The sequence below is a fragment of the Hyla sarda genome, chromosome 2 (genome assembly GCF_029499605.1).
Source record: "Hyla sarda isolate aHylSar1 chromosome 2, aHylSar1.hap1, whole genome shotgun sequence".
Lineage (NCBI taxonomy): Eukaryota > Metazoa > Chordata > Amphibia > Anura > Hylidae > Hyla > Hyla sarda.
Window position 1 is genome coordinate 25,031,549 of NC_079190.1, and position 72,089 is coordinate 25,103,637.

At 45.2% G+C, this 72,089-nt stretch overlaps 2 protein-coding genes across 2 annotated transcripts; both read left to right on the top strand.

The window, feature by feature from the left end:
- Window positions 1-20,780: 20,780 nt before the first annotated feature.
- On the top strand, window positions 20,781-21,515 carry LOC130357352 (DNA damage-regulated autophagy modulator protein 1-like). The gene has a single exon (XM_056560039.1). The coding sequence runs from the start codon at window positions 20,781-20,783 to the stop codon at window positions 21,513-21,515; it is 735 nt and encodes a 244-aa protein (XP_056416014.1).
- A 23,990-nt stretch (window positions 21,516-45,505) lies between these two features.
- On the top strand, window positions 45,506-46,240 carry LOC130357353 (DNA damage-regulated autophagy modulator protein 1-like). Its single transcript, XM_056560040.1, has one exon. The coding sequence runs from the start codon at window positions 45,506-45,508 to the stop codon at window positions 46,238-46,240; it is 735 nt and encodes a 244-aa protein (XP_056416015.1).
- Window positions 46,241-72,089: the final 25,849 nt, after the last annotated feature.

Below are 72,089 nucleotides of genomic sequence, written 5' to 3' on the forward strand. Positions count from 1 at the left end.
TGGCCTTTGATACCACATGCGTATGTGCATTGAAATCTACATAGTTTGTACTTTTTCATTTCATTGTAATTTATTATTCATTTATTATTATTTATAATTTTTTATTTATGTTTTTTTTTGTAAAAAAAAAAATTTTTATTATTTTTTTTTTGTTAATTCATTTATTTATTTATGAATTTTTATTAATTATTAATTTTTTTTTTGGCGCGTACGCCATTGAAGGAGTACTGCCATCGAAGATATATTTAGATAGTACGGACATGTACGCAAGCAGCGATACCGTATAGGTGTATATGCTTGATGTAATACAGATTTTTATATTTTATTTAATTATTGTATTTTATTTATTTTTTTATGTATGGGGGGAAAAAAAAGGGGGGGGGAATAGTAATACAACGTTTTATGGCAAGGGTTAAATTGATCTTCATGAACATTTTTTTTTTTTTTTTGTGCAATGCTATAGCTCCCATAGGTAGCCACAACACTGCACACACAGTACCTAACACAGATCACTTGCCATGTGTTAACATGGCAATGATCTGGGTCATCAGTGAATGATTGCTCAAGCCTGAATTTCAGGCTTGGAGCAATCAATCCATGAGCGGACGCGCAGGAGGCAGGTAAGTGACCCTCCTGCTGCGTTCCAGCTGATCGGGACATCGCGATTTAATCGCGATGGTCCCGATCAGCCCGACTGAGCAGTCGGGACGCCCGTACATACATTCAGATGCGGTGATCAACTTTGATCGCCGCATCCAGAAAGGTAATGCCGGACATCTGCCCGATCGGCGATATCCGGCATTAGCATGGGTCCTGGTTGCTAATAGCAACCGAGACCCAGCGGCTATGATGCGCGCTCAACTTGTGAGCGCGCATCATAGCTAGGGACACACAAATGGACGTTAATAAACGTCCATTTGCGCAAGCCTGCAAAAAACAGCAGCAGCCACCCAGGGGGCCACCACCGCAGCGGAGGGGACAGTAACGGGGGAAGGAGGCAAAGCGTGCTGAAAAGGAGCACGCATGAGAAGGGGGCTCGGGCCAGGGAAGAGGATTGAAGGAACGGGCAGAGAAAAGGATGAAAGGAAGGGGCATGAGATTAAAGGAACGGGCAGGAGATGAAAGGAACGGGACAGGGAAGGGGATTAAACGAACGGGCAGGGAGGAGGATTAAAGGAACGGGCAGTACAGGGGGAAGGAGAGCGGGACTGTGAGAGGGTGAGAGGTCCGCCAGCCTCCCGAACCCAACGCCAGGGTGCAACAGGAGGGGAGGCCAGCTCACCCTCCTGCTCCATCCGGGCCATAATATAAGGGGCAGATACATACCAACCGGCAAACAAAACTCCGGGTCCTGGGCAGATTGAGGGGGGAAGGGAGGCACCACAGCTATAAATACCCAGGGGAGGGCCCCTGAAAGCCCGGGAAACTATTAAACCCCTGATTGGTGCACTCCTTCCCCCCTACCCATGGGACATACCACTGTAGCCACTGGTAAGTTTTACAGGCGGAAGAGGGGGCTAAAAAACCTTGCCTGTACATTTCTTCACCCCTTAACTGCTCACCAGTCAGGGGGCAAGCTAGTTATGCACAGCTTGCCCCTCCAATACGCATCCCTCCATACACACACATACGCAGCCCTCCATACACACATACGCAGCCCTCCATACACCCACATACGCAGCCCTCCATACACACACATACGTAGCCCTCCCTACACACATACACAGCCCTCCATACACACACATACGCAGCCCTCCATACCCACACACATACACAGTCCTCCATACAAACACATACACAGCCCTCCATACACACGCATACGCAGCCCTCCATACACACACATACGTAGCCCTCCCTACACACATACACAGCCCTCCATACACACACATACGCAGCCCTCCATACACACACATACACAGTCCTCCATACAAACACATACACAGCCCTCCATACACACACATACGCAGCCCCATATACACAAATACACAGGTTCCATGTACATTTATGCCCATATGCAGGAAGGGGTTTAAGAGGGATAGTTTTTCCTTTTTGCAAGTCAGTTTTTTCTTCCTGGCCTGCTAATACTCATAATAATGCTTTCAATTTCCCATCTACCCATATGGGGCTTGTTTTCCGCACTACCAATTGTACTTTGTAATGACTTTACTCGTTTTAGCACAAACTGTAAACCAAAAAACGATTTTGTGCGCCAAATTGATATATTTTTTTTAAAATGTCATTTTGAAACTTTTTTGGGGCTAATGGGGGAGATTTATCAAAACCTGTCCAGAGGAAAAGTTACCCAGTTGCCCAAAGCAACCAATCAGATCGCTTCTTTTATTTTTAACAAGGCCTCTGAAAAATGAAAGAAGCGATCTGATTGGTTGCTATGGGCAACTGGGCAACTTTTCCTCTGGACAGGTTTTGATAAATCTTCCCCAATGTTTCACCACAAGATCACCGCAGTGATCCACTAATTCCCTATTTTCCCATATATTAAAAACATATAACTTTATTAATTTATAATAATCCACACCAAATGAAAGATTAAAAATTCAGAGTGTCTCTCTTCCCATGTGTATCAATATTCAATGAGTACCGCTGTACCGCAATCAATTATAATTCTCTATGCACCTGCAGTGTGACATACAGATGGGGAAGGACACCACAAGAATTAAAATCAGTTTACAGCCCCCCTCGACAGGTTTCGCCGTTGAACACGGCTTTGTCAAGAGGTTGTAGGGCTATGAACAAAAAACGCCACTACAGGGGTTTTTATAACCTCCTATCATGACCTCATCATAGAGGAAGTGCCTAATACTGATTGGTGGAAAGTCCGTTCCACCAATCATCTGAAGTTCCCATTGATTGATGGCTGTGCCGTCCTATTCTAGTATCAATATTTCCACCAATTACCTTTATTGTGTACCTATCGTCATGACAACCAAGTCACCTGATATGTGACGTACCTGCGCCGTCATGACATCCAAATCACATGATATAATGACGTGTCTGCGGAAGATAAGGGATTAATTACAGAAGATGAACTTAAATTCATGCTTAACCCAAAACCTACTATTGCAACAGTGTACGCGCTGCCCAAAATTCACAAAAAGAAAACACAGATTTCAGGACGCCCTATCATTTCGGGAAATGAGAATCTTACGGAGGGAATAAGCCTCTATGTTAATCAAATGTTGGCCCCCTTTGTTCAAACATTGCCGTCTTATATTAGGGACACTGGTGACGCTGTATCCAGACTACAAGAAATCTCTTTTCAGCCCAATACATACATTGCAAGCCTTGATGTTGAGGCTTTGTATACTAATATCCAACATGATTTGGGGTTGAAGGCGGTAGATCACTTTCTGTGCACTAGGGGGACACAGTTCACAGAGCACAATACATTTATTTTGTCACTACTTCATTTTTTACTCACTCATAATTATTTTACTTTTGATGGTCACTTCTATTTACAGCACAAAGGCACGGCAATGGGCACAGCGTGTGCGCCTAATTTTGCTAATTTATTTTTAGGGTGGTGGGAAAACACGATGGTATTCACTGACACTCATCACGACTACACTTCACATATATTATTTTGGGCACGTTATATTGATGATGTTTTATTATTTTGGGATGGCACTGAGGCACTTTTTGAACAATTTGTTAATACCTTAAACAACAACAATATAGGGATGTTTTTCACCTCTGAAATTCACAGTACCACGATTAATTTTCTAGATCTAGAAATCACCTTGGAGTCTGGAGGCAGTGTCCAGACATGTATATACAGGAAACCTACATCTACAAATAGCTTTCTTGAGTGGGGCAGCTTTCATCCCAGCCCCTTAAAGAGGGGGATCCCTGTAGGCCAATATTTACGTGCCAAAAGAAATAGTTCGACCAATGAGACATTCCTACGGGAATGCAGGACATTATATGGGAAATTCATTAAGAGGGGATACCCCAAAAAAGTGCTCCATAGAGCATTTGCTAGGGCACGTGATACCCCCAGACAAGAATTACTGAGTAGCAAATTGACCATTAATCCCACTGGTAGGACTGTACGGTGTATAGGGACGTATGATGAGAACAATCATCAAGTTATACAAATATTACATCAGTTTTGGCCCATTTTGGAAGCAGATGAGGACCTTTAAGAGGTCATTACACCTTTCCCTTCAGTTACATACAGAAGGGGGAAGAATATCCGTGAACACTTGGTTCACAGTTTATTCTATGAAAAACCTGAAAAGACCTGGCTCCAGTCCACTATAAAAGGATCCCACTCATGTGGGAATTGTTCATTTTGTGGTTTTATGCCGAGAATGAAGGAGTTTGTGAACCCAGTGGACAACAGGAAATATGTAATTAGAGACTTCATCAATTGCCGGACTACAGGAGTGGTGTATATCGCCCAGTGTGGATGTACTAAATTATATGTGGGTAAAACCACACAGGAACTTAGGAGACGCATCTCACAGCATTTGAGTACTATCCGCACTGGAGTGGATACACCATTGGCAAGACATGTTAGGGAAGTCTATGGAGGAGACATGCGAACCCTCAAATTTTGGGGATTAATCAAGATGACTTTGGGCCCGAGGAGAGGGAATCTGGATAGAAAACTGCTTCGTGAGGAGGCAAGATGGATACAAAGATTAAAAACATTAAGTCCTAGAGGCTTGAATGAAGGTTTCACCTTCTCAGCCTTTATTTCATAATTAGACCTGCCGTTATTAATTATGATTACAACCATTATTATTACAACTTTGAACCACACAAGTCCATAGACCACAGTTTAGGAAGTGCCTGTTAGATGTCCTTTTCTAGATTTCCTATACAAGGGATGAGGTGACAATATACTAATCCAACCACCATTAAGGCGTTGGTGATGCGAGATACAATTATAATATATCAAGTGGCTATGATTGATCATCTATAATAATCATGTGATTGGAACAATCATATATATTACCACCCGAGTAATCTAAATGATGGTGATGAAAAAACAAATCCCCCTTTTTGAAGTCATTAATTACCCTAAATTCTTGTGAGAATTGGTCCAGGATTGCGTCACTTATGATACTGTGGAAGAAGTACTTACCGGATGGATGGAACTGGATCCATGTCAATAGGGTGATGTCCTAAAAGATTAAAAGGCAAGACAAGAGATCAATAAGAAATATGACCAATAATATATATGAGTTTAATGACATATCCTTAACAAGGGGGTTTGTCCTTAAAAGATGAAAAGGTAAGACAAGAGACCAATGATTAATATGACCAATAATACATATGAATATAATGACATATCCGTAATAAGGGGGCTTCTTGAGACCAAATACTGATTCTTAACAGTCTCAACGCCATAAGACAGTATGATTAGGACCCAAGTTATATAGGAATGCATAGAATGACCAGAGACTATCAATCTATCCAATTACATAGCTTATAATTGTGATTTCAAATTCACACTGGCGTAGAATAACTCAGGATATGTTATCCTGTTATAATAGACATTCCACCTCTGCTAATATAACTATATAATAATATAGCCTCCATCTACATATAGTAAGAATGCTGTTTATGGACAATATTGGGAGAATGGAAATAAAACTAAGTGTTCGCGCAGGTTACACTGCGCAACCGTCCATGAGATACTTACAGCGGCGCGACAGAAGCATCTACGCATGCGCCGTACCATGAATGAAGACAGCATCTTGGTCTAAGTAACAGCGCAGGGGTCACCGCGCAGACAGTGGATGTGAGCAGCTAAGTGCCGTCGCAGAGGTTATGGCGCAGGCACGTCATTATATCATGTGATTTGGATGTCATGGCGGCGCAGGTACGTCACATATCAGGTGACTTGGTTGTCATGACGATAGGTACACAATAAAGGTAATTGGTGGAAATATTGATACTAGAATAGGACGGCACAGCCATCAATCAATGGGAACTTCAGATTATTGGTGGAACGGACTTTCCACCAATCAGTATTAGGCACTTCCTCTATGATGAGGTCATGATAGGAGGTTATAAAAACCCCTGTAGTGGCGTTTTTTGTTCATAGCCCTACAACCTCTTGACAAAGCCGTGTTCAACGGCGAAACATGTCGAGGGGGGCTGTAAACTGATTTTAATTCTTGTGGTGTCCTTCCCCATCTGTATGTCACACTGCAGGTGCATAGAGAATTATAATTGATTGCGGTACAGCGGTACTCATTGAATATTGATACACATGGGAAGAGAGACACTGAATTTTTAATCTTTCATTTGGTGTGGATTATTATAAATCAATAAAGTTATATGTTTTTAATATATGGGAAAATAGGGAATTAGTGGATCACTGCGGTGATCTTGTGGTGAATTATCTGGATTAACCCTCCATATATTGGTGTTATAAGAATCATTCCCCAATGTTTCTACACAGTGCACTTTTCAGTAAAAATTGCTTTTTGCCGCAGCCGATTTGCAAGAAGTCACAGAACACAGTCAAATTGGTTTATGCGTAGCAGTGGTCAGGAATTTATCGCTGCTACTTTTTTGTGAAAAAGTCGGCCCCCACCCCCCTCCTTTTGCCATAAGTCACCGCCAGATAGGGACCATATTATAGAGACTGTATTCAGAAAAATGACTAGGCTTTGGCAGGGCCAGGCTGACCTACCGGGATACCAGGAAATTTCCCGGTGGGCTGCCGGCCCTGGGGCCGCTTTGAGATGTGTCTGCATTTTTTTCCCCTCCAGCGGCTGCCAGGGCTGGATCATCATTGGCGCTCATGGAGCGCCTGCTCCGGGCCCCTTACCCGCAGGGGGCCCCCTGTCACATTAGGGACATCCCTGTGTCCTGAAAAATCTTTTCGGGACACAAGGATGCCCCGGTTACCTCTCTTTGGCCTCGCCTCAACTTTAAAAATGAAGGGGCCATCGGGAGGTAGCGCATGCAAGGACGTCACTGACGTCCCGTGCATGCGCCCATAGTAACAAAGCAGAGCGGAGCAGTGAGGAGGACCCACGCGCATGGTAAGTGACCAGCGGCATGTCATCTTCAGTGTTCCGACCACCCCGCCTCCGTCCTGGGACCTACTGCTATGGCCCATAGGCCATAGCAGTAGATCGTGACCCCGGAGCGGTGGTCGTAATACTGAAGTGGGGCAGTTAACAAGAATACAGCCTCCAGCCATTCAATGTATATGGCTGAAAGCTGTATGTCTGTGGGGGAAATGTACTGCACCTAATGTGGGGGAACTATACTTCACCTAATGTGGGGTAACTGTACTGCACCTAATGTGGGGACTATACTGCACCTAAAATGGGGGACTATACTGCACTTAAAATGGGGGACTATACTGCACCTAATGTGGGGGGACTATACTGCACCTAATGTGGGAGAACTATACAGCACCTAATGTGGGGGAACTATACTGCACCTAATGTGGGGGAACTATACTGCACCTAATGTGGGGGACTATACTGCACCTAATGTGGGGGACTATACTGCACCTAATGTGGGGAACTACACTGCACCTAATTTTGGGGACTATACTTCCAACCTATTGTGGGTAACTATTCTGCACCTAATGTTGGGGAACTATGATGCACCAAATGTGGGGGAACTATACTGCACCTAATGTGGGGGACTATACTGCCAACTTAATGTGGGTAACTATACTGCACTTAATGTGGGGGAACCATACTGCACCAAACGTGGGGGGACTATACTGCACCTAATGTGAGGGAACTATACTGCACCTAATGTGGGGAACTATCCTGCACCTAATGTGGGGGAGCTATACTGCACCTAATGTGAGGAACTATACTGCACCTAATGTGGGGGAGCTATCCTGCACCTAATGTGGGGGAACTATACTGCACCTAATGTGGGGGACTATACTGCACCTAATGGGGGGAACTATACTGTACGTAATGTGGGGGACTATACTGCCAACCTAATGTGGGGGACTATACTGCCAACCTTATGTGGGGGACTTTACTGCCAACCTAATGTGGGGAACTATACTGCCAGCCTAATGTGGGGAACTATACTGCACCTAATGTGGGGGAGCTATACTGCACCTAAAGTGGGGAACAATACTGCACACCTAATGTGGGGGACTATACTGCAGACCAAATGTGGGGAACTAAACTTCCAACCTAATGTGGGGAACTATACTGCCAGTCTAATGTGGGGGACTATACTGCACCAAATGTGGGGGAACTGTACTGCACCTCATGTGGGGGAACTGTACTGCACACCTAATGTGGGGGAACTATACTGCACACCTAATGTGGGGGAACTGTACTGCCAACCTAATGTGCGGGGACTTGTACTGCCAACCTAATATGCGGGGACTTGTACTGCCAACCTAATATGCGGGGACTTGTACTGCCAACCTAATGTGGGGGAACTGTACTGCCAACCTAATATGCGGGGACTTGTACTGCCAACCTAATGTGCGGGGACTTGTGCTGCCAACCTAATGTGCGGGGACTTATACTGCACCTAATCTGGGGGAACTACAACCTAATGTGGGGGAACTATACTGCACCTAATGTGGAGGAACTGTCGGGTGGGGGGGGCGGGCCATCATAACGAAGTGCTCCTTCTTCCAGGCAGCCTTAATCTGGCCCTGGGGATGGGAGGGGGGGGGGATCAGCAGTGTATTAGGGGGGGGTGACAGCAGTGTTTTGGGGGGGATGGAAGGGGAGTGGGGTCAGCATTGTATATGGGGGAGGGAGTGATCAGTATTGTGTGGTGCCTTGGGGGGGGGGGGGAGTGTATGGCAGTTGGGGTGTTGCTGTAAGGTATATCACAGGTATAATTAACTCTTATCAGTCGTGACACCAGGGTAAGGGTTAATACTGTGATGCTTGGCCTATCGCCACCCTTCCCAAAAGCGATAGGGAGATGTAGAATAAATGCAATGTCCACAACCAGAGCTTTGCTGAAAACTTTCTGAAACTTTACTGAAGATTTTCTGTAACATGGGATAACAGGAACAGTCTTTATAACAAAGTCTATGTACAGCGCAGCTGAGATTGATGTATAGTTGGGACTTTTGTAAGGTCTTTTGATTAGTAGGATTTTGTAAGCATAGATCCGCTGGATTTAGGGGTATGTTTAGGTCCAGAGGTCTCGCTAGCATAAGCGGGGAAGTTGTAAGAACTCACTATTTCGTTTCAGGCCGAGGCCGGCAGGCTGTGGTCTAGTAGTAGTCGTTGTAAGTTGCGGAGGTCTGTCCTCATGAAGCGTCAGCAACCCAAGAGAGCGTCTATTGGCTGAAGCTCCCTTATATGGGCAGGGGCTGGCCGTTTTAGTATTGGCCCAGACCATCTGTCAATCAGTTTTACAAAGCATTATGGGTAATCACATGACCCATGAACCTCCAAAGGTCCTTTTACCTACCATAGAGTTCTAACCCGAGTCACATGAACTAGGGTCCTGCGACGCTATGCAGGTAAGCATACATATTATATACAGCATTTACATATAATTTAGCAGAATATTAACCATATGAGGGGTGACTACGGGATGACTAGAGAAGCGGACCCCCACAGTTCCTAGGAACTCTGACTTTGGGGACCCCTAACCAAGGTACAGTATGAAATACAGTATCAGGACACCACAATTGTATTAGGGGGATGGGGGAAATCAGCATTGTATTAGGGGGAGGGGGAATCAGCATTGTATTAGGGGGAGGGGCGATCAGCATGGTATTAGGGGGAGGGTGGATCAGCATTGTATTAGGTGAGATGGTATCAGCATTGTATTAAGGGGGATGGGAGGAGGATCAGCAGTGTATTAGGGGGGATGGGAGAGGAGGGGGGTCAGCATTGGGGGGGGACAGCAGTGTATTACGGGAGGGGATAATAAGTATATTAGGGGGAGGGGTATCAGCAGTGTATTGGGGGAGGGGAGGGGGATCAGCAGTGTATTAAGGGTGATGGGAGGGGGATCAGCAGTGAATTAGGGGGAGGTTATCAGCAGTATATTAGGGGGAGGGGGATCTGCAGTGTATTAGATTAGGAAGTCAGCATTGTATTAGAGCTCAGGAGGGGAGTCAGCATTGTATTAGAGCTCAGGAGGGGAGTCAGCATTGTATTAGAGCTCAGGAGGGGAGTCAGCATTGTATTAGAGCTCAGGAGGGGAGTCAGCATTGTATTATAGCTCAGGAGGGGAGTCAGCATTGTATTAGAGCTCAGGAGGGGAGTCAGCATTGTATTAGAGCTCAGGAGGGGAGTCAGCATTGTGTTAGAGCTAAGGGGAGTCAGCATTGTATTAGAGCTCAGGAGGGGAGTCAGCATTGTATTAGAACTCAGGAGGGGAGCCAGCATTGTTATAGAGCTCAGGAGGGGAGTCAGCATTGTATTAGAGCTCAGGTGGGGAGTCAGCATTGTATTAGAGCACAGGAGGGGAGTCAGCATTGTATTAGAGCTCAGGAGGGGAGTCAGCATTGTATTAGAGCTCAGGAGGGGAGTCAGCATTGTATTAGAGCTCAGGAGGGGAGTCAGCATTGTATTAGAGCTCAGGAGGGGAGTCAGCATTGTATTAGAGCTCAGGAGGGGAGTCAGCATTGTATTAGAGCTCAGGAGCGGAGTCAGCATTGTATTAGAGCTCAGGAGGGGAGTCAGCATTGTATTAGAGCTCAGGAGGGGAGTCAGCATTGTATTACAGCTCAGGAGGGGAGTCAGCATTGTATTACAGCTCAGGAGGGGAGTCAGCATTGTATTAGAGCTCAGGAGGGGAGTCAGAATTGTATTAGAGCTCAGGAGGGGAGTCAGCATTGTATTAGAGCTCAGGAGGGGAGTCAGAATTGTATAAGAGCTCAGGAGGGGAGTCAGCATTGTATTAGAGCTCAGGAGGGGAGTCAGCATTGTATTAGAGCTCGGGCAACAGTGGAGGATGGGAAAGATCTGACATGGGAATTTGATATGAGGCATTCTTAGATTATATTATGTAGGGGTCTAAATTTAGGCAACTTGGGCTGTGGTGATTATATATTTTAATATTATATATTTGTGGGGAAGGAAATGTAAAAAGGTTGAGGGAGAAAGACTAGGGTGATGGTATTATATATTGCAATATGATATATTTTTTGGTTTAGACCAGGGTAGGTAACCTTCGACTCTCCAGAGTCTTGGACTACATCTCCAATAAGGCTTGCAAAGCATCATGGGAGGTGTAGTCCACAACATCTGGAGTGGCAGCAGGATGTCTACCCCTGGTTTACCTTTTATGAAGAAGAAAATGACGACGTGCTGGTATAATGACACAGCACTATGGGGCTGGTATGTAATTGTTTCCAGGGCTGGTTTTCACACCCAGTCCGGCCCTGGGCATTGGCAGGAATATACAGAGGGTGTCGCTAAGCGCTATGGTCCCGCACAGCAGGTCAGGACACTTGTTAATCAGGCACAGCAGCCGAATAACAAGCAGCCAGGCTGGCTTCTGCATTCCCATAGAGCAGAGGGGCGGCCTGAGCCCACTGGAGCAAGACAGGGCTTCTCCTCCCCCGAGCCATTGGCCAGGAGTGTGTACAAAGAGCCGCCGCCACAGGGAAGCTGAAGGTACCGTCACCGAGCTCTGCTCCCCATCTGCAGCTCACCCCCCCCCAGCCACCATACACATATAACATGCTGCCCTCTCATGACAGCTTGGCTGGGTACAGACCCCAGACCACACTCTTCCCCCAAACATAGATGCCAGATCCTTCTCCTAAACATAGTCCCCAGAACCCATAAGGACACACTGCCTTAACAGGTCTCTCTGTAGGGTACAAAACTACAACTACCAGCATGCCCTGACTGTTAGGACATGTTTGGAGTTGTAGTTTTGCAACATTTGGAGAGTCAAAGGTTGGGGCTTGCAACTCTAATGTGTCTCTCTATATGGTACACAACTACAACTCCCAGCACACCCTGAGTTTAAATGAATGTGAATAGGCCCCTCCCCCAAAAAATAATTTACTCTCTTTTCACATTTCACAGAAGTAAAAATATAAATAAATAAAATATAAAACATGTTAAAACTACAGATCATGGCACAAAAAATTAGCCCTCATACAGCCGTGTATATGGAAAAATAAAGAAGTTCTAGGGGGTCAGCAGGGGGTCAGCAGGGGGTCAGCAGGGGGTCAGCAGAGGGTCAGCAGAGGGTCAGCAGAGGGTCAGCAGAGGGTCGGCAGGGGGTCAGCAGAGGGTCAGCAGAGGGTCAGCAGAGGGTCAGCAGAGGATCAGCAGGGGGTCAGCAGAGGGTCAGGAGAGGGTCAGCATGCAGCCACACACAGCACAGAACACAGACACTTTTTCTTTCAGTGTAAAATTGTCTGTGCTGAGATCATTTCTCCTCGTTGTGTATGGCTCAGACAAATTGATCATATGCTGTGCGCCATTTAATAAAGGTAACGTACGTCAGCCCTTCTACCACAGACAATACTATCTTTATTCTGTAGGTCCATACAATGATACCCAATTTATATAGGTTTTGTTTTATCTTACTACTTTTATAAAATTAAAGCTTTTTGGGTGAAAATTTGTATGCTTAAAATTTTCCTTTTCTGACCCTATAACCCTTTTTTCCCTATATATGGCTGTATGGCATATTTTGTGCCATAATCTTTAGTTTTTGCACCATTTTTATTTTGCCGGAACTTTTTTTTTATCCTTTTTATAAATTTTTTTCTTGAAGTGACCAAAAATCTGAAATTCTGGAATTTTTTTTATGTTTACACCACTGACGTTATATTTTAATAGTTTGGACATTTCCATACGCAGTGACACCACATTACTTTATTGGGTAAAGGGGGTGATTTACACTTTTATTAGGGGAGGGGCGTGATTGCTGATAATTGCAGTCAATACTTACCAGGAATGAAGTAGTGCGCTCAGCAAGTAAGTGCACTTCATACACTAGTACTGCGATCAGGGCATACATGTACACCATGTGACGTTAAGGTGTTTTTGTGTCTACACAGGCTGTAGAGAACTCCCCGCCCTGACCGCACACACAGCCTTCCTCCCACAGTCCTGACAGATCCTGACCTCCCACAGTCCTGACAGATCCTGACCTCCCACAGTCCTGACAGATCCTGACCTCCCACAGTCCTGACAGATCCTGACCTCCCACAGTCCTGACAGATCCCGACCTCCCACAGTCCTGACAGATCCCGACCTCCCACAGTCCTGACAGATCCTGACCTCCCACAGTCCTGACAGATCCTGACCTCCCACAGTCCTGACAGATCCTGACCTCAGACAGTCCTGACAGATCCTGACCTCAGACAGTCCTGACAGATCCCGACCTCCCACAGTCCTGACAGATCCTGACCTCCCACAGTCCTGACAGATCCTGACCTCCCACAGTCCTGACAGATCCTGACCTCCCACAGTCCTGACAGATCCTGACCTCCCACAGTCCTGACAGATCCCGGTCTCCTGAATTCACTGCTCCCTGAAGGTACCTGTGCTGAGAAGCCTGAAGCTCAATTTTGTAGCGTCACCCAACATTGAATGGTTCCACTCCCTCTGGTCCTTTGTGGCTCCGCCCTTGCAAAACAACCAATTAAAATGTTATCCCCCAGATTTGTGAGGGTTCCTACGCCCCTCTTCCCTGGTCTTTTTATCGCTTTTCTTTGAGACTCTTGAGTTTTGATATAATATGTGGATCCAAAATGCAGCGCAGATTACAATATATTTTACAGTATAAATATACATAATAAACAGGGCCATTCACGTCTCCATTTACATTTCCTCATCTCAGTTTGGAGGTAATAGATTCCAGGTGTAACCCAAACCTTCCTTCATAGCAGCATTTCAGGAGGCCAATGGGAAATTACCTATTACCTTGTTTAACCCCTTAAGGACCCAGCCATTTTACACCTCAGGACCCGGCCATTTTTTGCACATCTGACCACTGTCACTTTAAACGTTAATATTTCTGGAATGCTTTTAGTTATCATTCTGATTCCGAGATTGTTTTTTCGAGACATATTCTACTTTAACATAGTGGTAAAATTTTTTGGTAACTTGCATCCTTTCTTGGTGAAAAATCCCAAAATTTGATGAAAAACTTGAAAATTTTGCATTTTTCTAACTTTGAAGCTCTCTGCTTGTAAGGAAAATGAATATTCCAAATATTATTTTTTTTATTCACATATACAATATGTCTACTTTATATTAGCATCATAAAATTGACGAGTTTTTACTTTTGGAAGACACCAGAGGGCTTCAAAGTTCAGCAGCAATTTTCCAATTTTTCACAAAATTTCCAAAATCACAATTTTTCAGGGACCAATTCAGGTTTGAAGTGGATTTGAAGGGTCCTTATATTAGAAATACCCCACAAATGACCCCATTATAAAAACTACACCCCCCAAAGTATTCAAAATGACATTCAGTCAGCATTTTAACCCTTTAGGTGTTTCACAGGAATAGCAGCAAAGTGAAGGAGAAAATTCACAATCTTCATTTTTTACACTCGCATGTTCTTGTAGACCCAATTTTTGAATTTTTACAAGGGGTAAAAGGAGAAAATTTATACTTGTATTTGTAGCCCAATTTCTCTCGAGTAAGCACATACCTCATATGTCTATGTAAAGAGCGACAAGGGGATTTTGGAGAGTAAGTTTTTCTGAAATGGTTTTTGGGGGACATATTGCATTTAGGAAGCCCCTTTGGTGCCAGAACAACAAAATAACCCCACATGCCATACCATTTTGGAAACTAGACCCCTTGAGGAACGTAACAAGGAATTAAGTGAGCCTTAATACCCCATAGGGGTTTCACGACTTTTCCATATGTAAATTTTTTTTTTTCACTAAAATGTTTGTTTGCCCCCAAATTTAACATTTTTGCAAGGGTTAATAGCAGTAAATACCCCCCAAAATTTGTAACCCCATCTCTTCTGAGTATGGAGGTACCCCATAAGTTCCCCTTAACTGCACTACGGGCGAACTACAATGCTCAGAAGAGAAGGAGTAATATTTGTCTTTTTGAGAGCAAATTTTGCTAGGGGGGCATGTTGCATTTAGGAAGCCCCTATGGTGCCAGAACAACAAAATAACCCCACATGGCATACCATTTTGGAAACTAGACCCCTTGAGGAACGTAACAAGGAATTAAGTGAGCCTTAATACCCCACCGGGGTTTCACTACTTTTCCATATGTAAATAAAAAAAAAAAAATTTTCACTAAAATGTGTGTTTCCCCCCAAATTTCACATTTTTGCAAGGGTTAATAGCAGTAAATACCCCCCAAAATTTGTAACCCCATCTCTTCTGAGTATGGAGGTACCCCATAAGTGGACATCAAGTGCACTGCAGGAGTGCCACAATGCTCAGAAGAGAAGGAGTCACATTTGCAAACTTTGCTGAAATGGGGGGGGGGGGCATGTCGCATTTGGTAAGCCCCTATGGTGCCAGGACAGCAAAAAAAAACACATGGCATCACATTTTGGAAACTAGACCCCTTGAGGAACGTAACTAGGGGTAAAGTAAGCCTTAATACCCCACAGGGGTTTCACGACTTTTGCATATGTAAAATAAAAAAATTAAAATTTCACAAAAATGTGGGTTTTCCCCCAAATTTAAAATTTTTACAAGGTTTAATAGCAGAAAAGACACCCCAAAATTTGTAAATACATTTCTTTGGAATAAGTACATACCCTAATTTTTATGATTTTTGCTCCGCGGGTGCACACCAGGTCTTGGAGTGGGAAGTCAGTCAGGGGCCTTGAGCTTATTATAGCAGCCAGGATGTAGGATCCCCACTCAAGGAGCATTAATGGGGGGGAGCACTGAGCCCTAAAAGAGGGGAACACTATGGGGGAAAACGGGCCGTAACTTGGGTAGACAGGTGGGGTACAGAGGCCCGTAATATGGGGTACAGTGGGCCAGAAAACTATAAATCATAAAATAATAAAACAAGATATGTTCCCAGAATGATGACCCAGAGCATAGCCAAAACTAAAAAAAAATATGCCCACCCCAAACCCTATGCTCTGAGTCATCATTCTGGGAATGTGATGTGTGTGGCCATCCCTAACCTGTTGCCTCAAATGCGCACCCCGCTCAGGTGGAGAGAGAGCGATGCGCATTTGAGGCAACATAAAAAGTCCCCAATGATAGTGACTCAGTGACCTATGACCCATTTTTGAAAAAATACCCCCAGAGGTCTTATCAGGTTTTTTGTTTTTTCAGTTTTTTTGGGGCAATTTAGTGATTTATGGGGGTTATATTTTGGAATGTACTCTGGACTTGGTACATTGGTCAAATTATGGAAAATGTAAATGAAAAGGGAAAATTTAGGGCTCCATGGAAGTGTGATACTCCCTGAAGCAGCCTATGCAGAGGCCCGGATTATCTGGGCAAGTGTCACATTGGTACCTGGTGTCCCTCCGAGTCCCCCTCCTGTAACACACTCTGCATTTTTTCTGGGATCGCCCCTTCTTTCCACTGTGGGGGATCTCACCTGGAAAGTGTTGGCCTGGGACGATCCTGGCGCCTATAACTCCAGACCCTTGGGAAGTCCGGCCTGCTCTTTCCCGGTCAGCAAAGATTAGGAACCTTAGGACTTCTTCTTGGTACTGGAGGAATGTCCCTGTGTTGCCAGCGTACTGGGATAGTACAAAAGCGTTGTACATGGCAACCTGTACCAAGTAGACCGCAACTTTTTTGTACCATGCCCGTGTTTTCCGCATGGCGTTATATGGCTTGAGGACTTGATCAGAGAGATCAACTCCCCCCATATACCGATTGTAGTCCAGAATACAATCGGGCTTGAGGACCGGTCCCGCGGTACCTCGCACAGGGACAGGGGTGCTGCCATTCCCATGAATAGTGGTGAGTATAAGGACATCCCTCTTATCCTTATACCTGACCAACAACAGGTTATCATGGGTCAGGGCACGGGACTCACCCTTGGGGATAGGCGTCTTAACAAAATTTAGAGGGAGGCCTCTCTGATTCTTCCGCACGGTCCCACAAGCGGACGTGGATCTGGCGGAAACCCTTATCCAGCAATGGGTGCATAAGGTCCCAAACGATTTTCCCGCTAACACCCAGAGTGGGGGAACAATCTGGGGGTTCAATACGGGAATCTCGTCCCTCATATACTCTAAACCTGCAAGTGTACCCGGAGGTACTCTCGCAGAGTTTATAGAGCTTCACGCCATACCGCGCCTGCTTTGAGGGAATATACTGGCAGAAGATGAGTCTCCCCTTAAAACTGATGAGAGACTCATCTACCGAGAGGTCCCCGAGCGGTACGTAGGCCTCCAAAAATTTGGCCCCAAAGTGATCGATGACCGGCCTCACTTTGTAAAGCCGATCATGGGTGGGATCACCTCGGGGCGGACATGCCTCATTATCTGCATAATACAGGCATTTCCGAATCGCCTCGTACCGCTTCCGTGTCATCGCCATACTGTAAAGCGGGGTCTGGTATAGGAAGTCCCCGCTCCAGTAATGACGGACACTTGTTTTTTTGACCAGGCCCATATGCAGCGTGAGGCCCCAAAATGTCCTCATTTCCGCTGAATCAATGGCACACCATTCATTGGACCTGGCCAAAAAGGAATCGGGGTGGTGGGCAATGAACTGCTGGGCGTACAAGTTCGTTTGCTCCACCATTAGATTGACCAGGCTGTCACTGAAAAAAAACTTTAAAAAGTCCAGATCAGTGAACCCAGCCGTGTCAATCCGGATTCCTGAGTCGCCAACATACTCAGGAATCCGTGGCTGATAATCCTCTGGGGGGCTCCAGACAGGGTCAGCGGAAGGGGGCTCCGCTGCACTTGTCTGGGGGGCCGGACTCCTATTACGAGCGGCATTGCCACTCATACTAGTGTCGGCCACTGGGTCACTCTCATGGGGGGTGCGTGGCCTCGCCTGGCGGCGTCTCCGCCGCCGTACAGGGGACTCATCATCACTACTTGATGATGAGGAGGGCGATGAAGAACACAAAAAAGTTGGATCTTCATCGTCCTCACTGGCAGATTCGGAGTCGGAGGCTAAAAAAGCGTTAGCCTCCGCTATCGAAAATGCCCGGCGGGCCATCGCCTTTTTTCTACGTTGGCGGGAGGGAGGGTGTGTGTGCGGGGGTGGGGCGGGGAAGTATGTACTGTGTGGTGCTGTGTGTAAAAAGTGTAATAACAGTAATATAAAAAAAAAAGCTGTGGCCCAAAAAAAAAAAAAAATGGGGTGGCGCACGAAGCTCCCTGAACCCCTAATAGGACCCGGGGTCCGGGATCAGATCCTAATAGGACCCTTGGGGACCTATTAGGGGGTCGGTGGGAGGGGGGGGGGGTCTTTTTTTTTAAACCTTTTTAAAACTTTTTTTTTAACTTTTATTACACTGTGTTACTTATTTGCTCCTACCTGTCCCTGCACTCAGCTTTCCCTATTCTACGGCTCCTGAGGGGCTCCGGAGCTCTGAGGGGGGATCAGCGGTCCTCTTCCTGCTGCTGCACCCGCTGACTGAACGAAAACAGCGGGTCCAGCAGCGGGAAGGGACCGTTAACCCCTCCTCTGCTGCTCTGCTATTGGCCGGACGATCGCCGGCCAATAGCAGCGTTGCTGGGGCGGTGACAGTATTGTTACCGCTACCCAGCAACTGCAGGTGATTGGCGGTGTAATTGTACACTGCCGATCACCATTTATTTCCAGGTCATCGGGTCACAAGTGACCCGAATGACCCGAATCGACGAAGATCGCTTGCGTGATTTCGCAAGCGATCTCCGGCGATCGCCGACATGCGGGGGTCCCGGGACCCCCCTCGGCATTTGCACGGCATGCCTGCTGAAGGATATCAGCAGACATGCCGTTCCGATCTCTGCCCGGCGCACGGCAGGGATCGGAAATCGCCAGGACGTACGGGGACGTCCTGTGTCCTTAAAGCCCAGGGTGCGATGACGTCCCCGTACGTCCTGGGTCCTTAAGAGGTTAAACTGCACATTTTTATAGTTATTTGCAAATATAGGAGCGCACCAGCCCTCAGTAATCTACACAGACCAATGAGACATGTGCTGTTATTCCATAGTGAAAGACCCCAATACCGTCTCTATGGTAAATATGTCCCCGGGAGGGGGGGGGGGGGGGGGCTACCTGAGACCGGTTGAGTTTAATTTAATTTGTTTTCCTTCCACAATTTTTTTTAACAAACTTTTAATTATAAACATAAGAAAAGGGGGTGAACGTGGTCTTGTGTAGCCCCCACAGGACGGCCATGAAACCGATGGATGCAGTAGGTACTGTTACCATGTGATGTCTATGGGGGCCAAGATACAGGTATATTGTGTAACTAAAGAAGGGCTGTCAATCAGCTGACCCAAAGAACTGTTGTAATAATATGTATGTTAGAAAAGCATTGTACGGACATATTCTTGGTTTCTTTTAGACTGACAATAGGTGACCTTCAGTTTATTTATGTTTCTAACTGTTCGCTGGATATAATAAAAACACTGACCACTTCTTGCTTTTGCTGGACAACTGGGGGTCGGCCACAGCGTTTATTTAATAACCATTAATATAAACCATTTATATCCGAACTTCTGATTGAACACTCTCAGAGGTAAGCGGTCAGCCGGCCGCCCTCTTCGACGGGCATCACACTCTACTCTCCAGGAAAATCTCCTCCAAATTTCTCCTCCGCCACGCTGTGACTTAAAAGAGAACAACATTAAAACGGGAACCAAACCACAACCCGCTCCACATCACCAGATCCCAAGGTCACAGCGACCCAACAGGCACCATTCAGCCGAATAGCCCTAAAAGTCCTACGGGACCCACCTATAACCAAGGGATAGAACACCGACACAAATTAACATAATTTTTTTTTTTTATACCAACTATTACAATTTTTTCTTTTTATACCAAAACAGAACGTAAAAGGGGTGGGTGGGCGGGAATCTTCACACTTGCCGGGGACTCCACAAAGAGGAAGCCGCAAGCCTCAGCAACACATTTTATCCCCTATTACTCCTCCTCCCCTTCCTGTTAACCTAGCCTATCCCTGTCCTCCTACCCTTCTAGGTTCCGCCCCCCCCCCCCTATTTCTCCAGCTCCTCATTTTATTTTTTCTTCTAACTTTATTTAACCCCCTCTTTGCCAGTCCGAGACGCCGCCTCCTAAACGGCGCGGCGTCGAACAAAAGAGCTTTAAAAAAAAAAAAAAAGAAAGAAAGAAAAGTGCAGAATTTTTTCAACATATTTTCTTTGTATTGGACTTTACACAGAAAACAATAAAATATAATATGGACATCTACAAATGTACAAATATATCCAAGTACAACCCCATCTGCAATGGTTTTGTGTTTGTTTTTTAACCACTGAGCAGTCACAGAAATGTTAAAAACCTTTTATATGTTGTACATCTGACAAAACATTAACCTTTGTAGTAAAAGAAGAGAATTGGCAGAATTACAGACACATAAGGTTATATTCAGATGAATTCATGTTGAAAGAGATTTTGGAAAACCCTGTTGAAATGTGGATTCAGCCATTACTAGTTTTATTTGACTGTAGAAACACTAAATATCAGCAAACGTGATGCCAGGATTGTCTGCATAAAGATCTACAACACTGAGGACCAATCAGTATGCAGCATGATGGTGTTACCGAGATGAACCAAAGAATGACATCACAGATGTGACATCATCGAGTTCCGAGCCTATAGAAAACCCCGCCTGACAATCTGATTACACAGAGAGAGTTGGACAGAGACAGCGGCTTTTGCTTAGCGAATCTTTCCTTTATCTCAGCGATTTTTGTTGTTTCTTTGTGCCATGGAGATCCAGGGATTAGGGTTCTTGCCTATCCTTTGGGTCACATGGAACCTTTTGGGCCTCAGCACTCTTGTCACCTTGACCATCGCCCTAGGACATAGCAGACAGCCGTTTATCAGTGACACGGCTGTAGGATATCCTGAGTGGATAATATATAAGGTTGTGTTCTTTGGTGCACCCATCATAGGAGTTGCCGTCACCTACCTGCAGCACCGATTTATGTTCCTGCGCTCTGAACCATCTGCGAAGCATTTTAGGATTTACCAGAAGATCTTGTTTACCTTAGGATGCATCATGTGCATAGGAACAGCCCTGAATGCCGTATTTACTATGGGGAACAATCCTACAATACACAGGATCAGCTCAGGTATGGCATTTATTTGTGGAGCCATATATAATGTGTGCCAAGCTGGATTCCTATACAAAAGGTCATACAGCAGCCGGATTGTTTGCCATATAAGGCTGGCCTCCACCTTAGTGACTTCTGTGGTGCTGCTGCTCTTCAGTGTCGGTCAGGTCTCCTTCTATACGGATCTGTGCACCGGACACTGCGAGGAGATTATGTATGTCCCCGTCATGGTGGCTGAATACCTGGGATTCTGCGGCGTCACCTTATACCATGTGACCCACTATACAGATTTACAGCATTTGTCAGTAAAGATTTCCAGAAATGACATTAACGTCAGCCTGAGGACCAAGATACCGGACCCGGAACAGAACCATCCTGTAGAATAGTGAAGACTGAGGCCTATGACTACAGCCGGGAGCCGAGGACGGACATTTATCCTGTGTATTATTCTTAATAAATATATAAATAAAAAAACATGTCTCATCCTTCTCTTAACACCTGCCATTGGGACAGAGTCAGAAAGCCAGTATACACATCAGATAGTCCAGTATACACATCAGATAGTCCAGTATACACATCAGATAGTCCAGTATACACATCAGATAGTCCAATATACACATCAGATAGTCCAGTATACACATCAGATAGTCCAGTACACACATCAGATAGTCCAGTATACACATCAGATTGTCCAGTATACACATCAGATAGTCCAGTATACACATCAGATAGTCCAGTATACACATCAGATAGGCCAGTATACATATCAGATAGTCCAGTATACACATCAGATAGTCCAGTATACACATCAGATAGTCCAGTATACACATCAGATAATCCAGTACACACATCAGATAGTCCAGTATACACATCAGATAGTCCAGTATACACATCAGATAGTCCAGTATACACATCAGATAATCCAGTATACACATCAGATAGTCCAGTATACACATCAGATAGTCCAGTATACACATCAGATAGTCCAGTATACACATCAGATAATCCAGTATACACATCAGATAGTCCAGTATACACATCAGATAGTCCAGTATACACATCAGATAGTCCAGTATACACATCACATAGTCCAGTATACACATCAGATAGTCCAGTATACACATCAGATAATCCAGTATACACATCAGATAGTCCAGTATACACTTCAGATAGTCCAGTATACACATCAGATAATCCAGTATACACATCAGATAGTCCAGTATACACATCAGATAGTCCAGTATACACATCAGATAGTCCAGTATATACATCAGATAGTCCAGTATACACATCAGATAATCCAGTATACACATCAGATAGTCCGGTATACACATCAGATAGTCCGTTACACACATCAAATAGTCCAATATACACATCAGATAATCCAGTATACACATCAGATAGTCCAGTATACACATCAGATAGTCCAGTATATACATCAGATAGTCCAGTATACACATCAGATAGTCCAGTATACACATCAGATAGTCCGGTATACACATCAGATAGTCCAGTATACACATCAGATAGTACAGTATACACATCAGATAGTCCAGTATACACATCAGATAGTCCAGTATACACATCAGATAGTCCAGTACACACATCAGATAGTCCAGTATACACATCAGATAGTCCAGTTTACACAACAGATAGTCCAGTATACACATCAGAAAGTTCAGTATACACATCAGATAGTCCAGTATACACATCAGATAGTCCAGTATACATATCAGATAGTCCAGAATACACATCAGATAGTCCAGTATACACATCAGATAGTCCAGTATACACATCAGATAGTCCAGTATACACATCAGATAGTCCAGTATACACATCAGATAGTCCAGTATACACATCATATAGTCCAGTATACACATCAGATAGCCCATTACACACATCATATAGTCCAGTACACACATCACATAGTCCGGTACCCACATCAGATAGTCCAGTACACACATCAGATAGTCCAGTATACACATCAGATAGTCCAGTATACACATCAGATAATCCAGTATACACATCAGATAGTCCAGTATACACATCAGATAGTCCAGTATACACATCAGATAGTCCAGTATACACATCACATAGTCCAGTATACACATCAGATAGTCCAGTATACACATCAGATAATCCAGTATACACATCAGATAGTCCAGTATACACTTCAGATAGTCCAGTATACACATCAGATAATCCAGTATACACATCAGATAGTCCAGTATACACATCAGATAGTCCAGTATACACATCAGATAGTCCAGTATACACATCAGATAGTCCAGTATACACATCAGATAATCCAGTATACACATCAGATAGTCCGGTATACACATCAGATAGTCCGGTACACACATCAAATAGTCCAATATACACATCAGATAGTCCAGTATACACATCAGATAGTCCAGAATACACATCAGATAGTCCAGTATACACATCAGATAGTCCAGTATACACATCAGATAGTCCACTACACACATCAGATAGTCCAGTATACACATCAGATAGTCCAGTATACACATCAGATAGTCCAGTATACACATCATATAGTCCAGTATACACATCAGATAGTCCAGTACACACATCATATAGTCCAGTACACACATCAGATAGTCCAATACACACATCAGATAGTCCAGTATACACATCAGATAGTCCAGTATACACATCAGATAGTCCAGTATACACATCAGATAGTCCAATATACACATCAGATAGTCCAGTATACACATCAGATAGTCCAGTATACACATCAGATAGTCCAGTATACACATCAGATAGTCCAGTATACACATCAGATAGTCCACTACACACATCAGATAGTACAGTATACACATCAGATAGTCCAGTACACACATCATATAGTCCAGTATACACATCAGATAGTCTAGTACACACATCATATAGTCCAGTACACACATCAGATAGTCCAGTACACACATCAGATAGTCCAGTATACACATCAGATAGTCCAGTATACACATCAGATAGTCCAGTATACACATCAGATAGTCCAATATACACATCAGATAGTCCAGTATACACATCAGATAGTCCAGTATACACATCAGATAGTCCGCCAGTTCTACATCACAGGGTTCAGCACTTTTATAATGTGGTCTGCTTAGCATGACACCATCATGGGTTGAAATGTAAATTAGGTTTAATCCCTTAAGGACCCAGGGCGTATCCATACGCCCTTGGGAATTTCGGTCCCCGCCTTGCACCGGGCGGGATCGGGGTGCCTGCTGATATCGATCAGCAGGCACCCTACGCAAATGCCCAGGGGGTCATCAGACCCCCCCATGTCGGTGATCGGCGCAAATCGCTAATTAATTCACACTTGCGATTTGCGCCAATTCCGAATCATTCGGGTCTATGGTGACCCTGGCGACCCGGAATATAAGGGGGATCGTGGTTGTCTAAGACACCCACGATCCCCCTGAAGGGATAGGAGTGAGGTGGCAGGGGTGCCACCCCTCTTATCCCTGCTATTGGTGGTCTAGATGCGACCACCAATAGCAGATCAGAGGCGGGGGGGGGGTTAACTTTCGTTTTCCCCGTTCTGCCCACCCACAATAGGTGGGGCAGAACGGGGAACCGACAAAGGACCGGGGGCAGAAGATCCATTTACCCAACCGGAGGCTGCGAGCGATGTCGTGCAGCAGAAGAGGATGGTTCCCTGGATCCTACGAAAGTTGGTAAGTTGCCTAGCAAAATCTGGAGGGCTACAGTCTGAGACCACTATACAGTGGTCGCTAAACTGTATCCCTCCAGATCTTGCAAAACTACAACTCTTAGCATGCCCAAACAGCTGTTTGCTGTCTGGGCATGCTGGGATTTGTAATTTTGCAACATCTGGAGGTCCACGATTTGGAGATCACAGTGCAGTGGTCTATAAACTGTAGCCCTCCAGATATTGCAAAACTGCAAATCCCAGCATGCCCAAACAGCAAACAGCTGTCTTGGCATGCTGGGAGTTGTAGTTGCGTACTTCCAGCTGTTGCATAACTACATCTCCCAGCATGCCCTTCGGTGATCAGTACATGCTGGGAGTTGTAGTTTTGCAACAGCTGGAGGCACACTGGTTGGAAAATACTGAGTTAGGTGACAGAACCTAACTGAAGGTTTTCCAACCAGTGTGCCTCCAGCTGTTGCAAAAGTACAACTCCCAGCATGCTCGGTCAGTCAGTGCATGCTGAGAGTTGTAGTTTTGAAACAGCTGGAGGTTTGCCCCCCCATGTGAATGTACAGGGTACATTCACACAGGCAGGTTTACAGTAAGTTTCCTGCTTCAATTTTGGGCTGCGGCAAATTTTTTGCCGCAGCCCAAACTCCTAGCGGGAAACTCATCGTAACACGCCAGTGTGAATGTACCCTGAAAACACTGACACAAAAGAAAGGGTAAAACACTACATATACACCCCTTTACACTGTCCCCCACAATAAAAATGAAAAACATATTGTACAGCAGTGTTTCCAAAACGGAGCCTCCAGCTGTTGCAAAACAACAACTCCCAGCATTTCTGGACAGCCACTGACTGTCCAGGCATGCTGGGAGTTTAGCAACAGCTGTAGGAAGGAAACAGTTTAGGGCCACATATGGGGTATTTCCGTACTCGGGAGAAATTGCACTACATATTTTTGGGGGCTTTTTCTCCTTTTCCCCTTTATGAAAAGGAAAAGTTGGGTGCTACACCAGCTTGTTAGTGTAAAAAGATTAAAATGTTTACACTAACATGCTGGGGTTGCCCCATACTTTTTATTTTCACAAGCGGTAAAAGGAAAAAAAGACCCCCAAAATTTGTAACACAATTTCTCCTGAGTATTGAAATACCCCATATGTGGGCGTAAAACGCTCTGCGGGAGCACAACAAGGTTCAGGAGTGAGAGCGCACCATGTACATTTGAGGCCTAAATTGGTGATTTTACAGCTGTTCTGACATAAGCGCAAAAAAATAAATACCCACATGTGACCCAATTTTGGAAACTATACCCCTCAGGTGTTTGACAAATTTTCATTAACCCCTTAACGACCAAGGACGTAAATGTACGTCCTGGTTTGGCGGGATTTCCCGCACCAGGATGTACATTTACGTCCTGTGTATGACCGCGAGCATCGGAAGGGTGCTCGCGTCATACACGGCTAGTTCCAAACGCCCGGATGTCCGCCATTAACGCCTCTGATGCCGTGATCAATTCAGATCAGGGCATCTGCAGCATTGCGGCACTTTGATTGGATGATCGGATCACCCGCAGAGCTGCCACGGCGATCCGATCATCCAGCATGACAGCCGGAGGTCCCCTTACCTAGCTCCGGCTGTCTCCCGGGATCTTCTGCTCTGGTCTGCGATCGAGCAGAATATCACCGATAATACTGAGCAGTGCTGTGTCCTATACATAGCAATGCACAGTATTAGCAATCAAAGGATTGCTATAGATAGTCCCCTATGGGGACATAAAAAGTGTAAATAAAAAGTTGAAAAATGTAAAGATAAAAAGTTTTTTTTTTTAAAGTGAAAAATCCCCTCCCCCAATAAAAATGAAAATTGTCAGTTTTTCCCATTTTACCCCCAAAAAGCGTAATTTTTTTTAATAAACATATTTGGTATCGCCGCATGCGTAAATGTCCAAACTATCAAAATATATTGTTTATGTTCCCGTTCGGTGAATGGCGTAAATGTAAAAAATAAGAAAATGTCCAAAAATGCTGCTTGTTTGTCACATTTTATTAAAAAATAAATTAATAAAAAATTATCTACAAGTTTTATATATGCAAATGTGGTATCTAAATAAAGTACAGATGACGGCGCAAAAAATGAGCCCTCATTCCGCCCTATATACTGAAAAATGAAAAAGTTATAGGTGGTCAAAATAGGGCGATTTTAGATTACTGATTTTGTACAAAAAGTTTTGGGTTTTTTTTAAGCGGTACAAAAAATATAAAAGTAAAGTATCTAGCCATGGGTATAATTTGAATCGTATTGACCCACAGAATAAAGAACACACGTTATTTTTACCGTAAAGTGTACAGTGTGAAAACAAAACCCTCCAAAATGTGCAAAATTTTGGTTTTCATTGAAATTTCCTCCCTAAAATTTTTTTTGGGGGGTTTGCAGTACATTTTATGGTAAAATGAGAGGTTTCATTACAATGTACAATTGGTCCCACAAAAAACAAGCCCTTATATGGGTCTGTACATAGAAATATAAAAGAGTTATGTATTTTAGAAGGCGAGGAGGAAAAAACAAAAACGCAAAAATAAAATTGGCCTGGTCCTTAAGGTGAAAATGGACTTGGTCATTAACCTCTTAAGGACGCAGGGCGTATGGATACGCCCTGCATTCCGAGTCCTTAAGGACGCAGGGCGTATCCATACGCCCGTGGGAATTCCGGTCCCCACCGCTAGCCGGTTGGGGACCGGAGCCGGATGCCTGCTGAAATCGTTCAGCAGGCATCCCGGCATATAGCCCAGGGGGTCATTATGCCCCCCCATGTCGGCGATGGCCGCAGATCGCTGGACAATTCAGTCCAGTGATCTGCGGCGATTCCGGGTCAATCGGGTCTCCAGTGACCCGGTGACCCGGAATTACTGGAGACGGCCCCGAACAGTCAGAGCCTGCAGGGGTGAAGTGGCACTGGTGCCACCTCACGATCGCCCTGATTCGTCAGCCGGATTACCGGTCGACAAATCCGGGCGCCTGCTGCGGGTGTCACTCCCGCACCCGCTCCGCCCCTCTTCCGGAGGACGTGAGCGGGTGCGGGACGTGCACCCTGGGTGCTGGGGACCCCGATCCTCGGCGTCCATGTTGGGATCGGGGCCTCAGGAGCGGCGGTGGCGGCGAGGGACAGTCCTGCGACGGAGCAGCAGCAGGAGGTGAGTTACAGCCTCCTGCTGTTGCTTAGCAACAGCTCCCAGCATGCAAAAAGGGCATGCTGGGAGCTGTAGTTATGCAACAGCAGAAGGCAGACCACCACAACTCCCAGCATTCCCTTATGGTCATGCTGGGACTTATGGTTTTGCAACAGCTGGAGGCACATGTTTTTATGGAAAAGTGTACCTTCAGCTGTTGTATGATTACAACTCCCAGCTTGCACAAACAGCTAAAGTGCATGCTGGGAGTTGTAGTGGTGCATCTGCTGGTTGCATAACTACAACTCCCAGCATGCCCGTTGGCTGTCGGTGACTGCTGAGAGTTGTAGTTTTGCAACAGCTGAAGGCACACTGGTTGTGAAACTCAGAGTTTTTTTTTTTTACCTAACTCAGTGTTTCACGACCGGTGTGCCTCCAGCTGTTGCAAACTACAACTCCCAGCAGTCACCTTACACCATGCACCGTACATGCTGCGAGTTGTAGTTTTGCAACAGCTGGAGGCACACTGGTTTTGAAACACTGAGAAAGGTCACAAACTCAGTGATACATAACCAGTGTGCCTACAGCTGTTGCAAAACTAAAACTCTCAGCATGTACAGTCTGTCAGCGCATGCTGGGAGTTGTAGTTTTGCAACAGCTGGATGTCCCCCCCAATGTGAATGTACACTCACATGGGCGGAGGCTTACAGTAAGTATCGGGCTGCAAGTTTGAGCTGCGGCAAATTTTCTGCAACAGCTCAAACTTCCAGCGAGAAACTACAGTGAACCGCCGCCCGTGCGACTGTACCCTAAAAACACTACACTACACTAACACAAAAAATAAAAAGTAAAAAACACTACATATACACATACCCCCTACACAGCCCCCCTCCCCAATAAAAATGAAAAATGTCTGGTACTCCACGGTTTCCAAAACGGAGCCTCCAGCTGTTGCAAAACAACTACTCCCAGTATTGCCAGACAGCATTTTATTTTTGCACTTTTGTTTTTTCCTCCTGACCTTCTAAAAATCCTAACACTTTCAATTTTCTACCTACAGACCCATATGAGGGATTATATTTTGCGCCACCAATTGTACTTTGTAATATCATCAAACATTTCACTAGACATGTGCAATTCGGTTCGGCACGAATGTCTAAATTAACGAATTTTACCGTTTTCGTGCATTCGGACCGAACCGAATGCACGAAAACATATTTTGAACATTCCCGAATAGCCACGATAATACGAATAGCAAAGTAACGAATACATTCGTTATTTCCCAACCATAATGCTGTAAATAACGAATGCATTCGTTATCTGTAAACGAACGTGAAGAATTCATTCTGATAACAAATATAATAAAAATGACATAGATAGTTTGATTTTTCGGATACATTCGGTATTCGGGTACATTCGGTAAATCTTTTTATTCTTTTTTTGGACTTTAGCGATCCTAAAAAATTATGGAGATACCTTTTTTATAAAAATTTCGTAGGGTATCATAAAAAAATCATAATAAAAAAGATACAGTGGTGATGGAAAAAATTGTATCTAATGAAATGTATCATTTTTATTATGAAATGTTTATTCATTTTTAAACAGGGATCAATTTATGTGAGCGGGTAAAGCACTAAAAATGTAGCCGACAATAATGAAAATGTAGTGTGTGCGTGTTTTTCACTTTTTTTAAAAACATTTTTTAGGTAGTACTACTACTCCCAGCATGGAACACACTCTTCCATGATGGGAGTAGTAGTTACCTGTACTAATTGACAGATCGCAGGGGTCCCTTGCGATCCTCTTGTATAATGTATAGATGCGCCGGCTGCTCTTCTATGGTCCCCTGCACTCACGTATATGTACACATATTCATATTTCCCGCAGAGCTGTGATTGGCCAGATGGTTCCAGCCAATCACAGCTCTCTGTGAGAAATAGGAATATGTGTATATATACGGCCGTGCAGGGGTCCATAGGAGAGCGGCCGCCGCATTCATACATTATCCTGGAGGATCGCAGCGGGTGTCAGGAGTGATACCTGCAGTGATCTTTCCTTTACTACAAGTACTACCACTCCCAACATGGAGTACACTCTGCTCCATGCTGGGAACTGTAGTACCTGTATTAATAGACAGATCGCAGCGGTTACACTCGCTGCCATATGTCTATTAATGCAGGTACTACAGCTCCCAGCATGGAGCAGAGTGTGCTCCATGTTGGGAGTATTAGTACCTGCAGTAAGGGACAGATCCCAGGGATGTCACTCCTCCTGACACCCGCTGCGATCCTCCTTATGTGAATGTCGGGATCAGCTGTTCTCAGGGCTACAGAGCCAGGAGAACAGCTGACGCTGAGCCGTAGGTATACATCGTATATCTACTGCCCAGCAAGAACTTACAGTGAGCCTGCAATGTGTATACAGTATACACATTGCTGGCTCACTTAACCCCTTGCTGAGCTGTGCGCTATGCGCAAGTCCAGCAAGGGAAGAGTTAACTTACACTGCTGGACAGTGTAGGTTAACCCTTTGGGCGGTATACACTATATACAGCTATCTATAGATAGCTGTATACAGTGTATACAGAAGAGGAAGTCCAACTTACTTCCCTCGAGTCCCGGGCCGGGTTCGTGTAGCTCCGCCCCCTAGTGATGACGTCATTAGGGGGCGGAGCTACAGAAGGGAACAAGGCTAATTAATCTGAAGCTCTGTTCACATTGTACGTTTTGTATAATGTGAACAGACCTTTCTGGCAGTGTCCACCCAGACAGGGAGACTCCAGCTGTTGCTAAACTACAACTCCCAGCATGCCCAGACAGCCAAAGGCTGTCTGGGCATGCTGGGAGTTATAGTTTTGCACCAATTGGTGGCTCCCTGTTTGGGTAGACATTGCATCATGGGTGCTCTCCCCAGCGGACAGCGCCAAAAATGTCATAACCAATTTTTTGTGTTTTTTTCTTCTCGTTTCAGATCCGTGTATGCAGAGGATTACTGCGGATTCGATGGATTACGGCGGATTATTTTATTTTTTTCCTTTAATAAAATGGTTAACGAGGGCTGTGGGGGAGTGTTTTTTTAAATAAAATAATTTTTCCAATGTGTTGTGTTTTTTTTTTTTTATTGAATTTTCAAGGTTAGTAGTGGACGCTGTCTTATTGACGGAATCCATTACTAGGCCAGGGCTTAGTGCTAGCCCCAAAAACAGCTAGCGCTAACCCCCAATTATTACCCCGGTACCCACCGCCACAGGGGTGCCGGGAAGAGCCGGTACCAACAGGCCCGGAGCGTCAAAATGGCGCTCCTGGGCCTAGGCGGTAACAGGCTGGCGTTATTTAGGCTGGGGAGGGCCAGTAACAATGGTCCTCGCCCACCCTGGTAACGTCAGGCTGTTGCTGTTTGGTTGGTATCTGGCTGAGAATGAAAATACGGGGAACCCTATGCGTTTTTTTTATTTATTTTTTTATTTAAATTTAAAAAAAAAAACGCATAGGGTTCCCCGTATTTTCATTCTCAGCACAATACCAACCAAACAGCAACAGCCTGACGTTACCAGGGTGGGTGAGGACCATTGTTACTGGCCCTCCCCAGCCTAAATAACGCCAGCCTGTTACCGCCTAGGTCCAGGAGCGCCATTTTTGACGCTCCGGGCCTGTTGGTACCGACTCTTCCCGGCACCCCTGTGGCGGTGGGTACCGGGGTAATAATTGGGGGTTAGCGCTAGCTGTTTTTGGGGCTAGCACTAAGCCCTGGCCTAGTAATGGATTCCGTCAATAAGACAGCTTCCGCTACTAACCCTGAAAATTCAATAAAAATAAAAAATAAAAACACAACACATTGGAAAAATTATTTTATTTAAAAAAACACTCCCCCACAGCCCTCGTTAACCATTTTATTAAAGGGAAAAAAAATAATCCGCCGTAATCCATCGAATCCGCAGTAATCCTCTGCATACACGAATCTGAAACGAGAAGAAAAAAAAACACAAAAAATTGGTTATGACATTTTTAGCGCTGTCCGCTGGGGAGAGCACCCATGATGCAATGTCTACCCAAACAGGGAGCCACCAATTGGTGCAAAACTACAACTCCCAGCATGCCCAGACAGCCTTTGGCTGTCTGGGCATGCTGGGAGTTGTAGTTTAGCAACAGCTGGAGTCTCCCTGTCTGGGTAGACACTGCCAGAAGGGTCTGTTCACATTATACAAAACGTACAATGTGAACAGAGCTTCAGATTAACTAGCCTTGTTCCCTTCTGTAGCTCCACCCCCTAATGACGTCATCACTAGGGGCGGAGCTACACGAACCCGGCCCGGGACTCGAGGGAAGTAAGCTGGACTTCGTCTTCTGTATACACTGTATACAGCTGTCTATAGATAGCTGTATAAAGTGTATACCGCACAAAGGGTTAACCTACACTGTCCAGCAGTGTAAGTTAACTCTTCCCTTGCTGGGCTTGCGCATAGCGCACAGCTCAGCAAGGGGTTAAGTGAGCCAGCAATGTGTATACTGTATACACATTGCAAGCTCACTGTAAGTTCTTGCTGGGCAGTAGATATACGATGTATACCTATGGCTCAGCGTCAGCTGTTCTCCTGGCTCTGTAGCCCTGAGAACAGCTGATCCCGACATTCACATCAGGAGGATCGCAGGGGGTGTCAGGAGGAGTGACATCCGCTGGGATCTGTCCCTTACTGCAGGTACTAATACTCCCAACATGGAGCACACTCTGCTCCATGCTGGGAGCTGTAGTACCTGCATTAATAGACATATCGCAGCGAGTGTAACTTCTGACACCCGCTGCGATCTGTCTATTAATACAGGTACTACAGTTCCCAGCATGGAGCAGAGTGTACTCCATGTTGGGAGTATTAGTACTTGTAGTAAAGGGAAGATCACTGCGGGTATCACTCCTGACAGCCGCTGCGATCCTCCAGTATAATGTATGAATGCGGCGGCCGCTCTCCTATGGTCCCCTGCACGGCCGTATATATACACATATTCCTATTTCTCACAGAGAGCTGTGATTGGCTGGAACCATCTGGCCAATCACAGCTCTGCGGGAAATATGAATATGTGTACATATACGTGAGTGCAGGGGACCATAGAAGAGCAGCCGCAGCATCTGTACATTATACAAGAGGATCGCAAGGGACCCCTGCAATCTGTCAATTAGTACAGGTAACTACTACTCCCATCATGGAAGAGTGTGTTCCATGCTGGGAGTAGTAGTACTACCTAAAAAATGTTTTTAAAAAAAGTGAAAAACACGCACACACTACATTTTCATTATTGTCGGCTACATTTTTAGTGCTTTACCCGCTCACATAAATTGATCCCTGTTTAAAAATGAATAAACATTTCATAATAAAAAAGATACATTTCGTTAGATACAATTTTTTCCATCACCACTGTATCTCTTTTATTATGATTTTTTTATGATACCCTGCGAAATTTTAATAAAAAAGGTATCTCCATTATTTATTAGGATCGCTAAAGTCCAAAAAAGACTAAAGATTTACCGAATGTACCCGAATACCGAATGTATCCGAAAAAACAACACGAATACCCGAATACCGAATGTATCCGAAAAATCAAAACCGAAAATATTGCCGAACCGAAATTTTTTTCCAAAACGAAAAAACGAAACGAAATTAAACGAAAATTTTTCTAGTGCACAAGTCTACATTTCACCAACAAATGGTGAAACAAAAAAAAATATTTGTGGGCGTAATTAAAAAAAAAAATTCTTTTGTAATTTTAAAGGCTTCTGTTTCTTTGCAGTTCACTTTCTGATAACAATGACACATTATCTTTATCCTGTGGGTCCATACAATTAAAAGGATACCCAGTTTATAAAAATTTTGTTTTATTTTACAACTTTTTTTTTTTTTTTTTTTTACAAAAAAAAATATTTTTCCATGTACAGTGATGTATAGAGGCTAATTTATTGTGCTGTCTGTAGTTTTTATTGGTACCAATTTTGTTTTTGAGGAACTTTCTGAATTTTTTTTTTCTGGTATATGAAGTGACCAAAAATGCGCAATTCTTTCCTTCGCATGGGGGATAAGTTATATTCCACTGCAGTTCTCCTTTAACGTTTTATATTAATAGTTTGGACATTTATGTAAGCGCTGATATGACATGTGTTTATTTTTGTTTACATTGTTTTAATTAAAAAATGGGGTGATTGAAACTTATCAGGTAAGGGACTTATTCACCTATATTAACTTTTATTAACTGGCTATGAAGCAGGCTCAGCTCCTGAGTACACTCCATAGTTCCTGAGCAGGCACAGGGCGTACATTTACACCCTGTGGCCCTGATTTATCAATAAGCCTGGAATCAAAATTGTCTGTTTTTTCCCATAGCAACCAATCACAACTCAACTTTCCCTTTACAAGAGCTCATACAAGTTTGAAAGTTGAGCTGTGATTGGTTGGTGTGGGAAAAAACAGACAATTAGGGTTTCAGGCTGACTGATAAATCTCCCTGTGTCCCTAAGGAAATACATACACAGTCCCATATACACACATACACTGATTCCATACGCAGCCCTCCATACACACACATACGCAGCCCTCCATACACACACATACGCAGCCCTCCATACACACACATACGCAGCCCTCCATACACACACATACACAGCCCTCCATACACACACATACGCAGCCCTCCATACACACACATACGCAGCCCTCCATACACACACATACGCAGCCCTCCATACACACACATACGCAGCCCTCCATACACACACATACACAGCCCTCCATACACACACATACGCAGCCCTCCATACACACACATATGCAGCCCTCCATACACACACATACGCAGCCCTTCATACACACACATATGCAGCCCTCCATACACATACAAATACTCAGCCCTCCATACACACCCATACGCAGCCCTCCATACACACACACATCCAGCCCTCCATACACACACATACGCAGACCTCCATACACACACATACACAGTCCTCCATACACACACATAGACAGCCCTCTATACACACACATACACAGCCCTCCATACACACACATAGACAGCCCTCTATACACACACATACACAGCCCTCCATACACACACATACGCAGCCCTCCATACACAAACATACGCAGCCCTCCATACACACACATATGCAGCCCTCCATATACACATATGGTGTAGGGGTGTTACAATGGTGAATGAAGGGTTTGGCGGTGTTCACCCTTACTTGTCGTGACGCCAGGGTGAGATTTGCTTAGTGTTATAGGTCCTGCCGCCAACCGGCCCACAAACGTCAGGGAGAATAACTGGAATGTCCACAGCAGATTTATGAGATAACTGGAAACTTTTACTTGAACTTGTATGCAACAGTCCTTACAATTAAACAGCTTCTCCTGAGGCAACCGGAATGCAGGTTCCTCACAAGCTTTGCTGGGACTGGTAGTAATGAGCTTTAAGCAGGCCACTGTGCTACTAATGATAAGATTTGAGTAGGGATAGTAGTCACACAGGATTTGTAGGTTGAGATTTATAACTCACGGTTTTAGTGGCTGCTGGTTCTTTAGGCTTTGGCCTAGTTTGAGATGAGATTGAAGATATGCTGATTGTGCTTGCTTGATAGTCCGGAACTAAGAGAGTGAATTTACAGACTACAGCCCTTTATATAATAGGGGGCTGGACTAAGCTCATTGGCCAGCAAACCTGTAGGTCCTGAATCCAGTGAACTCTGGGTATGTCACATGACCCAGGACGGTCCTTAAATACCTGTACATTCACAAATGTAGATCACATGACCAGGGAGGGTCCTATACATTTATTTTACCTATACATTAAATAATATACATGTAAATACAATGATATGAGCCCTGCAGAAGAGCCCTGTGGAGATGGAGGGACTCTAGCTGAGGGGACTTAACACAAGGGACAGGACAAGGTCCTGTACCGGGACACCCCACACACATATGCAGCCCTCCATACACACATACGCAGCCCTTCATACACACATATACGAAGCCCTCAATACACACACATACGAAGCCATCCATACACACACATACACAGCCCTCCATACACACACATACGAAGCCCTCCATACACACACATACGAAGCCCTCCATACACACACATACGCAGCCCTCCATACACACATACGCAGCCCTCCATACACACACATACACAGCACTCTATACACACACATACGAAGCCCTCCATACACACATACACAGCCCTCCATACACACACATACACAGCCCTCCATACACACACATACGAAGCCCCCCATACACACACATACGAAGCCCTCCATACACACACATACGAAGCCCTCCATACACACACATACGCAGCCCTCCATACACACACAATAGCAGCCCTCCATATACACACATATGTAGCCCTCCATACACACACATATGTAGCCCTCCATACACACACATACACAGCCCCATATACACACTTAGCTCTCCATACACAGCCCTCCATACAAACACATACACAGCCCCCATATACACACATATGCAGCCCTCCATACACACACATACGCAGCCCTCCATACACACACACACATACACAGCCCCCATATACACACATACACAGCCCTCCATACACACACATATGCAGCCCTCCATACACACACATACATAGCCCCATATACACACATACACAGCCCTCCATACACACACATACGCAGCCCTCCATACACACACATATGCAGCCCTCCATACACACACATACACAGCACCATATACACACGCATACACAGCCCTCCATACACACACATACGCAGCCCCATATACACAAATACACAGCCCCCATGTACATTTATGCCCATATGCAGAAAGGGGTTTAAGAGGGATAGTTTTTCCTTTTTGCAAGTCAGTTTTTTCCTCCTGGCCTTCTAATACTCATAATAATGCTTTCAATTTACCATCTACCCATATGGGGCTTGTTTTTCGCACTACCAATTGTACTTTGTAATGACTTTACTCGTTTTAGCACAAACTGTAAACCAAAAAACTATTTTTGCGGCCAAATTGATATTTTTTTTAAACGCCATTTTTAAACTTTTTTGAGGCTAATGGGGGAGATTTATCAAAACCTGTCCAGAGGAAAAGTTACCCAGTTGACCAAAGCAGCCAATCAGATCAATTATTTCATTTTTAACAAGGCCTCTGAAAAATGAAAGAAGCGATCTGATTGGTTGCTATGGGCAACTGGGCAACTTTTCCTCTGTATAGGTGTTGATAAATCTTCCCCAATGTTTCTACAAAGTTCACTTTTCAGTAAAAATGACTTTTTGCTGCAGCCGATTTGCAAGAAGTCACTGAACACAGTCAAATTGGTTTATGCGTAGCAGTGGTCAGGAATTTATCGCTGCTACTTTTTTGCGAAAAAGTCGGCCCCCACCCCCCTCCTTTTGTCATAAGTCACCGCCAGATAGGGACCATACTATAGAGACCGTATTCAGAAAAATAACTAGGCATTGGCAGGGCCAGGCTGACCTACCGAAATACCAGGAAATTTCCCGGTGGGGAACTATACTGCACCTAATGTTGGGGACTATACTGCCAACCTAATGTGGGTAACTATACTGCACCTAATGTGGGGGGAACTATACTGCACCAAATGTGGGTAACTATACTGCACCTAATGTGGGGGAACTATACTGCACCAAATGTGGGGGAACTATCCTGCACCTAATGTGGGAGAACTATACTGCACCTAATGTGGGGGACTATACTGCACCTAATGTGGGGAACTATACTGTACGTGATGTGGGGGACTATACTGCCAACCTAATGTGGGGGACTATACTGCCAACCTTATTTGGGGGACTTTACTGCCAACCTAATGTGGGGAACTATAATGCCAACCTAATGTGGGGAACTATACTGCCAGCCTAATGTGGGGGACTATACTGCACCTAATGTGGGGGAGCTACACTGCACCTAAAGTGGGGAACTACACTGCATACCTAATGTGGGGGAATATACTGCAGACCAAATGTGGGGAGCTAAACTTCCAACCTAATGTGGGGAACTATACTGCCAGCCTAATGTGGGGGACTATACTGCACCTAATGTGGGGCAATTGTACTGCACCTCATGTGGGGGAACTGTACTGCACACCTAATGTGGGGGAACTGTACTGCACACCTAATGTGACGGAACTGTACTGCCAACCTAATGTGCGGGGACTTGTACTGCCAACCTAATGTGCGGGGACTTATACTGCACCTAATGTGGGGGAATTATCATGCACCTAATGTGGGGGAACATCATAATGAAGTGCTCCGTCTTCCAGGCAGCCTTAATCTGGCCCTGGGGGGGGGGGGCAGCATTGTATTAAGTGGAGGGGGACAGGAGTGGGATACAGCAGTGTATTAGAGGGGCCCGGGGGGGGGGGGGATCAGCATTGTATTAGGGGGAGGGGGTGAACAGCATTGTATTAGGGGGGATAAGAGAGGGAATCAGCAGTGTATTAGGGGGGAGGGGGGATCAGCAGTGTATTAGGGGGGATGGCAGCAGTGTTTTGGGGGGGATGGAAGGGCAGGGGAGTCAGCATTGTAAATGGGGGAGGGGGTGATCAGTATTGTGTGGTGCCTTGGGGGGAAGTGTATGGCAGTTGGGGTGTTGCTGTAAGGTATATCACGGGTATAATTAACTCTTGTCAATCGTGACGCCAGGGTGAGGGTTAATACTGTGATGCTTGGCCTATCGCCACCCTTCCCAAAAGCGATAGGGAGATGTAGAATAAATGCAATGTCCACAACCAGAGCTTTGCTGAAAACTTTCGGAAACTTTACTGAAGATTTTCTGTAACATGGGATAACAGGAACAGTCTTTATAACAAAGTCTATGTACAGCGCAGCTGAGATTGACGCATGGTTGGGACTTTTGTAAATTCTTTAGATTAGTAGGATTTTGTAAGCATAGATCTGCTGGATTTAGGGGTATGTTTAGGTCCAGAGGTCTCGCTAGCATAAGCTGGGAAGTTGTAAGAACTCACTGTTTCATTTCAGGCCGAGGCTGGCAGGCTGTGGCCTAGTAGCAGTCGTTGTAAGTTGCGGAGGTCTGTCCTCATGAAGTGTCAGCAACCCAAGAGAGCGTCTATTGGCTGAAGCTCCCTTATATGGGCAGGGGCTGGCCGTTTTAGGATTGGTTCAGACCATCTGTCAATCAGTTTTACAAAGCATTATGGGTAATCACATGACCCATGAACCTCCAAAGGTCCTTTTACCTACCATAGAGTTCTAACTCGAGTCACATGAACTAGGGTCCTGCGACGCTATGCAGGTAAGCATACATATTATATACAGCATTTACATATAATTTAGCAGAATATTAACTATATGAGGGGTGACTAGGGGATGACTAGAGAAGCCGACCCCCACAGTTCCTAGGAACTCTGAATTTGGGGACTCCTAACCAAGGTACAGTATGAAATACGGTACCGGGACACCACAAACCCCCTTACTTAAAACAAGTTGACCCCGACGCCTGTCCCCTAAGGCAGAGGAACTAGGACTAAGGATGAAATTACCATACATTATATACATCTTGACAAAAAAAAATCTATTTTCTCTGACTAGCATTATCTCACTAGACATTTTAAAGCTTTCTATACATTTATGAAGCTCTCTAGACATTTCTCAAGCTTCCTAGACATTTTTAAAGCTCTCTAAAACATTTCTCAAGCTTTCTAGACATTTTTATATCTCACTAAACATTTTCTTTTTGCCATTTAAGTCACCTGCTTGTACACGAAAGTTATATTGGCTTGCCTGAGGCTGTCTACCAATAAGCTAGCTACTAGGGTCTATTGGCTACACGCTCTTACCCCTTGAACACAACAGTATAACCTTACCTAGGTTACCTTTAGTAAATACGTGCATCAATTTTTAGCTCGCAAGAGCACCTGCTGGCCGGGCAGGGCATCTCACACACGTAGAGAGAAAAGAGAAATTAGTGTACATAACAGTGGCAGGAATTGGACAACGAATTAGGCTACAATTCCTAAAGTGTTGTTTTTTTCTTCTTAATGTGAGATATAGTCTATTTTGGTGTACTAAGTTAGAATGAGATAAGTACTCCTTAAGTGATTTATGTGATGAACTATGTGTACAGATACTATTTGGAAGATCAGTCTTGGTATCTTAAGGGTAGTTTACCCGGTGACAGGTGCTGGTGATGGGTGACAGTAATGATACTCTCAGAGGAGCTGAGAGAGTCACCTTTTAAGCAACTACTACAACACCTTTAAAATTTCCTAGTGTATGTACATGTGTACAAGAATTATTTACATTTCACCTTTTGTGTGCACGTGCATTTAAGCAGACATTTTTCTGTGTACAACACCCATTTACATTTTTATGTACACAGACACAAGGCAGAATTTTTTTTCCTGTGTACAACTACTTACATTTTCTTATACTAGCAGAAATATTTATTAAACACTCCAACAGGGTTCAGGTACATACACCTGATAAGTGCAATTTTTTAGCAAGAAACTCTTACGTTACTATGGAGGTATAAGGCATATACACAAAACTGGCGTGTAAGGATCAGCAGTCCACCTACACTAGAAGTAATTTTGAGGTATATACACAAAACTGGCGTGTAAGGATCAGCAGTCCACCTACAAATCTTACGAATCTCCTGTAGGCTAGGAGTCTCTTGACCTGACGGTCAGGCATAAGCTTAATGGTTACGTTGCAAAACTTGGAACAGTCTTAGCATAGTCCTGCTAGGCACACTTTCTTGAACATGGTTGTTGCTGAAAAACCAAAGAAGTTAGCAAAAAACAAACACAAATTAGCAGATGTCAGTCCCTTAGAAGACATTCCTCCGATAGGGAGATGTAGAATAAATGCAATGTCCACAACCAGAGCTTTGCTGAAAACTTTCGGAAACTTTACTGAAGATTTTCTCTAACATGGGATAACAGGAACAGTCTTTATAACAAAGTCTATGTACAGCGCAGCTGAGATTGATGTATAGTTGGGACTTTTGTAAGTTCTTTAGATTAGTAGGATTTTGTAAGCATAGATCCAATGGATTTAGGGGTATGTTTAGGTCCAGAGGTCTCGCTAGCATAAGCTGGGAAGTTGTAAGAACTCACTGTTTCGTTTCAGGCCGAGGCCGGCAGGCTGTGGCCTAGTAGTAGTCGTTGTAAGTTGCGGAGGTCTGTCCTCATGAAGTGTCAGCAACCCAAGAGAGCGTCTATTGGCTGAAGCTCCCTTATATGGGCAGGGTCTGGCCGTTTTAGGATTGGCCCAGACCATCGGTCAATGAGCTTTACATATTATGGGTAATCACATGACCCATGAACCTCCAAAGATCCTTTTACCTACCATAGAGTTCTAAAGCGAGTCACATGACCTAAGGTCCTGCGATGCTATGCAGGTAAGCATACATATTATATACAGCATTTACATATAATTTAGCAGAATATTAACCATATGAGGGGTGACTAGGGGATGACTAGAGAAGCGGACCCCCACAGTTCCTAGGAACTCTGACTTTGGGGACCCCTAACTAAGGTACAGTATGAAATACGGTACCGGGACACAACAATTGTATTAGGGGGATGGGGAAATCAGCATTATATTAGGGGGAGTGGGAATCAGAATTGTATTAGGGGGAGGGGCGATCAGCATGGTATTAGGGGGAGGGTGGATCAGCATTGTATTAGGTGAGAAGGTATCAGCATTGTATTCAGGGGGATGGGAGGAGGATCAGCAGTGTATTAGGGGGGAAGGGAGAGGAGGGGGGTCAGCATTGGGGGGGGGGAAGCAGTGTATTACGGGGAGGGGATCATCAGTATATTAGGGGAGGTGGATCAGCAGTGAATTAGGGGGGATGGGAGAGGAGGGGGTCAGAATTAGGGGGGGTGGAACAGCAGTTTATTAGGGGGAGGGGATCAGCAGTATATTGGGGGAGGGGGGTCTGCAGTGTATTAGATTAGGAAGTCAGCATTCTATTAGAGCTCAGAAGGGGAGTCAGCATTGTATTAGAGCTCAGGAGGGGAGTCAGCATTGTATTAGAGCTCAAAAGGGGAGTCAGCATTGTATTAGAGCTCAGGAGGGGAGTCAGCATTGTATTAGAGCTCAGGAGGGGAGTCAGCATTGTATTAGAGCTCAGGAGGGGAGTCAGCATTGTATTAGAGCTCAGGAGGGGAGCCAGCATTGTATTAGAGCTCAGGAGGGGAGTCAGCATTGTATTAGAGCTCAGGAGGGGAGCCAGCATTGTATTAGAGCTCAGGAGGGGAGTCAGCATTGTATTACAGCTTTGGAGGGGAGTCAGCATTGTATTATAGCTCAGGAGGGGAGCCAGCATTGTATTAGAGCTCAGGAGGGGAGTCAGCATTGTATTAGAGCTCAGGAGGGGAGTCAGCATTGTATTAGAGCTCAGGAGGGGAGTCAGCATTGTATTAGAGTTCAGGAGGGGAGTCAGCATTGTATTAGAGCTCAGGAGGGGAGTCAGCATTGTATTGGAGCTCAGGAGGGGAGTCAGCATTGTATTAGAGCTCAGGAGGAGAGTCAGCATTGTATTAGAGCTCAGGAGGGAAGTCAGCATTGTATTAGAGCTCAGGAGGGGAGTCAGCATTGTATTGGAGCTCAGGAAAGAGTGGAGGACGGGAAAGATCTGACATGGGAATTTGAGATGAGGCATTCTTAGATTATATAATGTAGGGGTCTAAATTTAGGCAACTTGGGCTGTGGTGATTATATATTTTAATATTATATATTTGTGGGGAAGGAAATGTAAATAGGTTGAGGGAGAAAGACTAGGGTGATGGTATTATATATTGCAATATGATATATTTTTGGTTTAGAGCAGGGGTAGGTAACCTTCGACTCTCCAGATGTTTTGGACTACATCTCCAATAAGGCTTGCAAAGCATCATGGGAGGTGTAGTCCACAACATCTGGAGTGGCAACAGGATGTCTACCCCTGGTTTACCTTTTATGAAGAAGAAAATGACGACGTGCTGGTATAATGACACAACACTATGGGGCTGGTATGTAATTGTTTCCAGGGCTGGTTTTCACACCCAGTCCGGCCCTGGGCATTGGCAGGAATATACAGAGGGTGTCGCTAAGCGCTATGGTCCCGCACAGCAGGTCAGGACACTTGTTAATCAGGCACAGCAGCCGAATAACAAGCAGCCAGGCTGGCCTCTGCATTCCCATAGAACAGAGGGGCGGCCTGAGCCCACTGGAGCAAGACAGGGCTTCTCCTCCCCCGAGCCATCGGCCAGGAGTGTGTACAAAGAGCCGCCGCCACAGGGAAGCTGAAGGTACCGTCACCGAGCTCTGCTCCCCATCTGCAGCTCACCCCCCCCCAGCCACCATACACATATAACATGCTGCCCTCTCATGACAGCTTGGCTGGGTACAGACCCCAGACCACACTCTTCCCCCAAACATAGATGCCAGATCCTTCTCCTAAACATAGTCCCCAGAACCCATAAGGACACACTGCCTTAACAGGTCTCTCTGTAGGGTACAAAACTACAACTACCAGCATGCCCTGATTGTTAGGACATGTTTGGAGTTGTAGTTTTGCAACATTTGGAGAGTCAAAGGTTGGGGCTTGCAACTCCAATGTGTCTCTCTATATGGTACACAACTACAACTCCCAGCACACCCTGAGTTTAAATGAATGTGAATAGGCCCCTCCCCCCCAAAATAATTTACCCTCTTTTCACATTTCACAGAAGTAAAAATATAAATAAATAAAATATAAAACATGTTAAAACTACAGATCATGGCACAAAAAATTAGCCCTCATACAGCCGTGTATATGGAAAAATAAAGAAGTTCTAGGGGGTCAGCAGAGGGTCAGCAGAGGGTCAGCAGGGGGTCAGCAGGGGGTCAGCAGAGGGTCAGCAGAGGGTCAGCAGAGGGTCAGCAGGGGGTCAGCAGGGGGTCAGCAGGGGGTCAGCAGGGGGTCAGCAGAGGGTCAGCAGGGGGTCAGCAGAGGGTCAGCAGAGGGTCACCACACACAGCACAGAACACAGACACTTTTTCTTTCAGTGTAAAATTGTCTGTGCTGAGATCATTTCTCCTCGCTGTGTATGGCTCAGACAAATTGATCATATGCTGTGCGCCATTTCATAAATGTAACATACGTCAGCCCTTCTACCACAGACAATACTATCTTTATTCTGTAGGTCCATACAATGATACCCAATTTATATAGGTTTTGTTTTATCTTACTACTTTTATAAAATTAAAGCTTTTTGGGTGAAAATTTATATGCTTAAAATTTTCCTTTTCTGACCCTATAACCCTTTTTTCCCTATAAATAGCTGTATGGGGGCTCATATTCTGTGCCATAATCTGTAGTTTTTGCACCATTTTTGTTTTGATGGAACTTTTTTTTAATCCTTTTTATTAATTTTTTTTCTTGATGTGACCAAAAATCTGAAATTCTGGACTTTTTGTTTTTTTATGTTTACACCACTGACGTTATACTTTTAATAGTTTGGACATTTCCACAAGCAGTGACACACGATTATTTTATTGGGTAAAGGGGGTGATTTACACTTTTATTAGGGGAGGGGCGTGATTGCTGATAATTGCAGTCAATACTTACCAGGAATGAAGCGCGCTCAGCAAGTAAGTGCACTTCATACACTCGTACTGCGACCAGGACATACATGTACACCCTGTGACGTTAAGGTGTTTTTGTGTCTACACAGGCTGTAGAGAACTCCCCGCCCTGACCGCACACACAGCCTACCTCCCACAGTCCTGACAGATCCTGACCTCCCACAGTCCTGACAGATCCTGACCTCCCACAGTCCTGACAGATCCAGAACTGTTGTAATAATATGTATGTTAGAAAAGCATTGTACGGACATATTCTTGGTTTCTTTTAAAAGAGCTTTAAAAAAAAAAAAGAAAGAAAGAAAAGTGCAGAATTTTTTCTACATATTTTCTTTGTATTGGACTTTACACAGAAAACAATAAAATATAATATGGACATCTACAAATGTACAAATATATCCAAGTACAACCCCATCTGCAATGGTTTTGTGTTTGTTTTTTAACCACTGAGCAGTCACAGAAATGTTAAAAACCTTTTTATATGTTGTACATCTGACAAAACATTAACCTTTGTAGTAAAAGAAGAGAATTGGCAGAATTACAGACACATAAGGTTATATTCAGATGAATTCATGTTGAAAGAGATTTTGGAAAACCCTGTTGAAATGTGGATTCAGCCATTACTAGTTTTATTTGACTGTGGAAACACTAAATATCAGCAAACGTGATGCCAGGATTGTCTGCATAAAGATCTACAACACTGAGGACCAATCAGTATGCAGCATGATGGTGTTACCGAGATGAACCAAAGAATGACATCACAGATGTGACATCATCGAGTTCCGAGCCTATAGAAAACCCCGCCTGACAATCTGATTACACAGAGAGAGTTGGACAGAGACAGCGGCTTTTGCTTAGCGAATCTTTCCTTTATCTCAGCGATTTGTGTTGTTTCTTTGTGCCATGGAGATCCAGGGATTAGGGTTCTTGCCTATCCTTTGGGTCACATGGAACCTTTTGGGCCTCAGCACTCTTGTCACCTTGACCATCGCCCTAGGACATAGCAGACAGCCGTTTATCAGTGACACGGCTGTAGGATATCCTGAGTGGATAATATATAAGGTTGTGTTCTTTGGTGCACCCATCATAGGAGTTGCCGTCACCTACCTGCAGCACCGATTTATGTTCCTGCGCTCTGAACCATCTGCGAAGCATTTTAGGATTTACCAGAAGATCTTGTTTATCTTAGGATGCATCATGTGCATAGGAACAGCCCTGAATGCCGTATTTACTATGGGGAACAATCCTACAATACACAGGATCAGCTCAGGTATGGCATTTATTTGTGGAGCCATATATAATGTGTGCCAAGCTGGATTCCTATACAAAAGGTCATACAGCAGCCGGATTGTTTGCCATATAAGGCTGGCCTCCACCTTAGTGACTTCTGTGGTGCTGCTGCTCTTCAGTGTCGGTCAGGTCTCCTTCTATACGGATCTGTGCACCGGACACTGCGAGGAGATTATGTATGTCCCCGTCATGGTGGCTGAATACCTGGGATTCTGCGGCGTCACCTTATACCATGTGACCCACTATACAGATTTACAGCATTTGTCAGTAAAGATTTCCAGAAATGACATTAACGTCAGCCTGAGGACCAAGATACCGGACCCGGAACAGAACCATCCTGTAGAATAGTGAAGACTGAGGCCTATGACTACAGCCGGGAGCCGAGGACGGACATTTATCCTGTGTATTATTCTTAATAAATATATAAATAAAAAAACATGTCTCATCCTTCTCTTAACACCTGCCATTGGGACAGAGTCAGAAAGCCAGTATACACATCAGATAGTCCAGTATACACATCAGATAGCCCAGTATACACATCAGATAGTCCAGTATACACATCAGATAGTCCAGTATACACATCAGATAGTCCAGTATACACATCAGATAGTCCAATATACACATCAGATAGTCCAGTATACACATCAGATAGTCCAGTATACACATCAGATAGTCCAGTATACACATCAGATAGTCCAATATACACATCAGATAGTCCAGTATACACATCAGATAGTCCAGTACACACATCAGATAGTCCAGTACACACATCAGATAGTCCAGTATACACATCAGATAGTCCAGTACACACATCAGATAGTCCAGTATACACATCAGATAGTCCAGTATACACATCAGATAGTCTAGTATACACATCAGATAGTCCAATATACACATCAGATAGTCCAGTATACACATCAGATAGTCCAGTATACACATGAGATAGTCCAGTATACACATGAGATAGTCCAGTATACACATCAGATAGTCCGGTATACACATCAGATAGTCCGGTATACACATCAGATAGTCCAGTATACACATCTGATAGTCCAGTACACACATCAGATAGTCCAGTATACACATCAGATAGTTCGGTATACACATCAGATAGTCCAATATACACATCAGATAGTCCAATACACACATCAGATAGTGGGTATTTTACTTACCGTAATTCTACTTTCCTCGAGTCCCGAAGGCAGCACAGAAGGGATATTCTTAGTTCGCCATCCCAAATTAGGACCATCCCCTAGAATAAAACTCATTAACATAATTACTGGGCTGGGCCAGAGGCCCTATATAGGTACCCAGGACATACTGCATCTTGTGTAATAAAATAGACCGATAGACTGCAAAACAAACTTATTTATTGGGTGGGTATTGTGCTGCCTTCGGGACTCGAGGAAAGTAGAATTACGGTAAGTAAAATACCCACTTTCCTCATCGTCCCTCTGGCAGCACAGAAGGGATCTAAAATAGAAACCAAAGGGGGGGATTATTCCTTACATGCCGCAGACAATACCCCGATGCTGAAGGCTGGGCTCGGGTTCTGACAATCCAGCCTGTAATGTCTTGCGAAGGTCGAGGCTGAAGACCAGGACGCTGCATTACAAATGTCCATTAATGGTACTTCTTCTCTCTCGGCCCACGAGGTGGAAGTGGATCGCGTTGAATGCGCCCTTAATGGTGCTGGGGGATCTTTTCCCTCACCAGCATATGCCTCTAAAATTGTTGTTCGGATCCATCTGGCTAGTGTATCCTTCGAGGCATTTTTTCCCTTGTTGACTCCTCCAGGCAAGACAAACAGATTCTCTTCCCTTCTAAACTCCTGTACTCTCTGCAGATAACAGGATAATGCTCTTTTTACATCCAAACAATGCAACCTCTGCTGCTCCTCAGAACCAGGATCCGGATGGAAGACGGGCAGAAACACTTCCCTATTGATGTTAGCAGCTGTGGCCACCTTTGGCCGGAATAAAGGCAATGTTCTCAACTTTACCCCTTCTGGTAGAATCCTGAGGTAAGGCTCTCTAGAAGAGAGAGCCTGGAGTTCTCCGACTCTCTTAGCTGACGTTACAGCGATGAGAAATAACAACTTCATTGACAGCCACTTAAGGTCGACATCCTCAATGGGCTCGAATGGAGTTCTGGTTAAAGCATTTAATACTAAGCCTAGGTCCCAGGGTGCCACCGGAGTACGTACGGAGGGTCTTAATTTGCCTAGAGCCTTAAAAAACCTGGTGATGAGTGGTTCTCCAGCAAATCTCCCATCTGTCATAGCGTTGATTGCTGTCATGTGTACCTTAAGTGTGTTAGGCTTCAGCCCCTTCTCAAACCCTTCTTGCAGGAACTGCAGAATGGCTCTAACCGAGATGTGACAGCTAGACTGACTGAGCCAATTCTGGAATTTCTTCCATAATCTGGAGTACACAAAGTTAGTAGATGACCTTCTGGAAGACATAAGGGTCTCCACTACTTCTTCTGAGAAGCCCTGCTGCATCAATCTTTCCCTCTCAGGAACCAGGCCACAAGATGCAACTTCTCTGGATGCGGATGCTGGAATCCTTTCTGTAGAAGCAGATCTTGAACTTCTGGGAACCTGAAGAAGTCCCCGTCCGCCAGTTGCAGAACTACTGGAAACCACGCTCTGCGGGGCCAAAAGGATGTCACAAGGATCACTGTAGGATGCTCTATCAAAATCTTGCTGAGGACCCTCGGCAGCACTGGTAGTGGTGGAAAAATGTAGAGGAACCTCCTGTTCCACTGAATGGAAAATGCATCCAGAACTTCCGGACGATCCCATGTCCTTAGAGAGCCAAACCTCTTTAACTGACGATTGTCCCTCGTTGCCATTAGGTCCAGTTCCGGGTAACCCCATCTCTCCACAAGGTTTCTGAAATAAACTGGATTTAGGGACCATTCTGTTGGTAAGAGAGCTTCCCGACTAAATAGGTCTGCCTGCTGATTCAGGACTCCTTTGATGTGAACCGCTTTCAATTCTGTTATACTTTTCTCCGCCCAGACCATGATCCTGGCACAAAGCTTCTGCAGGGGAAGACACCGTGTGCCTCCCTGCTTGTTCACATAAAAAGCTGCTGTTGCATTGTCCGTCCTTACCAACACCGATCTTCCTTTGACATAATACTCGAAGTGGCGCAGGGCCAAATATATGGGCAGTAACTCTCGAAAATTTGAGGATCTTGACGTTACTTCTCTTGACCACAATCCTTGGATCCACCTCTCCCCTAAATGGGCACCCCACCCGATGGCAGAGGCATCTGTGGTGATCGATATTTGCTGCATGATTATGAAAATTTTTTCCTGGCACAGGTTTTCTCTGACCGTCCACCATAGAAGACCTAGACGCACCTTGGCAGACACCGTAATGCAGGATGCTAGAGACGTCCAATCCTTGTTTCACATACTGAGAATTTCGCTCTGCAATTCTCTGAAGTGCGCCTTTGTCCAAGGCACTGCCTCGATGGTTGCTGTCAGTAACCCTAGAATACTCATAGCCCTTTTTACGGACACTCTTGGCTTGTGATATAATCCCAAAACAGCATTTCTTATGTGGGAAATCTTTTCCTCCGGCAAGAAGATTTTCATCTGTGTTAAGTCCACAATTAGACCTAAAAACTGAGTGCGAGACGAAGGTATTAGTCTGGACTTTTGAAAGTTCACAAGGAACCCCACATCCTGTAATAACTTCAAACAGATCCAAAGATGTTCCTTCAAGACCTCTGGGCTGCTGGCTATGATCAGCCAATCGTCTAGATATGGCACAATGCGAATCTTTTGTAGACGGAGAAAGGCAACCAGCACTACCACCAGTTTTGTGAATACCCTTGGTGCAGCTGTTAATCCAAAGGGCAGGGCTCGGAATTGGTAATGGAGAATCCGTTGTTTCGACTGTACAGCCACTCTGAGAAATTTCCTGTGCTCTACCTTGATTGGGACATGGAGATATGCGTCCCTCAGGTCGAGACAAACCATTACATCCCCCTTCTGGACAATACTGTAGAGGGACCTGATATTGTCCATTTTGAATTTTGATTTCTGGAGATGCTTGTTGAGATATCGAAGATCTATAATTAGACGCCATCTGCCATCCGGCTTTGGCACTGGGAATACGCGGGAGTATACCCCAAGGAATTCTTCTTCGGGGGGAACAGGCTCCAGTGCACCCTTCTGCTGGAACTCTGAAAGGAGAGAGAGGACTCTCTGATCCTGTTCCTTGTTTAGTAGAACTCTGTCTCTTGGCATGTGTAACAATTCTAGGGCGTAGCCCATACGAACAATCCGAAGAACCCATGGATCTGATGTCACAGTCTCCCATTCCCTGGAGAACTGCAGCAATCTTGCTCCCACCAGATCCAAGGTTCTGGCGTCAGAACTCCGGTTTGACATTAGCGGCTCCTGTCTGCCTCTTCCTGTTCCTGTCCTGGTACTTTGGCTGGAACTTCTTTCCCTTATAGAACTGTTTCTTATGAAAACCAGTTCTTGAGCGTTGGCCCTGAAATTTACGGAAAGGCTTCCGAAAGGACTGTGGTAAAGCAAGTTGCTTATCCCTGCTCTTCTGTTTCAGGACCTTGTCAAGACGTTTACCGATAAGCTTGCCCGGCTGAAATGGTAAGGCACAAAAATGAGACTTAGATGAATTATCTCCCGACCAAGGTTTTAACCAAATTGCCCTGCGAGTGGAATTAGCGATGGACATATTTCTAGCTGTGATCTTCAAGGCATCTAAGGAAAAATCGCAAAGATATTCCGCAGCAGAATTCATTGATGCAAGCTGATGCATCAACTCCTGTCTGGACACTCCGGACTGTATATCCTGAGAAAGCTGACTCAGCCACAACCTCAACGCCCTGGACACCGGCACTGAAGATAAAGCGGCCTTACTAAGTGAGGCTAGATTAATGTGAGACCTCTTCAGGAACATGTCAGCCTTTCTATCCATCGGGTCTTTTAACAGGATGGACTCCTCTGCCGGGAAAAAAGAATCCTTTGAAACCCTGGCAATGGCCGGATCCACTCCTGCTGGCTGATCCCATTCTTCTGAGATCGCCGGATCCAGTCTGTACATTGCCTTGAATCTTGACCCGAGGTCTAGCCGTTTGTCCGGCTTCTTCCATTCTTTCTGCATAATGCTATCAAGCACTTGATGCCCAGGGAGCACAGCCGCCCTCTTTTTTGGGAAGTAAAATAATGCTTCCTTATCCTGGCTGGACTTCTCATGTCTTCCAGACTCCACACAGCCTTTCACCTTCTTAATTAGACCTTCCGCATTCTCTTTCTTAAACAGGAAGAAATCCTCAGTAATAAATTCAGTATCTGAGGAGGACTCCGAAGATTCCGACTCCGATGAAGATGAAGAAGAATATTTCTTCTTATAACTCTTCCTTTTCTTTTTGTTGGAAGGTCCTGCCACAGAAGAAGCTGACTCAACAGAGGAGGATGACAATAATTTTTTTGCATACCTCTTGCTCCTCTTTCTCTTATGTCCGACACGTTTCGGTCTAGGAGACACTGATGAGGAATCAGAGGAAGAAGACTCCTTTCTAGGCCGCTTCGCTTTTTTAGACCCAAGCTGCACAGCCACGCTGTCGTCCGCATATTTTTGACGGAACCAAGAGAAAAAAGATTTTGCCTCAGAAGCCAAGGTTGGCGATTCTTCTGGGGGCGCACACACCTCACATAGGTTTGACGGCCATCCATCCTGCAGATTCTGTAGGCAGCTAATGCATTTCTTAACTTTAACTACTGTCGCAGCCTTTTTCTTTGAAGCACAGCGATCACAATCCTCATACGGACAATCGTCGGGTAACGGTTGCTCACAGGCCATGCAGCACCTATGCTTGGACTTTGAGATTCTTTTCCCAGATGTAGCACTCCTCTCAGACGACATCTGGGAAAAGAGCATATAAAAGGCGCAACTGAGTATTTTATTGCGATTGTGCAACTGTGAAAATAGTGCAACTGAGCCCTTAACCTACCTTATCAGAACCTGAACCCGGCTGCCCAGCTCAAAGAGACTGAGGCAGCACAGGAACCAGCTTGATAAGGACTTGGCGCCGGCCCCCCGCAGCGCTGGACCACACCGGTGACGTCACAAGCGCGCATCTTCCAGCAGTACAAGGAAAACAGCTGGAGCCTCGCGCCCCGTACCCTGCCCTGTACAGGAAGCGCGCGCACAAATCCCTGCACGCAGGAAGCGCACTAGCAGAAGAGCTGAGTAAGCTAGAACAGCCGGGACCGAGCCGTACTCCGGACAGCAGAAGGACCTAACAGGTGAGAAAACACACTGAGTACTTAGAATCCTAATACAGTAAAGGAATAGCCACAGAAGGCCGCATAATACCGGCCCAATTGTAACTACATTATACACATCTGCTGATATAACGTGAGTCTGATGCCCCGCATTGACTCCAGCGGTAGCAAGACTGCTACACTGAAGCCAAAGACCCCACAGTGACTCCACTCAGGCTTACTGTATTGTATAGCAGGTCAGAGCCCCGCAATGACCCTACTAAAAAAACGTCACTTACCAGAACTACCGCACTGGTGGTGACCAGGCCAGAGACCCCGCACCGGCCTTAACTCTTTACCAGGACACCGCACTGGTATCCGATAAACAACAAGGGACCCCGCACTGGTATAGTAGTAGCCGAGACCCCGCAAGGCTAAGAAATACTCTTGGAAGTAGGGATGATCCACATCTGGAAGGAGGACTAAAAAAAACACAAGGTGCAGTATGTCCTGGGTACCTACATAGGGCCTCTGGCCCAGCCCAGTAATTATGTTAATGAGTTTTATTCTAGGGGATGGTCCTGATTTGGGATGGCGAACTAAGAATATCCCTTCTGTGCTGCCAGAGGGACGATGAGGAAAGTCCAGTATACACATCAGATAGTCCAGTATACACATCAGATAGTCCAGTACACACATCAGATAGTCCAATAAACACATCAGATAGTGCAGTATACACATCCGATAGTCCAGTATACACATCAGATAGTCCAGTATACACATCAGATAGTCCAGTACACACATCAGATAGTCCAATATACACATCAGATAGTCCAGTATACACATCAGATAGTCCAGTACACACATCAGATAGTCCAATAAACACATCAGATAGAGCAGTATACACATCCGATAGTCCAGTATACACATCAGATAGTCCAGTATACACATCAGATAGTCCAGTACACACATCAGATAGTCCAGTACACACATCAGATAGTCCAGTATACACATCAGATAGTCCAGTACACACATCAGATAATCCAGTATACACATCAGATAGTCCAGTATACACATCAGATAGTCCAGTATACATATCAGATAGTCCAGTATACACATCAGATAGTCCAGTATACACATCAGATAGTCCAGTATACACATCAGATAGTCCAGTATACACATCAGATAGTCCAATATACACATCAGATAGTCCAGTATACACATCAGATAGTCCAGTATACACATCAGGTAGTCCAGTACACACATCAGATAGTCCAATATACACATCAGATAGTCCAGTATACACATCAGATAGTCCAGTATACACATCAGATAGTCCAGTACACACATCAGACAGTCCAGTATACACATCAGATAGTCCAGTATACACATCAGATAGTCCAGTATACACATCAGATAGTCCAGTACACACATCAGATAGTCCAGTATACACATCAGATAGTCCAGTACACACATCAGATAGTCCAGTATACACATCAGATAGTCCAGTACACATATCAGATAGTCCAGTATACCCATCAGATAGTCCAGTATACACATCAGATAGTCCAGTATACACATCAGATAGTCCAGTACACACATCAGATAGTCCAGTATACACATCAGATAGTCCAGTATACACATCAGATAGTCCAGTATACACATCAGATAGTCCAATATACACATCAGATAGTCCAGTATACACATCAGATAGTCCAATATACACATCAAATAGTCCAGTATACACATCAGATAGTCCTGTATACACATCAGATAGTCCAGTATACACATCAGATAGTCCAGTATACACATCAGATAGTCCGCCAGTTCTACATCACAGGGTTCAGCACTTTTATAATGTGGTCTGCTTAGCATGACACCATCATGGGTTGAAATGTAAATTAGGTTTAATCCCTTTAGGACCCAGGGCGTATCCATACGCCCGTGGGAATTTCGGTCCCCGCCGGGCGGGACCGGGGTGCCTGCTGATATCGATCAGCAGGCACCCTACGCAAATGCCCAGGGGGGGTCATCAGACCCCCCCATGTCGGTGATCGGCGCAAATCGCTAATGAATTCACACTTGCGATATGCGCCAATTCCGGGTCATTCGGGTCTATGGTGACCCTGGCGACCCGGAATATAAGACACCTAAGTCTAAGACACCCACGATCCCCCTGAAGGGATAGGAGTGAGGTGGCAGGGGTGCCACCCCTCCTATCCCTGCTATTGGTGGTCTAGACGCGACCGCCAATAGCAGATCGCAGATCTTTCTCTTATGTCCGACACGTTTCGGTCTAGGAGACACTGATGAGGAATCAGAGGAAGAAGACTCCTTTCTAGGCCGCTTCGCTTTTTTAGACCCAAGCTGCACAGCCACGCTGTCGTCCGCATATTTTTGACGGAACCAAGAGAAAAAAGATTTTGCCTCAGAAGCCAAGGTTGGCGATTCTTCTGGGGGCGCACACACCTCACATAGGTTTGACGGCCATCCATCCTGCAGATTCTGTAGGCAGCTAATGCATTTCTTAACTTTAACTACTGTCGCAGCCTTTTTCTTTGAAGCACAGCGATCACAATCCTCATACGGACAATCGTCGGGTAACGGTTGCTCACAGGCCATGCAGCACCTATGCTTGGACTTTGAGATTCTTTTCCCAGATGTAGCACTCCTCTCAGACGACATCTGGGAAAAGAGCATATAAAAGGCGCAACTGAGTATTTTATTGCGATTGTGCAACTGTGAAAATAGTGCAACTGAGCCCTTAACCTACCTTATCAGAACCTGAACCCGGCTGCCCAGCTCAAAGAGACTGAGGCAGCACAGGAACCAGCTTGATAAGGACTTGGCGCCGGCCCCCCGCAGCGCTGGACCACACCGGTGACGTCACAAGCGCGCGTCTTCCAGCAGTACAAGGAAAACAGCTGGAGCCTCCTGCCCCGTACCCTGCCCTGTACAGGAAGCGCGCGCACAAATCCCTGCACGCAGGAAGCGCACTAGCAGAAGAGCTGAGTAAGCTAGAACAGCCGGGACCGAGCCGTACTCCGGACAGCAGAAGGACCTAACAGGTGAGAAAACACACTGAGTACTTAGAATCCTAATACTGTAAAGGAATAGCCACAGAAGGCCGCATAATACCGGCCCAATTGTAACTACATTATACACATCTGCTGATATAACGTGAGTCTGATGCCCCGCATTGACTCCAGCGGTAGCAAGACTGCTACACTGAAGCCAAAGACCCCACAGTGACTCCACTCAGGCTTACTGTATTGTATAGCAGGTCAGAGCCCCGCAATGACCCTACTAAAAAAACGTCACTTACCAGAACTACCGCACTGGTGGTGACCAGGCCAGAGACCCCGCACCGGCCTTAACTCTTTACCAGGACACCGCACTGGTATCCGATAAACAACCAGGGACCCCGCACTGGTATAGTAGTAGCCGAGACCCCGCAAGGCTAAGAAATACTCTTGGAAGTAGGGATGATCCACATCTGGAAGGAGGACTAAAAAAAACACAAGGTGCAGTATGTCCTGGGTACCTATATAGGGCCTCTGGCCCAGCCCAGTAATTATGTTAATGAGTTTTATTCTAGGGGATGGTCCTGATTTGGGATGGCGAACTAAGAATATCCCTTCTGTGCTGCCAGAGGGACGATGAGGAAAGTCCAGTATACACATCAGATAGTCCAGTATACACATCAGATAGTCCAGTATACACATCAGATAGTCCAATATACACATCAGATAGTCCAGTATACACATCAGATAGTCCAGTACACACATCAGATAGTCCAATAAACACATCAGATAGTGCAGTATACACATCCGATAGTCCAGTATACACATCAGATAGTCCAGTATACACATCAGATAGTCCAGTATACACATCAGATAGTCCAGTACACACATCAGATAGTCCAATATACACATCAGATAGTCCAGTATACACATCAGATAGTCCAGTACACACATCAGATAGTCCAATAAACACATCAGATAGTGCAGTATACACATCCGATAGTCCAGTATACACATCAGATAGTCCAGTATACACATCAGATAGTCCAGTACACACATCAGATAGTCCAATATACACATCAGATAGTCCAGTATACACATCAGATAGTCCAGTACACACATCAGATAGTCCAATAAACACATCAGATAGAGCAGTATACACATCCGATAGTCCAGTATACACATCAGATAGTCCAGTATACACATCAGATAGTCCAGTACACACATCAGATAGTCCAGTACACACATCAGATAGTCCAGTATACACATCAGATAGTCCAGTACACACATCAGATAATCCAGTATACACATCAGATAGTCCAGTATACACATCAGATAGTCCAGTATACATATCAGATAGTCCAGTATACACATCAGATAGTCCAGTATACACATCAGATAGTCCAGTATACACATCAGATAGTCCAGTATACACATCAGGTAGTCCAGTACACACATCAGATAGTCCAATATACACATCAGATAGTCCAGTACACACATCAGATAGTCCAATATACACATCAGATAGTCCAGTATACACATCAGATAGTCCAGTATACACATCAGATAGTCCAGTACACACATCAGATAGTCCAATATACACATCAGATAGTCCAGTATACACATCAGATAGTCCAGTATACACATCAGGTAGTCCAGTACACACATCAGATAGTCCAATATACACATCAGATAGTCCAGTATACACATCAGATAGTCCAGTATACACATCAGATAGTCCAGTACACACATCAGATAGTCCAGTATACACATCAGATAGTCCAGTATACACATCAGATAGTCCAGTATACACATCAGATAGTCCAGTACACACATCAGATAGTCCAGTATACACATCAGATAGTCCAGTACACACATCAGATAGTCCAGTATACACATCAGATAGTCCAGTACACATATCAGATAGTCCAGTATACCCATCAGATAGTCCAGTATACACATCAGATAGTCCAGTATACACATCAGATAGTCCAGTACACACATCAGATAGTCCAGTATACACATCAGATAGTCCAGTATACACATCAGATAGTCCAGTATACACATCAGATAGTCCAATATACACATCAGATAGTCCAGTATACACATCAGATAGTCCAATATACACATCAGATAGTCCAGTATACACATCAGATAGTCCAGTATACACATCAGATAGTCCGCCAGTTCTACATCACAGGGTTCAGCACTTTTATAATGTGGTCTGCTTAGCATGACACCATCATGGGTTGAAATGTAAATTAGGTTTAATCCCTTTAGGACCCAGGGCGTATCCATACGCCCGTGGGAATTTCGGTCCCCGCCGGGCGGGACCGGGGTGCCTGCTGATATCGATCAGCAGGCACCCTACGCAAATGCCCAGGGGGGGTCATCAGACCCCCCCATGTCGGTGATCGGCGCAAATCGCTAATGAATTCACACTTGCGATATGCGCCAATTCCGGGTCATTCGGGTCTATGGTGACCCTGGCGACCCGGAATATAAGACACCTAAGTCTAAGACACCCACGATCCCCCTGAAGGGATAGGAGTGAGGTGGCAGGGGTGCCACCCCTCCTATCCCTGCTATTGGTGGTCTAGACGCGACCGCCAATAGCAGATCGGAGGCGGGGGGGGGGGGTTAATTTTCGTTTTCGGGGAACCGACAAAGGACCGGGGGCAGAAGATCCATTTACCCATCCGGAGGCTGCGAGCGATGTCGTGCAGCAGAAGAGGATGGTTCCCTGGATCCTACGGAAATTGGTAAGTTGCCTAGCAACATCGGGAGGGCTACAGTCTGAGACCACTATTCAGTGGTCGCTAAACTGTATCCCTCCAGATCTTGCAAAACTACAACTCTTAGCATGCCCAAACAGCTGTTTGCTGTCTGGGCATGCTGGGATTTGTAGTTTTGCAACATCTGGAGGTCCACGGTTTGGAGATCCTAGTGCAGTGGTCTATAAACTGTAGCCCTCCAGATATTGCAAAACTGCAAATCCCAGCATGCCCAAACAGCAAACAGCTGTCTTGGCATGCTGGGAGTTGTAGTTGCGTACTTCCAGCTGTTGCATAACTACATCTCCCAGCATGCCCTTCGGTGATCAGTACATGCTGGGAGTTGTAGTTTTGCAACAGCTGGAGGCACACTGGTTGGAAAATACTGAGTTAGGTAACAGAACCTAACTGAAGGTTTTCCAACCAGTGTGCCTCCAGCTGTTGCAAAAGTACAACTCCCAGCATGCACGGTCAGTCAGTGCATGCTGAGAGTTGTAGTTTTGAAACAGCTGGAGGTTTGCCCCCCCATGTGAATGTACAGGGTACATTCACACAGGCAGGTTTACAGTAAGTTTCCTGCTTCAAGTTTGGGCTGCGGCAAATTTTTTGCCGCAGCCCAAACTCCTAGCGGGAAACTCATCATAACACGCCAGTGCGAATGTACCCTGAAAACACTGACACAAAAGAAAGGGTAAAACACTACATATACACCCCTTTACACTGTCCCCCACAATAAAAATGAAAAACATATTGTACAGCAGTGTTTCCAAAACGGAGCCTCCAGCTGTTGCAAAACAACAACTCCCAGCATTTCTGGACAGCCACTGACTGTCCAGGCATTCTGGGAGTTTAGCAACAGCTGGAGGCACCCTGTTTGGGAATCACTGGCGTAGAATACCCTTATGTCCACCCCTATGCAATCCCTAATTTAGTCCTCAAATGCGAATGGCGCTCTCTCACTTCGGAGCCCTGTTGTATTTCAAGGAAACAGTTTAGGGCCACATATGGGGTATTTCCGTACTCGGGAGAAATTGCACTACAAATTTTTGGGGGCCTTTTCTCCTTTTACCCCTTATGAAAAGGAAAAGTTGGGTGCTACACCAGCCTGTTAGTGTAAAAAGATGTAGTGTAAAGGTTGCCCCATACTTTTTATTTTCACAAACGGTAAAAGGAAGAAAAGACCCCCAAAATTTGTAACACAATTTCTCCTGAGTATGGAAATACCCCATATGTGGGCGTAAAATGCTCTGCGGGAGCACAACAAGGTTCAGGAGTGAGAGCGCACCATGTACATTTGAGGCCTAAATTGGTGATTTTACAGCGGTTCTGACATAAACGCAAAAAAATAAATACCCACATGTGACCCAATTTTGGAAACTATACCCCTCAGGTGTTTGACAAATTTTCATTAACCCCTTAACGACCACGGACGTAAATGTACGTCCTGGTTTGGCGGGATTTCCCGCACCAGGACGTACATTTACGTCCTGTGTATGACCGCGAGCATCGGAAGGGTGCTCGCGTCATACACGGCTGGTTCCGAACGCGCGGATGTCCGCCATTAACGCCTCCGATGCCGTGATCAATTCAGATCAGGGTATCTGCAGCATTGCGGCACTTTGATTGGATGATCGGATCACCCGCAGCGCTGCCGCGGCGATCCGATCATCCAGCATGACAGTCGGAGGTCCCCTTACCTAGCTCCGGCTGTCTCCCGGGGTCTTCTGCTCTGGTCTGCGATCGAGCAGACCAGAGCAGAAGATGACCGATAATACTGAGCAGTGCTATGTCCTATACATAGCAATGCACAGTATTAGCAATCAAAGGATTGCTATAGATAGTCCCCTATGGGGACATAAAAAGTGTAAAAAAAAAAGTTGAAAAATGTAAAGATAAAAAGTTTTTTTATTTTTTAAAGTGAAAAATCCCCTCCCCCAATAAAAATGAAAATTGTCAGTTTTTCCCATTTTACCCCCAAAAAGCGTACTTTTTTTTAAAATAAATATATTTGGTGTCGCCGCGTGCGTAAATGCGTAAAATAAGAAAATGTCCAAAAATGCTGCTTGTTTTTCACATTTTATTAAAAAATAAATTAATAAAAAATTATCTACAAGTTTTATATATGCAAATGTGGTATCTAAAAAAAGTACAGATGACGGCGCAAAAAATGAGCCCTCATACCGCCCTATGTACGGAAAAATGAAAAAGTTATAGGTGGTCAAAATAGGGCGATTTTAGATTACTGATTTTGTACAAAAAGTTTTAGATTTTTTTTAAGCGGTACAAAAATATAAAAGTAAAGTATCTAGCCATGGGTATAATTTTAATCGTATTGACCCACAGAATAAAGAACACATGTCATTTTTACCGTAAAGTGTACAGTGTGAAAACAAAACCCTCCAAAATGTGCAAAATTGTGGTTTTCATTTAAATTTCCTCCCTAAAAAATAGTTTTTTTGGGTTTGCAGTACATTTTATGGTAAAATGAGAGGTTTCATTACAAAGTACAATTGGTCCCGCAAAAAACAAGCCCTTATATGGGTCTGTACATAGAAATATAAAGGAGTTATGGATTTTAGAAGGCGAGGAGGAAAAAACAAAAACGCAAAAATAAAATTGGCCTGGACCTTAAGGTGAAAATGGGCTTGGTCATTAACCTCTTAAGGACGCAGGGCGTATGGATACGCCCTGCATTCCGAGTCCTTAAGGACGCAGGGCGTATCCATACGCCCGTGGGAATTCCGGTCCCCACCACTAGCCGGTTGGGGACCGGAGCCAGATGCCTGCTGAAATCATTCAGCAGGCATCCCGGCATATAGCCCAGGGGGGTCATTATGCCCCCCATGTCGGCGATGGCCGCAGATCGCTGGACAATTCAGTCCAGCGATCTGCGGCGATTTCGGGTCAATCGGGTCTCCAGTGACCCGGTGACCCGGAATTACTGGCTGATTGGGGCCGTCAGAGACGGCCCCGAACAGCCAGAGCCTGCAGGGGTGAGGTGGCACTGGTGCCACCTCACGATCGCCCTGATTCGTTGGCCGGATTACCGGCCGATCAATCAGGGCGCCTGCTGCGGGTGTCACTCCCGCACCAGCTCCGCCCCTCTTCCGGAGGACGTGAGCGGGTGCGGGATCGGGGCCCCAGGAGCGACGGCGGCGGCGAGGGACAGTCCTGCGACGGAGCAGCAGCAGGAGGTGAGTTACAGCCTCCTGCTGTTGCTTAGCAACAGCTCCCAGCATGCAAAAAGGGCAGGAGGCAGACCACCACAACTCCCAGCATTCCCTTATGGTCATGCTGGGACTTATGGTTTTGCAACAGCTGGAGGCACATTTTTTTTTATGGAAAAGTGTACCTTCAGCTGTTGTATAACTACAACTCCCAGCTTGCACAAACAGCTAAAGTGCATGCTGGGAGTTGTAGTGGTGCATCTGCTGGTTGCATAACTACAACTCCCAGCATGCCCGTTGGCTGTCGGTGACTGCTGAGAGTTGTAGTTTTGCAACAGCTGAAGGCACACTGGTTGTGAAACTCAGTGTTTTTTTTTACCTAACTCAGTGTTTCACGACCGGTGTGCCTCCAGCTGTTGCAAACTACAACTCTCAGCAGTCACCTTACACCATGCACCGTACATGCTGCGAGTTGTAGTTTTGCAACTGCTGGAGGCACACTGGTTTTGAAACACTGAGTAAGGTCACAAACTCAGTGATACATAACCAGTGTGCCTACAGCTGTTGCAAAACGAAAACTCTCAGCATGTACAGTCTGTCAGCGCATGCTGGGAGTTGTAGTTTTGCAACAGCTGGATGTCCCCCCCCCCCCATGTGAATGTACAGGGTACACTCACATGGGCGGAGGATTACAGTAAGTATCGGGCTGCAAGTTTGAGCTGCGGCAAATTTTCTGCAACAGCTCAAACTTCCAGCGAGAAACTACTGTGAACCCCCGCCCGTGCGACTGTACCCTAAAAACACTACACTACACTACCACAAAAAATAAAATAAAAAGTAAAAAACACTACATATACACATACCCCTACACAGCCCCCCTCTCCAATAAAAATGAAAAACGTCTGGTACTCCACGGTTTCCAAAACGGAGCCTCCAGCTGTTGCAAAACAACTACTCCCAGTATTGCCAGACAGCATTTTATTTTTGCACTTTTGTTTTTTCCTCCTGACCTTCTAAAAATCCTAACACTTTCAATTTTCTACCTACAGACCCATATGAGGGATTATATTTTGCGCCACCAATTGTACTTTGTAATATCATCAAACATTTCCCCAACAAATCTATGGTGAAACAAAAAAAAAATATTTGTGGGGCGTAATTGAAAAAAAAATGATTTTGTAATTTTAAAGGCTTCTGTTTCTTCGCAGTTCACTTTCTGATAACAATGACACATTATCTTTATCCTGTAGGTCCATACAATTAAAAGGATACACAGTTTATAAAAAAAAAAAAAAATTATTTTACTTAACTATTTTACAACTTTTTTTTTTTTGCAAAAAAAATATTTTTCCATGTACAGTGATGTATAGAGGCTAATTTATTGTGCTGTCTGTAGTTTTTATTAGTACCAATTTTGTTTTTGAGGAACTTTCTAAAATTTTTTTTTTTCTGGTATATGAAGTGACCAAAAATGCGCAATTCTGGAAGTTGGTTTCCTTTCCTGTGTACGCCATTGACTGTGCAGTTTAATCACAAGTGAACTGTAGTGAAGTATAACTTGTCTTCTATCCAAAGGATAGGGATAAGTTATAGATCGTGGGGGGTCTGACCGCTGGGGCTCCCCAGGATCTCCTGAACAGGGCCACAGCAGTCTGCAGGAAGCTCGGTGTTGTCCCCAGCAGGAAGCCGCGGCAGACACGCCCCCTCAATGAATCTCTATGGGATACATGGAGGGGGCGTGTCGGCCGCCGCATCATGCAGGGACAGAACGCCCCGCCCATTTATAACTTATCCCCTTTCCTTCGCATAGGGGATAAGTTATATTCCACTGCAGTTCTCCTTTAACGTTATATATTAATAGTTTGGACATTTATGTAAGCGCTGATATGACATGTGTTTATTTTTGTTTACATTGTTTTAATTAAAAAAGGGGTGATTGAAACTTATTAGGTAAGGGACTTATTCACATATATTAACTTTTATTGACTGGCTATGAAGCGGGCTCATCTCCTGAGTACACTCCATAGTTCAGGAGCAGGCACAGGGCGTACATTTACACCCTGTGGCCCTGATTTATTAATAAGCCTGGAACAAAAATTGTCTGTTTTTTCCCATAGCAACCAATCACAACTCAGCTTTCACTTTACAAGAGCTTGTAAAAGTTTGAAAGTTGAGCTGTGATTGGTTGGTGTGGGGAAAAAACAGACAATTAGGGTTTCAGGCTGACTGATAAATCTCCCTGTGTCCCTAAGGAAATACATACAACGTCACACATACAGACATACACTGTTTCCATATGCAGCCCTCCATACACACACATATGCAGCCCTCCATACACACACATACACAGCCCTCCATACACACACATACGCAGCCCTCCATACACACACATACGCAGCCCTCCATACACACACATACGCAGCCCTCCATACACACACATACGCAGCCCTCCATACACACACGACTGTTGAGACCCAATTAGCTCCTAGCAGGCTATAACTACCCCTCCCCCTTATTACAATAATTAATTAAATAACTGACACAACAACAATTTAACTTTTCCGTGGGTGGGAATCGGCCACAGCTTTATTTATAAAATAACTTATATAAATAACAATTTAACTGTAACAAAGACACCGATTGGCTTCTTACCAACCCGAGAGGTGCTGCCACACTGTCCTGTGTGGAGGTCTACCCCGGGTTGACCCCGCTTTCACCGTCTTCTTACCGCCAAGCTGTGACTTACAAGAAACAGAGATACAAAAAAAGGGAGGGAGGGAGGGCAAAACTCCGGGTCCTGGGCAGATTGAGGGGGGAAGGGAGGCACCACAGCTATAAATACCCAGGGGAGGGCCCCTGAAAGCCCACGAAACTATTAAACCCCTGATTGGTGCACTCCTTCCCCCCTACCCATGGGACATACCACTGTAGCCACTGGCAAGTTTTACAGGCGGGGGAGGGGGCTAAAAAACCTTGCCTGTACATTTCTTCACCCCTTAACTGCTCACCAGTCAGGGGGCAAGCTAGTTATGCACAGGTGCTGCCACACTGTCCTGTGTGGAGGTCTACCCCGGGTTGACCCCGCTTTTACCGTCTTCTTACCGCCACGGAGGAGACCAGTTAGCCCTACACTGGGCTCCGACCCCCACCCAAGAGAAACTGGATAGCCAACACCTGGGGCCACCTCAGCCCCCCGGCACACCCAAAACATTTCCTCTCCAGGAAATCCGCCCAACACATTTCCTCTCCAGGAAATCCGCTCAACACATTTCCTCTCCAAGAAATCCGCTCAACACATTTCCTCTCCAGGAAATCCGAGGTACCTGCCACCAGGACCATTTTTATTTTTTTTATTTTTTTATTTTAAATAACCCATGCGAACTTCTCTCTCAGACTTGCCCATACACCGAAGAGTGCTGCAGCACTCGCACCACCTTGCGGAAAGCCGCTCTTAAAACAAAAACACACATGGGAAACATCAAACTGGGCGAAAATAGCAACACAACATGCAGATCGCCAGCGCCCCACGTGCAGCGCTACCCTCTCCGGAAACCCCATCCACCTCCGCCGGCCCCGATACAAAAAGAGAGCAAATCCCGAACTCACAAAACAGTCATTCACGGACCCTCATGGAGCACGAGCTGCGTCTCCCGGATCGCCTAAACAGTCTCGGACCGACGGGCCTTTTTTTTATTTATTTATTTTTTTAAACTTTTTCCATGAAACGCACAAAATAGGCACCCAAAAACACGGACACCCAAGTCCCATGGAAGGAGACGAGGAGAAAGAAAAAGTGCCCCATCCACATAGCCCTGAAAAAAGCTAGCGCAAAATCTCGGATCAGAAAAATTACGCAAAACGACAACCAAAAACCCGACCCGCAGCCGCCACCAAGCGACCCAAAAATGATAGGAAAAAAACGGTCGCCGACAGCAAGGCCGCCCACTCGCGGGCCCAGCCCCTAGGTATACACCACCGACTCGCGGGCCCCCTAGGTATACACCACCTGCAAAGCAGAAAGAAAATCACCCCCTGCCATGTGCCGTGCGCCAACCGCACCCCACTGGATCGAAGCACAGCGGGAAAGCCAACCAACTTTTTTTTTTTTTTTTTGTAGGTGATTCACATTAACAGGTGAAGATCCCAGCATCACATACTCAGAATGTTATTTGGATACACTGAGAACACTGCCCAAATCTCGAACCTCCTAGGAGAGGTGACACAGCAGATAACTTCCATTATCACATCCTATTAAAACGAAACAGTAAATCAAACATCAGAGCCTTATAAGGTTACATCAAGGGGCATTCCAGGTATGGAAACCAATATTTATTTATTTATTTTTTTTAAAGTTCTTATCCGCCGTCCACAGACCCTCTGGAACCTCCGGGACCCTCCTCGACTGTAGACATCCCGGCCTCCACACCAACATTAACCACTTGCAAGCGCCGTACCGTGAGTGCGACCAAACCGCAGGAGCCACCAAAGCGGACCAAGAATTACACCACTCTCCCCAAGGACCCACGGGCCGGCCGCAGAAGCAACCCTCCGGAACTACAGCCAGAGAAAATGGGACAAAACGTCAACACCCAATACTGACCCCAGGGAGCATAGCCCTGAAAGAAATCGTAACTCCAAACAGCGAAGCCCTAGATGCAACAGGCAGAGCACAGGAAGAAAACAGGCCCCCTGATCACTCAAATCACACACCAGAAAAGAAGAAAAGCATCACAAAAGTAGCGCGCAACCAAGCACAGGGGCCATGCCAACCCACACAGTAACGTTACAAGTCTAAAACATGAGCTGCCGAAGCAAGCACCCAAAGTCCCACAACCAACACCAAGGGAAAAGCTCAAACAAAACCCCAAGCATGGCAGAAACCCACCGCAGCACCACTGGAAAACCAAACACCACACCAACAACCGACCCAACCAGCCACAACCGAGAACAAAGCAAGCTCCCCGTGCGCTGCAATGGGGAACTGAAAGCAGGACAGTCCACTGCCCAACTCCTGAAAAAACCCCAACCAACCGAAATGTCAGCCCATAGCGTACCAGGGGCACATATGCGGGGGCACAAATACCAGACACCCTCGGTGGCCATAGACAACCTGCAGGAAAAAACTCTGCCCAGAACCATATTCCATGCGGAACATACAGTAAACCAGCAAGGACCGGAACAGGGGCACCTAGCGAGCCCCGAGGAAACCAAAACAGAGAAAACGCAAACACTCCCCCGTTCACAGGAAAACTGCAGACCAACGCCAACACGGCATGCGGAAGACTGCAACAAACCACACCCCAACAAGCGTAGAGCACAGGAGAATCCCCCTCCGGAAAAACCACCACAAACAGAAGAACCCACAAGGAAAGACAAACTGAGACCCAAGCGAAACCTACCCACCGCCACATCAGCTAAAGCACCCAGCACGACATACAGGAGTCCCATGCCTACCAGAGATCGGGAGCAAAACAGGAGAAAACATCAGACAATACACTAGGACAAACAGAGCAGCGGAGAGGGACTACAACTAGTGATGGAGAGAAACACCAAACCAAGGGGGGAGAAAACCAAAAGAAACAAAACCGTAACTGGGTGCCACCGATTCAGTATAAGGAACAAGCCTCAGGAGCTAAGTCCACAAAACCCGGTCATCCAGAGCGTAAGGCCAAAAGACCACTCACCTAAGTGAGCACCGCAGAAAATGATACCACACCAAAGCACCCCGTCAAGAAGAGACGTACCCAACTCACAACCAGAGACCAACATAGACATACACCTATATCCGAGACCCAAACCCAACAAACACACAGGAACAAAAGGCAGATACTACCCAGAACAGCCATAAGCACACTAACCGGGGAAGGAGAGGGCACCAACCCAGCCTAGCCAGCTGAAGACAACTGGCCTGCCAAAGCCCCAAGAGCAGGCACGAAAATAGAGCCACCCCTGCCCCCCGCAACAGAACGCTCACTAAGTCCAGAAGATGGAGAAGGCACAAAAGATGGAGGAACCACTTCACCACCGCAGGCGTGGGACAAGGCACGCTGGAGACCACCTGGTTGCGGGTACTCTGCCGCCGCCCGGAATGGCGCCGGGAAACCAGCAGCAGAGGAGAGGTGATGGAGGGTTTGGGGTGCAGTGGCTGCAAGAACCATGCGCCGTGATCCGAAGTTTACAGCGGTACCATTGTCGTGTCAATCAGAGTTGTGATTATTTATTTATTTATTTATTTATTTTTAGGTATAAAAAGCGACCAAAATACGCTATATGGGACTGTAGAATATATATATTTAATTATTAATTTGCGCTTACACCCCAAACCGTGCAATCAAATGAGGATATATAACTTGATAGTTCGGACATTGACGCACGTGGCCTTTGATACCACATGCGTATGTGCATTGAAATCTACATAGTTTGTACTTTTTCATTTCATTGTAATTTATTATTCATTTATTATTATTTATAATTTTTTATTTATGTTTTTTTTTGTTTTTTTGTAAAAAAAAAAATTTTTATTATTTTTTTTATTTTTTTTTTGTTAATTCATTTATTTATTTATGAATTTTTATTAATTATAAATTTTTTTTTTGGCGCGTACGCCATTGAAGGAGTACTGCCATCGAAGATATATTTAGATAGTACGGACATGTACGCAAGCAGCGATACCATATAGGTGTATATGCTTGATGTAATACAGATTTTTATATTTTATTTAATTATTGTATTTTATTTATTTTTTTATGTATGGGGGAAAAAAAAAGGGGGGGGGAATAGTAATACAACGTTTTATGGCAAGGGTTAAATTGATCTTCATGAACATTTTTTTTTTTTTTTTGTGCAATGCTATAGCTCCCATAGGTAGCCACAACACTGCACACACAGTACCTAACACAGATCACTTGCCATGTGTTAACATGGCAATGATCTGGGTCATCAGTGAATGATTGCTCAAGCCTGAATTTCAGGCTTGGAGCAATCAATCCATGAGCGGACGCGCAGGAGGCAGGTAAGTGACCCTCCTGCTGCGTTCCAGCTGATCGGGACATCGCGATTTAATCGCGATGGTCCCGATCAGCCCGACTGAGCAGTCGGGACGCCCGTACATACATTCAGATGCGGTGATCAACTTTGATCGCCGCATCCAGAAAGGTAATGCCGGACATCTGCCCGATCGGCGATATCCGGCATTAGCATGGGTCCTGGTTGCTAATAGCAACCGAGACCCAGCGGCTATGATGCGCGCTCAACTTGTGAGCGCGCATCATAGCTAGGGACACACAAATGGACGTTAATAAACGTCCATTTGCGCAAGCCTGCAAAAAACAGCAGCAGCCACCCAGGGGGCCACCACCGCAGCGGAGGGGACAGTAACGGGGGAAGGAGGCAAAGCGTGCTGAAAAGGAGCACGCATGAGAAGGGGGCTCGGGCCAGGGAAGAGGATTGAAGGAACGGGCAGAGAAAAGGATGAAAGGAAGGGGCATGAGATTAAAGGAACGGGCAGGAGATGAAAGGAACGGGACAGGGAAGGGGATTAAACGAACGGGCAGGGAGGAGGATTAAAGGAACGGGCAGTACAGGGGGAAGGAGAGCGGGACTGTGAGAGGGTGAGAGGTCCGCCAGCCTCCCGAACCCAACGCCAGGGTGCAACAGGAGGGGAGGCCAGCTCACCCTCCTGCTCCATCCGGGCCATAATATAAGGGGCAGATACATACCAACCGGCAAACAAAACTCCGGGTCCTGGGCAGATTGAGGGGGGAAGGGAGGCACCACAGCTATAAATACCCAGGGGAGGGCCCCTGAAAGCCCGGGAAACTATTAAACCCCTGATTGGTGCACTCCTTCCCCCCTACCCATGGGACATACCACTGTAGCCACTGGTAAGTTTTACAGGCGGGGGAGGGGGCTAAAAAACCTTGCCTGTACATTTCTTCACCCCTTAACTGCTCACCAGTCAGGGGGCAAGCTAGTTATGCACAGCTTGCCCCTCCAATACGCATCCCTCCATACACACACATACGCAGCCCTCCATACACACATACGCAGCCCTCCATACACCCACATACGCAGCCCTCCATACACACACATACGTAGCCCTCCCTACACACATACACAGCCCTCCATACACACACATACGCAGCCCTCCATACCCACACACATACACAGTCCTCCATACAAACACATACACAGCCCTCCATACACACGCATACGCAGCCCTCCATACACACACATACGTAGCCCTCCCTACACACATACACAGCCCTCCATACACACACATACGCAGCCCTCCATACACACACATACACAGTCCTCCATACAAACACATACACAGCCCTCCATACACACACATACGCAGCCCCATATACACAAATACACAGGTTCCATGTACATTTATGCCCATATGCAGGAAGGGGTTTAAGAGGGATAGTTTTTCCTTTTTGCAAGTCAGTTTTTTCTTCCTGGCCTGCTAATACTCATAATAATGCTTTCAATTTCCCATCTACCCATATGGGGCTTGTTTTCCGCACTACCAATTGTACTTTGTAATGACTTTACTCGTTTTAGCACAAACTGTAAACCAAAAAACGATTTTGTGCGCCAAATTGATATATTTTTTTTAAAATGCCATTTTGAAACTTTTTTGGGGCTAATGGGGGAGATTTATCAAAACCTGTCCAGAGGAAAAGTTACCCAGTTGCCCAAAGCAACCAATCAGATCGCTTCTTTTATTTTTAACAAGGCCTCTGAAAAATGAAAGAAGCGATCTGATTGGTTGCTATGGGCAACTGGGCAACTTTTCCTCTGGACAGGTTTTGATAAATCTTCCCCAATGTTTCACCACAAGATCACCGCAGTGATCCACTAATTCCCTATTTTCCCATATATTAAAAACATATAACTTTATTAATTTATAATAATCCACACCAAATGAAAGATTAAAAATTCAGAGTGTCTCTCTTCCCATGTGTATCAATATTCAATGAGTACCGCTGTACCGCAATCAATTATAATTCTCTATGCACCTGCAGTGTGACATACAGATGAGGAAGGACACCACAAGAATTAAAATCAGTTTACAGCCCCCCTCGACATGTTTCGCCGTTGAACACGGCTTTGTCAAGAGGTTGTAGGGCTATGAACAAAAAACGCCACTACAGGGGTTTTTATAACCTCCTATCATGACCTCATCATAGAGGAAGTGCGTAATACTGATTGGTGGAAAGTCCGTTCCACCAATCATCTGAAGTTCCCATTGATTGATGGCTGTGCCGTCCTATTCTAGTATCAATATTTCCACCAATTACCTTTATTGTGTACCTATCGTCATGACAACCAAGTCACCTGATATGTGACGTACCTGCGCCGTCATGACATCCAAATCACATGATATAATGACGTGCCTGCGGAAGATAAGGGATTAATTACAGAAGATGAACTTAAATTCATGCTTAACCCAAAACCTACTATTGCAACAGTGTACGCCCTGCCCAAAATTCACAAAAAGAAAACACAGATTCCAGGACGCCCTATCATTTCGGGAAATGAGAATCTTACGGAGGGAATAAGCCTCTATGTTAATCAAATGTTGGCCCCCTTTGTTCAAACATTGCCGTCTTATATTAGGGACACTGGTGACGCTGTATCCAGACTACAAGAAATCTCTTTTCCGCCCAATACATACATTGCAAGCCTTGATGTTGAGGCTTTGTATACTAATATCCAACATGATTTGGGGTTGAAGGCGGTAGATCACTTTCTGTGCACTAGGGGGACACAGTTCACAGAGCACAATACATTTATTTTGTCACTACTTCATTTTTTACTCACTCATAATTATTTTACTTTTGATGGTCACTTCTATTTACAGCACAAAGGCACAGCAATGGGCACAGCGTGTGCGCCTAATTTTGCTAATTTATTTTTAGGGTGGTGGGAAAACACGATGGTATTCACTGACACTCATCACGACTACACTTCACATATATTATTTTGGGCACGTTATATTGATGATGTTTTATTATTTTGGGATGGCACTGAGGCACTTTTTGAACAATTTGTTAATACCTTAAACAACAACAATATAGGGATGTTTTTCACCTCTGAAATTCACAGTACCACGATTAATTTTCTAGATCTAGAAATCACCTTGGAGTCTGGAGGCAGTGTCCAGACATGTATATACAGGAAACCTACATCTACAAATAGCTTTCTTGAGTGGGGCAGCTTTCATCCCAGCCCCTTAAAGAGGGGGATCCCTGTAGGCCAATATTTACGTGCCAAAAGAAATAGTTCGACCAATGAGGCATTCCTACGGGAATGCAGGACATTATATGGGAAATTCATTAAGAGGGGATACCCCAAAAAAGTGCTCCATAGAGCATTTGCTAGGGCACGTGATACCCCCAGACAAGAATTACTGAGTAGCAAATTGACCATTAATCCCACTGGTAGGACTGTACGGTGTATAGGGACGTATGATGAGAACAATCATCAAGTTATACAAATATTACATCAGTTTTGGCCCATTTTGGAAGCAGATGAGGACCTTAAAGAGATCATTACACCTTTACCTTCAGTTACATACAGAAGGGGGAAGAATATCCGTGAACACTTGGTTCACAGTTTATTCTATGAAAAACCTGAAAAGACCTGGCTCCAGTCCACTATAAAAGGATCCCACTCATGTGGGAATTGTTCATTTTGTGGTTTTATGCCGAGAATGAAGGAGTTTGTCAACCCAGTGGACAACAGGAAATATGTAATTAGAGACTTCATCAATTGCCGGACTACAGGAGTGGTGTATATCGCCCAGTGTGGATGTACTAAATTATATGTGGGTAAAACCACACAGGAACTTAGGAGACGCATCTCACAGCATTTGAGTACTATCCGCACTGGAGTGGATACACCATTGGCAAGACATGTTAGGGAAGTCTATGGAGGAGACATGCGAACCCTCAAATTTTGGGGATTAATC

Excerpts from the sequence above, each read along its gene's own strand:
- LOC130357352 (XM_056560039.1), top strand. The coding sequence starts at position 20,781 with ATGGAGATCCAGGGATTAGGGTTCTTGCCTATCCTTTGGGTCACATGG.
- LOC130357353 (XM_056560040.1), top strand. The coding sequence starts at position 45,506 with ATGGAGATCCAGGGATTAGGGTTCTTGCCTATCCTTTGGGTCACATGG.